Source organism: Nelumbo nucifera, chromosome 1 (assembly GCF_055504915.1).
Source record: "Nelumbo nucifera cultivar China Antique chromosome 1, China Antique-T2T, whole genome shotgun sequence".
NCBI classification, from domain to species: domain Eukaryota; kingdom Viridiplantae; phylum Streptophyta; class Magnoliopsida; order Proteales; family Nelumbonaceae; genus Nelumbo; species Nelumbo nucifera.
The window spans coordinates 128,971,846-129,032,793 of record NC_142649.1 but is presented as its reverse complement, the minus strand read 5'-3'; the positions used below and the strand labels follow the sequence as shown (position 1 = coordinate 129,032,793).

At 37.1% G+C, this 60,948-nt stretch overlaps 4 protein-coding genes across 11 annotated transcripts; all 4 read left to right on the top strand.

The window, feature by feature from the left end:
* Window positions 1–483: 483 nt before the first annotated feature.
* LOC104613168 (GDSL esterase/lipase At5g45950-like) lies at window positions 484–9,263 on the top strand. 2 transcript variants are annotated; one of them, XM_088894210.1, is made up of 6 exons: window positions 934–976; window positions 1,110–1,207; window positions 2,884–3,014; window positions 5,364–5,597; window positions 8,604–8,850; window positions 8,960–9,263. In XM_088894210.1, exons 2-6 carry the CDS (start codon window positions 1,204–1,206, stop codon window positions 9,148–9,150), a joined length of 807 nt encoding a protein of 268 aa, XP_088750336.1. In that variant the 5' UTR covers window positions 934–976; window positions 1,110–1,203; the 3' UTR covers window positions 9,151–9,263. The 2 variants fall into 2 exon arrangements, with proteins under 2 accessions (XP_010279185.1, XP_088750336.1); XM_010280883.3 differs by lacking the exon at window positions 1,110–1,207 and having other exon boundaries at window positions 484–976.
* A 4,811-nt stretch (window positions 9,264–14,074) lies between these two features.
* On the top strand, window positions 14,075–38,842 carry LOC104613210 (RNA-directed DNA polymerase (reverse transcriptase)). 7 transcript variants are annotated; one of them, XR_016080135.1, is made up of 4 exons: window positions 14,075–15,979; window positions 22,042–22,168; window positions 22,360–22,468; window positions 23,123–23,511. XR_016080135.1 is itself a non-coding variant. In XM_088894209.1 (3 exons), the coding sequence occupies exons 1-2, from the start codon at window positions 14,162–14,164 to the stop codon at window positions 22,447–22,449; spliced, it is 1,908 nt and encodes a 635-aa protein (XP_088750335.1). In that variant the 5' UTR covers window positions 14,075–14,161; the 3' UTR covers window positions 22,450–22,468; window positions 23,123–23,510. The 7 variants fall into 7 exon arrangements, 4 of the variants coding, with proteins under 4 accessions (XP_088750335.1, XP_019055990.1, XP_010279238.1 ...); XR_016080134.1 differs by lacking the exons at window positions 22,042–22,168; window positions 22,360–22,468 and adding an exon at window positions 38,225–38,842 and having other exon boundaries at window positions 14,075–16,399; window positions 23,123–23,253; XM_088894209.1 differs by lacking the exon at window positions 22,042–22,168 and having other exon boundaries at window positions 23,123–23,510.
* A 2,399-nt stretch (window positions 38,843–41,241) lies between these two features.
* Window positions 41,242–43,592, top strand: LOC148803820 (uncharacterized). The gene is made up of 4 exons (XM_088897942.1): window positions 41,242–41,529; window positions 42,141–42,530; window positions 42,712–42,804; window positions 43,014–43,592. The coding sequence occupies exons 1-4, from the start codon at window positions 41,242–41,244 to the stop codon at window positions 43,590–43,592; spliced, it is 1,350 nt and encodes a 449-aa protein (XP_088754068.1).
* A 1,066-nt stretch (window positions 43,593–44,658) lies between these two features.
* On the top strand, window positions 44,659–45,051 carry LOC104613209 (uncharacterized). The gene is made up of 2 exons (XM_088897938.1): window positions 44,659–44,854; window positions 44,918–45,051. The coding sequence occupies exons 1-2, from the start codon at window positions 44,659–44,661 to the stop codon at window positions 45,049–45,051; spliced, it is 330 nt and encodes a 109-aa protein (XP_088754064.1).
* Window positions 45,052–60,948: the final 15,897 nt, after the last annotated feature.

The following is a 60,948-nucleotide window of genomic DNA, read 5'->3' as shown; positions in this document are numbered from 1 at the left end:
CTTCCTTTGTATATATCCCATGCATGCCAATAGAATAGAATCGATCCAATGAGAAAAGTGTGGGCATTAATTGGGCAAAAGCTTTCAAGGGAGGTAGTTGGTGATGGTCAATCCCGCGGGTGACCCATTTAATACTATCGTTGCTACATATCAATCAATAACGACATCCACACTCACCACCTACCAATTGATTTGCCTGTCACAATGGCGTATATATACTTGCTTTGGCTTCTCTCTCTGCATTTATTTTCTCTCCTCTCCCTTCTACTCACTTATCACCTCTCTCCTTCCCTCAAACCCCGGTAAAGATAAAGATTATACTGGGGGTGTCAAATTGGAATGATTTCTCTTCTTGGTTGTCATGCACTTGTAGCCAACCTACTTTTTCTGTCATTAATTCATTATGCAACAGTAAACCTAATCAAATCAAAATGCCTTCAATATATAATACAAGGTAGACAAGCAGCTATCTTTATACGCCCCTACATAACTCCTAACTTCCCCACGATATTAAATCCTCTTGGTAGGATAACGACTGGCAAGCGCCGATCGACCTCCTTTTTCATTCAACAGAGCTGCAATCAGGTCTATATAAAGGAATGCATGTGCTCATACACCATTGTCACACCAGCTCAGTCCGAGAGGCCTTAGCTTTTTTAGGCAGTATTGGTGTGTGCTCAGAAGATTTAAAAAATGACAATGGTGAAGGTGATAGTGGTGGTGGTAATGATGATATCTATATTATTTTCGATGCCCAAATGTCTACAAGCTATCAATATTGGCCAATTGAGACATTTGATAAATCGAAAAAACATGACTTGTATCTTGGTTTTCGGTGATTCGAGCGTCGATCCTGGAAATAACAACTTTCTGGCCACCACCTTGAAGAGCAATTTCCCTCCCTATGGGAAGGATTTCTTTGATTCTCGGCCTACCGGAAGGTTTTGCAATGGAAGACTTGCCACAGATTTCATTGGTATGTATTGTGTATATCATATCCTTTTTTTTTCTTTTATTTTACTTTATTCTTGCATGTTTTGTCTTCAATGGGCATACTATGCAAACTGGCACTCAAGATTGATTCACCAATGTTGTGTTTGGCTTCACAGAATCATAATTCCAGAGAAACAAAACTCTTCAAGCTCATTGTTTGCGGTGGAAATTTCTTTTGCATCGGTTCCCGTGCATGAAAGTGCAAATAGGATGAGTATAAATTCTCGTTTATTATGATTTGTTTGTGAGAAGTACCTAAAGTGGAAGTAAAATGAAGTGCTCCCCATGCTGTCTCTCTATACCATATAAAGTGGATATTTGTTTTGGTTTAATGCATGCCATAAAAGTTAAGTTTCATTATATAATATTAATTATCTTCATATAACACATGCCCTTTTACTAGTGAAATTAAGAAAAGGGAAAATTCTTTATCAGTTTGCAATACCTTAAACTTTTAAATTGTGTCTAATAGGTCCCTGCCGTTAGTTGACTGTTAGTCAACATTGTCATGTGACATCAGGTGCACATTAAATAATTTCAAAATAATAAGATTGTCCTTTATGATATTTTTTTGATAATTTTACCCAATTTGTCCAAGTGTTAAAAGAAGGAAAGGGGAAGAAGGATTATGAAATTGGACACAGATCAATTGAAGCTCTTGCTCTCCGGACATGCAAAAGACGACTATAGGAACTCAACATTAATGAAGGCGACGATTCTCCACCACAATCACCACATATGAAGCGCTACCATTTCAAACTGCCTAGCTCTTGAATTGATTTATGTGGAAATGGCAAATAAAAAAAATTAGATGACATTTGAAGGGTATTTCTGTCATTTCACTTATCAATTAACGTCTATTAACAAATAGGGACTTATTAGACACAATTTGAAGGTTTAGGGTAATGTAAAGACACATTTTGAAGTTCAGGGACTGACTTGACACAACCCCTAAAGTACAAGATATTGATGAGGAATTTTACCTTAAGAAAATGAAGATATGCATAGAGTTATTTGGGATACAAAATAACTATATGCATATAATTCAGGTAAAGGTGATGCAAAAATTTTTCATCAATTTTTAGGATACAAAATTTGTATTTGGTTCAAATTCGTACTGCAATAAATAGAGCCACAAGAACTTCCTCTCAACTTTATGTTTCTCTCTTATTTTCTATAAAATCAAAAACATCCTAAGGATGATGGGGTGGTTTGTGCTGGAATATATAATTAATAATATAAAACATTTATAAAGTTCTTCCAATTGACCTATTTTCTCAACACCTACCAGCCAATTACAAAGATTCCCACATTCAAGATTTATAAACCTACTTTAATTTCTTGTAGCCAGTATTCTCGTGTCTTCCATCGTAAGAGTGGGAGAATTGTTTCCATTTAACAAAATAAGAACAATTTCCAATACTTCTTTAAGGTCTATTTGTTTGTAATGCAAATTTTACACCTGATTCAAATTTGCATCCATTTTTTACTATATTTGATACAAAATTTGCATCAACTTCCTACATTTTATCTCATATAAAGTGGGTATCACATTATTTTTCTTCCTATAGTATTTCTCTTAAATAAGTAGCATTACTCTTCCTTCATGTCAAAGGAATCACATCATTTTACTTTATATTTTATTTCTAAAAAACAAATAAGACACAACAAAAACCAAATAAGACAGTCAAATTAAATATGAAGCAAAAGTAAACTAGAATTTATACTCAAACCCATTTGCACTCTAGCTCATACATTTACACCAGTGCAAATGAAATTTACACGGTAAACAAACTAATTAAGGAAAATAATGGATGCCAATTGCCATGTTATGAATAAAGGGTATGAAAAAGTGATTGATGATCATCTTATGTAATTCCTCTTTTGCAGCTGAGGCATTAGGTCATACAAAGATAATTTCAGGCTTTCTGGACCGGCATTTGACTCAAGAAAACCTTTTACATGGAGTCAGTTTTGCATCGGCTGGTTCTGGTTACGATTATCTCACAGCCAACTTCTCGGTATGTAATCCCCCACTTTCTACCTCTCATGCAGAGCCATGGTGTGTCAATGACTCCTTGGCCCCAATTGGGTCAATGGGTGATGAATACATAGCACTGGGTCACGCCATCTACATAATGTCATCCTTTGACACTGAATCATCATCTAAAAAAGTGATGATTCATCAGCATATGCACTATTTAACACTTAGCTGCATTTGCCATTCTTTATTTTAAGGATTTATCTCTCTTTTGCTATTAAAATGTCCTATGAACATTGAGTTTTTAACTGTAAAAAAACGTCAAATACAGCCTTAGAGGTGCAACTCGAGTCCAAAAAAGTGTTTGTCTTTCATTAGCTCTAAACAGACAAAATTTTTGGCTATGTTTGATTTGAAGGAAAAGGTAGGGAAATGAAGGAAAGCATATGAGGGAAACCCACATTTGGCATTCCTTATTTCCCTCCCATGAAATGTTGAGGGCTATTTCTCTGTAACCAGATATAGCCCAAGTATAAGTTGTAACAATTAGGGGTGTCAATTGGATTGGATTTGGTCCAATCTGATCCAGTCCAATGTGAGTCCATTATAAATGGATCAGGTCCAATCCAATCTAATGAATGTTTTGGACTAATTTGGACCGATACAATTCAATGTCTGGACCATCCAATCTGTTCAACTTCATTTTAATTTAGTTTCAACCCACCCGGTCTATTGACGCATATATTCTTATCATATATCAATGGATCAGATATTGGCTTAATCCAACCCAATCCAATATAAATTTGTTACAAATGGACTAGGTTCAGTCTAATCTAATAAATATTTTGGACCGAATTAGTTCAATCCAATATGTCTTGTTGATCCATTCAATCTATCCAAATTGATTTTAAACTGGACGAGGTTCCATCCAAAACCGCTCCATTGACACCCTTAGTAACAATGCAACCTGCGTCCCTAAAATGTTGAGGGCTCCATAATGAATCGAACTTCTGTGCCTTTTAGTTGGGACTAAAGTAAATACCTCCTAAATTTACAACATGGTTATATGGGCCAATGGGCCAAGTCATGTCTCTTCTAATATCGTAATGTGTAAGGGACTAAGGGGCGTTTGAATACGACTGAACTTAAGAATTTATTGCTTTCCCTAAGTCAAGTCATTAAGGAGGTTGTATGGTCTTTAATTTTTATTTCTTTGAAGCCAACCGTGGTCTCCTTAATGGATGAAAATGAAATTAGATTTATTAATTTGACTTTGAGTATTTTATTATTTAATTATGTTATCCATTAAAAATAAAAGATAAGTCTGTAATTTCAGCCACTTCAGCTTTAAATGAATGCTCCCCCCCTTTCTCTCTCATTCCAAACCCCATTTAGGCCTTCAACCAGCAGGAAACTTCACTAGTCATATATAATTAGAACTAAGGCCATGTTTATTTGGGCAGGATCACACCATTAAGCACTTATTCGTATTTGGGAAATAAGTCCGAAATAAGTGTTTATTTTTTAAACCTAAATTTCCAGTTTTTTTAAGTGTTCATATAATAAGCACTTATTCATATTTGTTCTCCTAGAATTGTCCTCAGTAAATTTTTAGAATACCAATTATACCCTTCACTAGTCATAAAATTACTTTTACAAAAGCACTTTTATAAAAATACTTTTAGGAAATAACTTTTACGAAAGCACATTTATAAAAGTACTTTTATATGAAAACATTTTTACAAAAACACTTTTATGAAAGTACTTTTATATGAAAACACTTTTACAAAAGTACTTTTATATGAACACACTTTTATGAAAGTACTTTTACGAAAGCACTTTTATAAAAATACTTTTATGGAAATATTTTTATAAAAGTACTTTTATGGAAGTATTTCTATAAAAGCACTTTTGTAAAAATATTTTTATAAAAGCACTTCTATCAAAGTACTTTTATTCATTTGCTTTGGATTGAGTATTTTGAAAATTTGAAAGAAAATAAAGGACAAAAGAGTCACAATGCCTTGGAGAAAAATACCACCAAAATATGAAATAAGTGCTTATTTTTTAAAATAAGAACTTGAAAAAACTGGGTGCCAAATGCAAATAAATTTATTCAATAAGCACTTATTTTTAACATAAACATTCCCAAACATAGCCTAAGTCATATAGCTAGACATAATTGCCACTGAGTACCAAGGCATTGTGACTTAGAAACAATCCTCTCTCTCTCTATATATATAAAATAATTAATTAATTATATCGTTGGCTGATCTGGTTCGAACCTGAACCATGCAAATCGTGTACTCTTATAAACACAATTAATTGTTTCTTTGCAAACCACATGCTCAACAATTCATTATCTTTCATTTCATATTTGATGTGGCAGAATGTGTTGTCGTTCTCAAGGCAAATAAAATATTTTATGCATTACAAGCTACATCTTGGAAGGTTGGTTGGAGAGAAGAAAGCAGAAGAAATCATTCAACATGCAATCTATATATTGAGTATGGGCACGAATGACTTCGTTCAGAATTACTTCTTGGAACCAACTCGCCCAAAGCAATATAGTTTGGAAGGATACCTGAATTACCTTGCCACATGCATTACTAATGACATTAAGGTTGCTCTCATTCTTTGTTATCTCCTTTTTCTTTCTTTTCTTTCAAGGCTGATTTGAAGAAACAACCTAAGGCTATGTTTGGTTTGATAAAAAATAAGGGGGCATAAAAAGTTAATGGAGGTTCTCAGATTTTTTATCAAATTAAATATTGCATGATGGTATAACTGTATAAGAGGTATGTGAGATTGAGGCTCTATTTGAAAAGAATATAAATACAAATATGCATACTGCAAATACATATAAAATACAAGGTTTTACACTCTATATATTTATATTTATATTTTATTCTTCCCAAATTGAGCCTGAATAAAAAAAGGGACAAAAACAAAGGTTTCTTTCTTGTATAAAAAGCTTCAAATGAAAATTAAACAAGATAACTAGGCCTAAGCCACAAAAAAAGGCTTGAGATAAAAGCCAATCAAGTGACTTAATTGATGATACCCACCTTTGTCTCTATATATGTTATTCACCAAACATTACTTCTTTAGATTTTATCTTTGGCTCCTTATATTTAGGACGCAAGTGTTTTTAAAGTTTTACCAAAGGGCATGCAATCAGTTTGAGAAAAAAACTCAAACGTTTAATATAATGCTGGTTAAGTGTCCATCTATCTATAGCGTATTTTAAAGGACACTTGCAATAAAAAAAAAAAAAATTAAGGCTCAATTTGGAAGGGGTACAAATATAAATATGTATACAAGGTTTTTGCACTCTACATATTTGTATTTGTATTCTTTTCAAGGCTCAGTTTGGAAGGAGTACAAATAAAAATATGTATAACACAAATACATACAAAATAATACAAAATAGAAGTTTTTACACTACAAATTTGTATTTGTATTCCTTCCAAACTGAGCCTAAGGCTGTATTTGGTTATAATGCAAAATCATTTGCACTGATGCAGATCATGGTAGTGAAAATGATTTCAGTGCAAATTATGATTTGCTTTTAGTTCAAAATTTACCTTATTTTGTTTGATTACAATTAGACCTGTTCATGGGCTGGGCCGGGCCGGGCTCGGGCCGGGCTTTTACTGTGTATTAACAAATATTTTTAAGGCCCGAGCCCGAGCCCGGCCCGACCATCGGGCCTACAATTTGGGCCCAAGCCCAGCCCTCATAAAAAGCCCGAAGCCCGAGCCTGGGCCCGGGCCCGAAATTTAGCCTATATTATTATTATTATTATTAATGTTGAAGCAGCTGAATAAAGAGAGAGATAGATTGAAATTATAAAGAAAAGAATAATATATATATATATATATATTAAATTATAAATATATATTTTAATAAATATTATATTATTTATATATTTTATATAATATATAAAATACATATTATATATTTTATAAAATATATAATATTGAGTCGGGCCGGGCTGAGCTCGGGCCGGGCTTTTTTGACAAATCCCGAGCCCGGCCCGAAACACAGTCGGGCTTACTGTGTTAAGCCCGAGGTCAGGCCCGCGGGCCTAATTATATGACCAAGCCCGGCTGGGGTGCGGGCCGGGCCGGGCCGGGCCGTCGGGCTACCTGGCCCATGAACAGGTCTAATTACAATACAGGTGAAATAAATTAAGACCTGAAACAGAATAAAATAAAACTTAAAATAAAATTAAACCAGGATTTGCATTCTTTTCATTTGCACTCCCATGCATTTATACTAGTGCAAATAAAATTGCACTGCAACCAAAAACAGCCTTAATGAGCAAAACTTTTTCCTAGATATCTGTGATATCCAACAAGTAGCGATAAGATAGCTCCAAAATGACTATTTAGTAAAACCTTTACAAACCTTATATAAGCTTCCCTGACTTTCCCTTCCCTTCCCTACCTTTTCCTTCAAACCAAACATAGCATTAAGAGCCCATTACACCAATGGCTGAAACTTGAGCCGGATTAGCTCAAACCCAACCCAAAAGAAGTCTAGTTGAAGTTTGGGTTAGGTCAGGAATGAAAAGTATGAATCTAACTTAATATTTATATCTATAAATATTATTCAAACATGCATTAATGTGATTACTTATATAATTCATATGTAAGCAAGTGTTTATGTATGTTATGTATATTAAGGGTGCAATTTGGGCAAAGGTCGGGATTTTGTTAAAATATTAATAGACCCTACTGCCACTGTTCCCAAATATAAGGTGAAGTTAAAATTTGTTAGGTTGGGGTAAGTGAAGATTTCCCATCTTTAAATTGGGTAACTGACTTGCACCGGTAAGTATGTCAAGAATTTTAAATTTTTGTTTTTTTTTGGTAAAAGGAAAATCTTTTATTAAAGGAGATCAAGAATTTGAGGTTTAAATGCAATTTTTCCCTAAAGCATGATGATGACTATGTCCTTAAAACTGAATTGACCTAAACACTTCAACAAAACAGTAAAATTTGAAAAAAAAAGGATTAACCCAAACCCAACCCGAGCCCAGCCTAATAGCACTCAAGCCAAAAAAACGTCATGGTTCAAATTGGGTTTTAGCTGAGCGCAACCTGATCTAACCCGGTCCAATTTGCACCCCTAATTACACCTATAACTGCTTGTTTATATAATGACCGAGTGACGATAGAATGAGTGTGCTCAACTGAGCAAACCACAAACACTCTTATTACTCAGGCTTGAATATTGAGGCAACAAAAAATTGTCTAGCAGCCAAGGCTTGAAGGGATATATGCCCATTTGATGGTAACTCTTGATTGAAGCAGATTGGGACATTTTTGCATCATTTTGCTTCTCAATGCTTCTTACTATATAAAACGGATGCCCCACTTCTTCAATGCATGTAGAAAAAGCCATACAAATATAAAACAAACCCATGGTTTTTCTGGACTATGCCAGATAAGGCTTGGCTGTGATAATGTTTCAGTGGGCCTGGAAGATCAGCCCATTACAGCCCATAGAGCTTGCACTTGTGAATGATCTCTCCCTAGTCCCTATCTGCGATTCAAATTCAATCTAGCCCCCTCCTTTTCTCATCAACTTTCCATAATACTGACTCTTGTTTAAATGGCAGACATTGCACAGGCTAGGTGCCATGCAGTTTGTCCTTGTGGGGGTCCCTCCACTGGGATGTATGCCACTTGTCAAGACATTAACGGGTACAACAGGCTGTGCCGATAGTTACAACAAAGCATCCTTCTCATTCAATTCCAAGGTAAGAAACTTACTGACTGACATAGGGACGTCGCTTGGGGTGAAGACTGCATATGTAGATACCTATGCTATCTTTGAGCGCACCATGAGCAACCCAACAAGATATGGTGAGTATACATTCAATTTGGATTAGAAATCATCAGCTTGTAACATCTTGTGCATTTTAATTATATTCCTTGAAGAATGATGTTGGTTTATGTTCATGAATTGGAGTAGGCTTCACTGAGACTTCCAAAGGGTGCTGTGGGTCGGGGACGATTGAAGTTGGTGAGACATGTAGAGGAATGAGCACATGTAAGGATCCAAGCAAATATATCTTCTGGGATTCTGTTCATCCCACAGAGCACATGTATAGAATTATAGCCAACGAAGCTCTCAGAACCGTCAGCCAAAAGATCCTGGCCTAAGTGTGGTAGTAGAAAGACTCATATATTTATATTGTTTCTTCTCATTCCCTTTTATATATGTCTGTACTTGGCCATTGTGGCTATTCATCAAAAATAAAAGCAAGCCCATCTCCTGGAATTTAAGTATTCTACATGCTTCCATTCCCTCTTGTTTTACCCTTGAAAGCAATTTTTTAAGAGATTCAAAAGAAAGTTTTAATATATTCATGTCTTTTTTGGTAATTTTATTATTAATTAGTAAATATGTATGTGCATTTGCATGTGACAGTATCTCCAATACAAAACTACTTATAATTTATAATTTATGGACATTTTTTAAACATTTATAAGTGAGCAGTTTCTTAACTGTTATAAGTGTACATTTTTTGAATAGTTTAAGTGGGTAGTTTATTAATTATTATAAGTGGGCAGTTTTTGGAGTGAGAGTAAAAGATATATATATATATACCATTTTTTATGCCCGTTGTATGTTGCTTAGATAAAGAATAAAAATGTTTAATAAAAAGTCAAGAAAATGAGACAATTCACTCTTTTATTAGTAGTATAGATATATAACACCTCATTTGAGAAATGTTTAACTAAATATTTGAAAAAAAAAAAAACAATTTAGGCCGTTTTAAAACTTTGTATACACGATACATTACCATGAGTGTAGGGTAAAAGAATAATTGCAATGAATATTTTTTATTTAAAAAGACCAATGAAGAATTATGTGAAATAACATGTCATATATATATTAACTGTGACTTGAAATAATACAAGGCGAGTCCGGGTGTTAAGTCTCTGTAAGTAGAGAGCTCTTTAATGACAATCGGGATCTACCCACACCTAACCATAAGACATTACAGCTGTACAGTGGAACATCTCCTATCGATGATAACATACAGGGATATTCTCAATGTCTGGATAGAGTTTTTAATGGTGGTTGTAGTCCTAATTGTCTGTATTGCTATTTCTGCTTGAATGAATTTATATATCTATATTTATATAATCTATAAAGGGGATACTTGATTTAATTCCTGTGCACGTCATACAAGTTAAATCACATATTTACTATCTTCATAATTATATATTGGTTTCATTTTTACGTCCACACGTGCAATTAACACTAGTAACTCCTAAAGTTGTATGGGGCAAAGGGATAAATCAAGCCCGTGTGGTGTGTTTTTCCATGCAGTTTTTTCGCCTGTTTATAAGTTGGATAGACCCGTGCCGTGGTCTTTTTCTGTTTGGTTTGTAAGAAATCTAACCACCAGAAGTCGGTGAGTTGAAGAGACATAAGAAACCTATTTTATTGCGCGAAAAGACATAAAAAATATGCACGGAAAGACATCAGTAGTTAAACTAGTTTCAAACTGCTCAAATCTTCATATAAAAGCTTAATGCATCTTTTGACTGTCAGATCTTCTCAAAAAGACTTGTCAAACGACCCCCAGTATTGTAATATGTAAACAATTACCCACATAGTAGCTGAGAAAGGTATCTATGAATCTAGTGAGGCTCTTGGATGGCCTCCGTTTTGGTTGGCTCATGCATTAGGTCATGGATAAGTGTACTCCTGCATTTGGTGGTATTAAATTTGGATTGGTTGATCTCTTTTCTTTGTTTTAGTGTTGGTCTAGTCCAGGTCGAGTTCAAATCTCCACCCTATAAGGGAGCCACCCCACAATGTCCCATAGTACTATCCCCGCCGTGTATTGGGAACTATCATAGTACTATCATCGTATATGATACTATCATCAGGAGATATTCCCAATATATGGCAGAGATGTGCTGTGGGACATTGTGGGGCGGAGATGTGAACTCGTCTGGATTGTGTCATAATTATTGTGATGGATGTTTTTGTTTGAATATATTTTTTTAAATAAAAAATGTATAATGTATAATGTATAAGATATGATATGTCAAAAACTTGTGATGAATCAGCCAATATCATAAATGTGTTAATCAATATGTGGTATTAATCAAAATTCATGTGAATTTTTTATCATGTCTTCCCAACATCATAGTTTTTCCAAATTGTTTAAATTACATAAATAGACGTCATATGTATATAACATTAGCGTGGTTCATTTGTAATTGGTTATGGAACTCAGTTCATACACGTGTGCTCTCATTATATCCTTGTTAATTTTGCACTTGCATGTAACTATATATTTTGGGTTGGATTATGATGCTAGGGAAATGTTGTTAGGGTATTTAAAAAGAGATATAGTATTAGTTTGAATAATAAATCTATCTATATCTACATATTAAAACGGAATGTGTCAAGCTGGCACTTTCCTATTTTATGGTTTTTTCTCAAAGTCATTTATTTTTTTTTGAATTTCTTAATTTAAAAATTGAACAAAATAACTCAAGTAGTGCCCAATCACCAATGTTTTAAAACTAACCGGGAAACTGGAACCGCTTTAGCCACAGGTTTTTGGGTTAGTGGTTCAACTGCTCAGTTCAAACAAACAATCCATTCTAATTAAAAAATAAAAATAATAAAAATAAAAAATGATCAAAAACCGTTGTTTGGGTTGACAGTTCGACCACCCAAGTCAATGGGTTGTTCGCTAAGTCTACAGTTTTTAGCCAAGATACAGGTTAAGGGCCAAGATATAAGTCAGTGGGTCGTTGACTAAGTCAATAGTTTTTGGCCAAGATACAGGTTAAGGGTCAATTATGGGCTAAACGGTCCAACCATCCGAGTCAATGACGGTTTGAAAACCAAACCAATCACCTTTAAGGCTTTTACCACTCCTCATTATCTCTCTCTCTCTCTCTCTCTCTCTCTTTCTCTCTCTCTCTCTCTTTCTCTCCCCACTATTTCCCATTAACTCTTTTAATAATATCTCCTCATTAATTATGCCATTAACTATCTTCTTTAATAACTAATGCCACTAATTCTCTCTCATCTCCATTACTCCATTAAATTTCACAAAATTCATTAATTTTATCCATATTTATATCCATTTCAATTTAATTATAGTTTTATATATATATTAGATATATTTACATTAAATTGTAATTATTAGTAAATATTAATTATATTGAAATTGAGATATTTAATGATATATTGTTGTGCTAAATAACCTACTTCCATTTAAAATTATAAATCCATTTATGTTCCAATTTAAAAATAATAAAAATTAATTAGCCATAATAAAAATAATTTAGTAAGTTACTTAAATAAAATAAAAAATAAATATTAATTATTGTTATTGATAAAAATATTTTTATTAATATAAAAAGAATTTAATTAATAAAATAAATATGATAAATTAAAAAAAATATCAATTAAAATTACTATAAAACTAATACAAAATTATCTAATAATTATTAGTTTTATAATTAGTTTTTACTAATTTAAAACCATCTTAAGTTCTACTAAAAAATAAAAACGTAATATAGTTAATTAAATTTCATACGGAATTTAGTTTTAATAAAAAAATAATATACTTAAATTAAATTAAATTTTTATTAATTTCAAAAATAAATGTAAAAATATCAATTTTAAATATAGTTTGACTATTTTAAAATCAATTTAAAAATAAAAGAATTAGAAAAACATTATTGGGTGTTTCAAAAATCCTATTAAACTCCTAGTGTTTTGACCTTAACAAATACTTCCCCTATTGTTTTGAAAAAAAAGTGCAAATACATTCCTTTAGTCATCATTCCAAAAAAATGTTGATTTAATGCATTAGTTTTACTTCACTTCACCCCCTTTGCCCTACTTTGTCCAAGAAGAGTAAAGAGAATTATTTTTTGAATGTTGTGTGGCAAAATGAATTAGTTGAGGGTAAAGGTGAAATTTTAAATTATGTATGATAATGCATTAACAATGATAAGGGTATTTTGGTAGCTTCAATGTCTTTATTATTGACAAGCCAAGGGAAAGGAAGTATTTGCACTTTTTTTTTCAAAATTATTGGGGAGGCCATTGTTAGGGTAAAAACACAAAGGTGGTTTATAGAATTACTATTTAGATGTTTTTTTATAATTTTATCTTAAAATAATACAAAAATAATAATAAACCAATAAAAATTAATAAAAAAATGTTAAAGGTACAAACAAATACAAATTTATCTAGAGAATAGACAATTGGCCACTATGACTAAAGAGTGACTTATATTATGATTGGATAAACTAGACATAACCCAAAAAATAATACTTGAATTAGACTTAGATGAACACAACTTAATTGGAAATGTCATTGAGCTTCATCCTTAATTTTGCTTAAAGCCCATACATTGCATGGGTCCTGACTAGTTACCAAGTATATAAGGGACAAGGCATGGGTGTCTTGAGTTTTCGACAGTGTGTGGGAAAGTCAAAAGTATTGGTTAGCTAAGAGGGAAAATTGTTTTCCGCAGGCCCTATTATAATGGCGGCTGAATACAGTTTTATTTCAATTCTACGAGATCCACCAACTTACTCCCTCTTTGCACTAAAATGAGTAAGGCCTGAATTTGGATCTGCCACACACGGGATATAACAACTGTGCATTAGGAATATTTCCCTTTTCATTCATAGGGAATATTCTTAATACATGACTTGGTGTTGTGGGTAGCAGATGCAAAGGGGAGCTTTTGCTACAAGTGCTAAATCCAGATCTCTTGCCCACCTACCCATATATCATTGCAACCACACATATGAGGGAATTTAGCTACCCACAGATTATTCCCACATTCATACCCACATAGCACCACCACCATGTATTGGGAACATCTCCCAAGGGAGATATTTCCAATCCGTAGTTGTCAGATCTGGTGGGCAGAGTTGTTGTGGGCATGCACAGGATACAGGTACATTGTTTTGTGAGCAGCGTTCTGACTTCTGAGGTCAGCAGGTTGCACGTGACGTGCACTGAGCTTCTGCTTCCCATAAAAATCCGCAGATACGCAGGTTCGATTCCGCGCCTCCATGCTATGGACGGCAGTGGTTAGTGATCGTTGCCCGTCGCATCGACTAACAAGGTTTTTATGGGTGAACATTGAGCTTACAATTTCAGTTCTTCGTCATGAGAGTTTTTCTCCTATATTTTGACGCTGTTGAAGCTCGGATAAATCATCTCATCCACCATAGATTTCATTCACTCACCGGTTGCTCTAATTCGCCTGCGTTATTATCAGAACATTGGAAACCCATTAACAGAACCCAACTTGAAACCCTGATTCTCCAGCAGTATAGTCATGGAAAATTCTATAACCTCGTAAAAAACGTTATATCCACTCCCAGTGTACTTCTCACTGCTTGCGAAAACCTTAGGGCGAAGAATCATGGTGGAACTTCTTCCTCCGATTCGTCTTCTCTTATTGACTCGGTCTCAAAGAGGTTCTCGGTCAAAGAAATGGCTCGTGAACTTAGAGAAGAACGATTTGATGTCGAATCTTGTTGCATTACGGTGTTGCCATCAAGAAAGAAAGGTGAGTCCTTGGTTCTTCCAAACCTGAATCTGAAAGTGGTTGTTGAAGCAGTTCGGATGGTTTTGGAGGTTGTTTATGACAAGCGTTTCGCAACCTTTGCTTATGGAGGGCGTGTGGGTATGGGGAGGCACACTGCAATTAGGTATCTTAAGAGTTCTGTAGAAAACCCCAGTTGGTGGTTTAGGATTAGGTTTAGTCCGCACATGTTTTGTGATCACCATTTTCGAAAACTGAGTTTGATTATGGAAGAAAAAATAGAAGATAAACTATTGACTAATCTTATTAAGAGGTTGCTTGAGTCTGAAGTTTTACGAATTGAATTTGGTGGTTGTTCTATGGGAAGAGGTTTTCCTCAAGAAAGTGCCTTAAGTGCCATTCTCATTAATGTTTTCTTCAATGGTCTTGATAAAGAAATCCAAGATATCCGTCTCAGGATGGATGAGGAAAATCCAAAACTTGATTCTAATGAACTTTTATCTTCATCTAATGTTTTCCGTAAACATATAAGGGTTTATGCAATTAGGTATTTGGATGAAATACTGGTTATAACGTCTGGCTCAAAAATGCTGACTATGGATTTGAAGAATCAGATTGTGAAGTTTTTGGAAGGGAAATTGGAGCTAAAGGTTGATAAATTAAATACTGTAATCCACAGTGCTGTCTCAGAGAAGATTGATTTTCTAGGGGTGGAGCTTCAGGCAGTTCTTCCTTCGGTTTTGCATCCCCCCATGTCAGAAAAAGCAATTAGAGCTCGGAAGAAGTACCTTAAACAGAAAGAGGCAAAAGCCTTGGAATTGAGAAATGCTAGAGAGACCAATAGGAAGAAACTTGGGTTGAAAATTTTAAATCATGTCTTCAAGAAGTTGAAGCAGTCTAATGGTTTCAAGTTTGATTTTCATATTGAGACAGAGGTCAGAGATATCTTCAGAGCTTGGGGAGAGGAAGTGGTACAAGAGTTCCTTGGGTCTTTGGAGGAGCGTCAGAATTGGCACCGACTACTTTCTGCAGGTGATTTTTTCTATTTAAAATCCATTAGGGATCAATTGCCCCATGACCTTGTGGATGCTTATGACCAATTCCAAATGCAAGTTGACAAGTACTTGAGTCCAGTCAAAATCAGAAAAGCTTTAGAGGAAGAAAAACAACATGTAGAAGAAAAAGAGATGAAAAAGTACTCAGAGAGTACGGTGGAAGATTTGACAAAATTGTGTATGAAAGTTGCTGCACCCATGCACCTAGTTAGAAAAGCTGTTAAAATGGCTGGATTTACAAATTCTATGGGGCGTCCAAGACCAATCAAGTTGCTTATCCCTTTGGATGATACTGATATTATCAAGTGGTATGCTGGCATAGGACAGAGGTGGCTTGATTTCTTTTGCTGTTGCCGTAATTTCAAAATGGTGAAAACAGTTGTAAGTTATCACTTAAGGTTTTCTTGTTTATTAACACTAGCAGAAAAGCATGAATCCACCAAACGAGAGGCCATTAAGCATTATAGTAAAGATTTGAAAATATCTGATGCAAATGGCATGGAAGAAATCTACTTTCCCACAGAAAGGGAGATTAAAATGATGGGTGATAAAAATCTTTCAGATCCAAAACCTGTAGATGGTGTTCTATCCATGGCCTTGATCAGATTGGTTTCTGATGAGCAGTTTGCATGTTCTTGTATAGCTCATTTTTGTGATAGAATGGATGTTGTTATTTATCGTATTCGGTTACTACAAAACCGCTTGAATGTGAATCCATTAAATGAAGAAAAATGGGTTCCAAGAATGGGAGCTATTCATGAAAGCTTGAACAAGAAGTGTCTCCCACTTTGTTCTGACCATGTAAGTGATTTATTCTTGGGTAGAATCACTCTCCAGGACATTGATTGTACTTCATTTATTGATGTGCGCTAAACAAGACTGTTAAGTTTGGCCCCATTATTTTCAAGAGACATGAAGAGCACATCCTTGGCAGTTTTTTGGGTAATGTGAGAAATTGAATGTTATTAATGGCTGAATTGATGGCTTTATACCAACACTTAAAATTTGCAAATGACTTTATTGTGGCATGAGGCTAACAATTTGCCACCTGTTCTGTATTCAACAGATCAACAATTTACCATGGCTAAACTTTTTTCTTTTGGTATTGAAGCAAACATCTTTGTTTGTCTGTGAAATGAATGTATAATTTTTCTGACTGAAATATTTCAATTATTATTTCTGCCCCTTTACATAAAATTTCCACATGCTTTACATTGAAGCAAATGGAGCCTTGATATGTATGGTTTATAGTGCAACGAACATGGAGCAAGATGTTTCTCTCTTATTCCTTTCATCTATGTTGTGTTTGGGAGGATGCAAAAGCTGCTGTAATGTTGGTACCAAATTTCAATATCAATTCTTGGACACCCAAAGGCATCTCAAAAAGAAGATAGCATGAATGAAATTTGATAGTTAGGAAATGGTCGAAAGCTCTGAAAACCGTTTTTTATTTATTTTTCTATAAAACAACATCTTTTTCTTGTATCTAATTAAAGAGGGTAAATGTATTTAACTCCATTATTAAGTGGAGATTATGTATTCATCTATGAGGAAATTAATTAATGAAATTTGAATCCATATCAACTTGAATATATCTTTCTATTTTTGCAGTGCTTATTTTTTTTAGGTTTTTCATTACATTAGGTTGATCAGCTAGTTGATATTTGGGTGTCTATATTTACCAGGTTCATCCAGTTTCTTAAACAAGTTCATCTCCCAGTCTAAATCAACCTCATGGAACTTAATTATTTTAGGTATATTGCACCTATGGTACTGCTACTGCCTTAATGTGGTTATATGAAAGCTAACCCTTAATAACAAAATAAATTGATATTCCAATTGGATTGCTACCTTTAGAAATAAAGAAGACATTCTATCTAGTTCTTCTAGACTTGCATAGACACCAATTATATATGCTTTGCTCTACTACAATGAACAGGAGAAAAAAAAGAACAAAAATGTTCAAAGACCTAACCATAATACAAAGAAAGAAGGGGGAAGAGGTAACCTCCGTGTTATTCAGGGTAAAATTTCCCTAGCTTCAGGTTTTGTTATTCTTCTCCATAAAATAGAAAGCCATTTTATTTAATTATTTTTTCTAGTTTTCAACAAGTCATCATGAATTTTGTTTAGGGGAAACTTTAGTATCAATTCAGTGATTATTATTAAAGATTTCCTGTTTGTGTATGTTGCCCACATTTCATTGCAAAGGAACTGAATGAAGGAAAAAAAAAAGAAAAGAAAAGAACAAAGAACTAAATTGGGCATTATTCTTCCCTGTGTTTGGCAGTTGAGGATCATGTGGATAAGGAGAATTTTATCCCTGTAGATTTGCTTGGGAGTGGTGATAAATGTCCATGTCACAGGAGTGAGATTAGACTGCTCCATACTATTTTGTTAAGGTTGCTGTTACTAACTGTAGTTGAACAATGTCTCAAGAAAGTGGAACCTTTATTGCAAGGGGAGAAGAAAAAAAGTGAAAAGTCTTCAACTCTTGTGGTCTCATTATATTGCTATTCTGAAGGGGTTGAAAGGCATATATCTAAATGTTATGAAGGGGCTGTTACTAGGTCAATGAACTTTTCATTGAATGCTCTGTTAGGCATGGATAGCCAGGTGATAGTTATTATTGGCTTCTTGAGATTAGCAAGCAGATTTTTGGAAGTAGTGTTTTATATATTAGAGTAGGTGGCAGGGCAATTTTCTCCTAGTCTATAATTCCAAAAAGAGGACAGTATAGTCATTTTAATGTTTTTTCTTGAAAAAAAAGTATATTGTATTAATATCAAACAATAAGTGGTCCTTTACATGTATATTCTATTTCGGAAGCCCCAAAAAAGTCCACCCTAAAAAAAGAAGCAGAAAATTCATCAAATACATTGTGTATATACAACCAATTCCAGAGTTGCTCTACCACCAAATTAATCACCCCTGTTTCAGAGATTAATTTCTGTTAAAAAATTCTGTTGTTTTTTTCATACCGGATGGCCCACATTACTGCAGTTGGAATGGTTGACCAGCAAACCTTTCTTTATTGGACATACCTGGGACCTGCATTCTTCTAAAAGTGCTTTGAGTGACTTCGGGAATCACCACTGTAAGTTAATTGGCTTGATAAAGTGCTGCCCAAAAGAACTGCTAAACTTGTAATGTAAAAACAGATGGCTTGATGTCTCTTCCTTACTATTGCATAGCAAACACATCAGATCTGGTGCATTCAAGCCCCTCTTCAATTTTTAATAGAGCAGTAGCTCCCCATATAGCTTTGCTTGGAAAGTGCTCCCTTGGTTCAAGTGGCTCACCAACTAGACCTTTATAAAAAGACTTAATTGAAAAATCCCCTGAATGTGAAATAAGAAGGTTCAAGTGGCTCACTAGGGACATTCAAGTAAAAATTCAATTGGTGCAAAGGTTGGAAAATGGCATGGCTGATGTACTAGCAAAACAAGGGGTTAATAGGGAAAACTATATTGGATTGAATTGTAATAGGATTTTATCCATTTTCAATTAATTGTAAAGTGGAGACTAGTTCGTGAGAGTGGTGGATCTCCTATGCTGGAATGTGTCCATTTCCAGCATCTTAGATCCTGAGATTGCAGATTTAGGTGCTGATTCTGGAATAATGCAAGGAAGTACAGCAGAAGGTGATAAGACATCACCAAAAGCAAGAAAGCCAGTCCCAAAAAGCCCAATACAACCACAACTTACAACCATGATCATTGCCCAATCGTCCAAAAGAAAACAAAAACATAGACCCATAACAAACCCAAAAAAATAAGGGCCACTAGCCCGACCCTGACCAGAGACAAATGACCCTATCCTAAAGCCTGCATCAGACTTCATCTGTGAATTCATCTTCTTGGTCTGAGAACTCCTCGTTCCATTCCCCTCTCCGTTGTAACTGAGCTTTGTTTTTCTCTTTCTCTTCCTTTTTTTTTTAATCATTTACCACATGTGATTCAGCATCCCAAGTCGATTTGTTTTCATCCATATTGAACAGGACTGGAAACATTTCTTTTAATGGCATTTTTACCAGACCGTGGGTCCATCCAGAATCTCAACTTCCTTCCATGATTCCATCTTCACCCTGAACTTTATTTTTTTACTGAAATGAGAGAAAACCGTCGATGTACCTTTCCACATGCCACAACTGTAGGATTGTTGAGGGATCTCTGGATCCCAACCATTGCTCCTTAAACCATACTTCTTAGCTATAATCTTCTTCCACAAGTTATTGTGCTCTGTAGAAAAGCTCCAGAACTACCTGCCCAGCGGGTAGTTTGGCTCTTATTGTAAATAGATTCCAAGTGTAGGTAGAGTGTATGTTTTTCCTCTCTATACCAATTTCTCTCTCTTCTTTCTCTTCTCTTTCTCTTTTTTTTTTCTCTTCTCTTTTCATTTCATTTCTTTTATACTAGAGGTTGCAGGTTTCTATGGTATCAGAGCAGGTAAATCTAGTTAAGACCTGCAATCTGTTCTATGACTTCTATCTCCTTTCCCTAAGATTGTGGTTACAGATTTATGGCCTTCTCTCATATGATCTCAGGTCTATGAGCAGGGTGAGTGCAAATCGTTTACGGCCTCCTTGGTGACTGGGTTTTTAAAGTTCCTCTATTTGGAAATTAATAGAAGAATATCATATGTGGTGCTTGTGAAATTGATGGATTGAAGGGTTTAAGAAGCTATTGTAGAAGTCAGTACAAGAGATGACAGCAGTATAATATCAGAATTGAAAATTAGTACTTTTTGGTATATGAAAGTTAGTGTGCAAATGCTTCCTTTTAGTGGTATTCCTGTGTTAACTGTGTATGAAAGATATTAGAGGATGCACTTAATCCTGATTTCAGATTGATGCAGTACTTAAAGTGGTTAATTGAATCTATGTTCGAAAGAGGCTGTACAAAAGTTTGTTCTAGCAAGCTTGTGAAGGTACAACATGTTCTGGGTGCTTACCAGTAAGGGGATCAGGTAAGTAACAATATCCTAGTGGATATTCAAAATCTGGATTGATTCAATTCAGTTTACTTTACAGTTAAGATGACCTCCATTAAACTAAACGAAGTCTATCTCAAAGCCAAAGGGAATATATTTTTTACAATATGACAATAGCTGGTTCTCTGGGAACAGTGAATAGGTTCAAGAGAATGCGCACATAATGGTGTGGCTTTGGAATAGTATGAACTATGAAGACAAAATTCAGTACAAACGTCACGTTTTTGGATACAACAAAGAATATGTGGGAAAAAGTATGTTAGTTGTATTCGGGTCAGAACAATGTAACCCAAATATAACCACTAGATCAAGACTACTTTCTGCAGGGTGACAAGAGTATAAAAGGGCAGCCTAGTGCACGAGGCTCCCACAAATGTGGGGTCTGGGGAGGGACAGATGTAAGCAGCCTTACCCCTGCACATACAGAGAGGTCGTTTCCAAGATTTGAACCCTGGTCACCAAGTCACAAGGGAGCAACACAACCATTGCACCAAGGCCCACCCTTAGGGCGACAAGAGTATAGAGGAGTATTATTTTTCTGTTCAAATTCTTAGGAATAATCTGAATGTTTGTCAGCCTCTTTCTGTAGATTTCAAAACATTGATTGTTGATTTAGCTCTTTACAAGGTTCAAAGTATCGATGCACCCAATATGCATGAACATGTGTATCAGGTGTTTTGAAGTTACATAACTTTTTTTTTTCAAAATTGGTCAGGAGGTCAGTCTTAGGCCTGCTTACCCCTTGAAAATGTTCAAAATTTCAAACCTTTGGCTCTGAAGATAATGAACTTATCTGAAGACCACTAGCAGGAAGCCCTGAATATATTGATTTAGTTGGCAAGTTCAGAAGGGATCTTGGAATTCTTATAGTGATAGATTTGGTCTTCATAGCTGCTGTATGGATGGTCTTTCTTTTCTCCACGATTTCAACCATTTATACTTCAGACACAACGAACTCCAGAAAGTACATGACATGGAAATGTAGCTGGCCAGGAATGAAAAGAGGATGCCCAGATCAATAGGGAGCACAAAGGAGATCCAAACAACTTAAAAAAAATGCCACCAGATGCTGTAAGAATTAAGGGCAGTGGACCAGCACATGCAGGACGGGTTCCTCTCTTGACAACAGAGACTGCAAAAATTAACCAGCACCTTTTACAGAGGTCAGCCTTATTAATAAACAATCAGCTTTATTAATAAACTGTAAATATATACAAAGATTACATACACCTTTTAGAGAGAATGACCTTTACTCCTCCCCATTTCAATAAAAAAACTGATTTCTGCCCATCCCCTGTTTTGCTAGGGAGGGCATCAGCCATATAGTTATTAATAAACTGTAAATATATACGAAGATTACATACCATATTTTAGAGAGGATGGTCTTTACTCCCTCTCCCCATTTCAATAAGAAAAAATAACTGATCTCTACCCATGCCCTGTTTTGCTAGGGCATCAGCCATGCTTTTTTTTGGCATGACCCTCTGCATGCTGCAATTTGGATGGTGAGCCTCGTGGTCTCAGTTTTTGAAGGAGGCAATTGGGAAATCTGTACAGCTTATCAAGAAGGTTTCAAGGGTACCTTCTCGTTGTTCTTTATGTTCTTGTTCTCGTCCCCATCTCAGCACTTCTTAGTTTTGAAACATGCAACATTAATTTAACAGAGACTACTTAGTTGAGCATAGCAATCTTGTTGGCTGGTATAACCAGCCTGGTGAACATCTATCTTTAGTTCATATGTGTTTACTATGTTCTATTACCAATGAAAGGTGAACCATGCTGGTGAAGTGGAAGTGACGCAAGGAATTGGCTACAATATGATTCCAACAATTATAAAGGGCAGTGAAGTCTGCCTTTGACATGGTTTTATAATCAAAAGTGAGGGCTCATGTCCTTTTGTCCTATTCTGGTTGTATTATTTATATAGACATAATTGATTGGGCTTTTTGTATAAATTTTCTTATTTTCTTATAATTTAGAGCTTGTTTACTTATGAAATCCAAATACTATAGGATTTTTACTTCCAGGTTGTTATGCTTACTTCTGAGGTGTTGTCCATTATGAATGTTTCCTGTTTTTTCCCTTGTTACTAAGAGCTGCCACAGTAGAATAAAATCCAAAATTCATTATGGGATGTACTTTTTTTCTAAAACAAAGCAAAAATCCTTTTAATTTGATTCAGAAATTAGAGATGCTTTCTAGGGTGGTGTTCGCCAATATGCATGGTTTTGCTGATAGGGCGGTAGTTTTTTGGTTTCAAAAACAAAATCATACAAACAAAGTCATATACAATGGGCTATGGGAGATTCTTGTACAAATTTGTTTGGAGATTTCACTACATGAAGCTTCAATTCTACTAATAGTGAATACTTGGCCTGTTTCTCCTTGTATTGTCTGTGGTGTCATTCCTGGTATTGTTTTAAAAGTTTTGACAACTTCAAGTTTGACTTACTTATCTGTAAATGAACCAACTATAAATTCTAGTTTACTTTTGCTTCAGGCTTCCTGATCTTTATCAGGTTTTCTTTTCAGGAAGAAATCAAATTCGTTTTTCTTTCTTGATGCAAGGGATCATTGAAACTGCAAGGCTAGCTACCTTTCCTGTGAAAACTCTGCTCTTCAACAAGTTGCAGGCTTCATCCATTTCTTCATACTGTCATAATGTGAGACTCAAGACTTTCCCGTCAAAACTCTGCTCTTTTTCATTTTTGGTGGACAGTAGTTCCTTAGTTTTGCCAATGACTTGTGCAAGTAAAAAAGCATATACAATTGAGTTGACTACTGAATGCAGGGATTTGTCATTTTGTCTTATATAAAATTTAAATTGTCAAAGACAAGTTTACATAAGTTTCTCTATGAATTAATATGGTCTAATACTGGATAAAAGACTTGTCCAACAAGAAATTTGAATTGCTGAAGTTTGGTTTACAAAGTTCTGTTGAATCAATGCATTATTTCAATATGACTGATAGAAGGACATCAGTACAGATGCAAATATGAATTTCCACTAGCATTACAAGATCCCAACCAAATGGGACTCCAGCATCAATGCTGCAGGTTCTAACAGCATTGGCATCATAAAGTTTATTAGTTAAAATGGTCTTACTATGAAGTTGTATGATCATAAAGTTTAGGGATTAGTTATATGTAAGCAGAACCTGCTTTTTTTAAATGGTTTCTTATTGGTGATTGGTGAAAACAAATAAATATATCTCCAGTAGTCACAGCAGCAGAACCTGCAGTAGAAAAATATATCCCCTACAGAACCTTTCCATGTTTGGGAGAGAGGAGGGGGGGGGGGCAACATCTATCTGAAGGGATGAGAGATTCATCGTATAGACGCCTGAATCTTGTGGAATAGAATGGGCAAATTTCAAAAATTTCTCTCCTTCCTACTGGGAATCACATTCCCTCTTTTAGAAAAATCATATTTTTAGGATCAATCTTGAACCAAGAACCGAATAAGATCTGAACAAAAACAGTAGGAGAGGGATATACCTGATATGGAGAAACAATATCTCCCAATGGAGGTGTTCACGCTTAAGGAAGGAACCAAAAACTGTTCCCACTGAAGATGGCGCAGTGCAGGATGGAGCAGAATCAGCAGCGTTCTTCAAAAGAACCAGATCCTTTGCAAGTATTAGCTAGACGACATGTGAGCACTTCTTCCAATCAGTTCTTTCACAAAGGACTGATATCAAGATCCAATCTTGATCACTCCCACTGACAATAGGAGATCAAACTGGCAGATATGGCGGCGACAGGAAGGAGGCGGCAAGAGAGATTTATCGCAGTGATGCTGAATTCTCTCTTCTGTGATTTCAGCTCTGAAGACAGAATGTGAAGTGTGTCAAAAGGCTGCCCCCCCCTCCTCCTTTTATAACCTTAAAGGGATCAACTCCTAATCCCATTAGGAGTTGCTGATCCAAATCATATTTGGATCATAATTCCCTTTAAGTGATAAGGGTAAACCCTTATCTTATCTGCAGATTAGATCAACCTTCTCCTAATCTCATTAGGAGATTTCCAGATCTGAATCACATTTAGATTTGGACTCTCTAAGTGGATAGGGTTAAGACCCAATCCTATATGCTAATCTAATTTCATAATTCGCCCCTTATTTAACTGATCAAATCAGCCCAATTCGAAATGGGCTTTAGGCCCATTAAGGTTATGTGCTCGCTTAGCCTTCCAAACTGTTGCCCAGTTGGGCTTCATTGTATGGCATGGGACCCAAACATTGATCTACACATCAGCCACATGGGTTCAGCCCAGCCTTTGTTACAAGGCCTGGTCGAATACACTATTATGGACAGTGCACCCCCTGAAACCCATCACATGGGCTCTATGGGCCCAACACTTACCGTAAGTGGTCTCTGGGCCAAGCCACCTTGTAACACCTAGGGACTGTGGGCAGATGCAAGATTAGCCCATCAGATATTACCCTCAATGGTCTTACACTTAACCTCTCAGCCCATAATGATTAAACACTGCCCGACAAGAGATGACCTCTCCCTCGGCTACAAGGAACAGTGTTGCACTTTCTACTTACATGGATCCCGGGAATTAAAACCTTTTGCAAAGGTTTGAAAATCATAATATATATACTTTTATATCTCATATAAAATATATTTTGCAAAACAAATCTCAACGATTGAAATCGGCTACCGGTAGTCTTGGTTTCCATCAGAGAAAGTGCATCCCCGATCATTACCTTTGTCCGACAAAGAGGCTGATCCTGTCACTATGATCACCCACTCAGATGAATTCTCAGACAGTCCCAACATACCCAGGTTTTGACCCCCGCTAAGGATCTCACTGATTGGCATATCAAAGACAGCCCAATCCGACACCTAGTGTAGTATCATAATCGAGTCTAGGGGTCAGGTGTAACTTTCCAGTTTTGCCCATCAATCTCCAAGGTCCAGGGCAATACTGGAAATCTGGTCCGGTTCAAAGATTCAATTAATCCTACACTGCATGTGCCTTGGGTCTCACCCTGGCGACTGAGACAAGCCACCCCAACATTTGGTAGCACACCAGTGTCAGCCTTGGCAGGATAAATCTCCCCAGACTTATCCAACGGCTGTGAACATTCTAAACTAACACGAGTCTCATAAGTGTCCAGTTTAAGGGTATTACACAGAAACACACCACAAGAACATGAATCAAATATGTACTTTATTCATTTACAATAAATTCATAATGTACATCATTCTGATTGGAGCTAAGGGCATACAACTGTCTAACACTATCACCATTACCACTAGGAAGGCTTCTCACATTTTCCATGATAGTAACTAAGGGAAGGAATTGTGTATGGACTACTGTTAAACTTGAGAAAAGGCCAAATATGTAGGAAGAGAAGAATATTATGAATTGACAATGGCAGGTAAACCCCCTGTTCCTTTCATTGTATTTTCTTGGTTAGAACTTAGCAGACGTCAAGGAACAAAAGCTCCAGAGTCAGTCCTGTTCTTCTAATTATGCAAAGAAGTAAGGGTGTTAAGGAGGTAAACTGAAACCATAAGAGATCTCTTCTTTATCACTTTAAAATTTTCTTTTTACTTGGTAACTTCCAATTAAAGGGACAAGTTCAGCTTTGATTCTTATCATTGATCATCGATGCAAAGATAGATTCATATGTTTACGAATAAATTGGTTATAACCATTAACAAGCTCTAACAACCAGCCTCTATTCGTATTATTCGACAACCAAAACAAGCTCTTTGATTGCTTATCTTATTAATAGACAATCCTAAACAAACTCTTAGGATTTAATCTAATAATAGCATTAAGAGGGGAGAGACCCAATTCTGGTCAGCGATCTTACAAGCTTGGACCGTTTAAACCAGATCATACATTTTCCTAACATAGATCGAAAACTTTTTTGCAATCAATTTCTGTTAGTTGCCACCATGATTGAACCTACCAATCATATACGAAACTGGAGGTTCAATCGGCCATAGATTATTTGCATTGAATGAGCAAGGGGCCCTTCTTGCTTAATCAATAAAAATAATCATCACAGTTAATCGCAGAAAATATATGAATACCCATAAACAATGAACTGACATAAGAATCAATTTGATCTCACAATGTTTAAAGAATCAAAGCTTCCCTAACCCTTCAATCAGAAATAAAAACTTACAGACACTCCATGATAAAATTGCAGTATCCAGATGAGAGGGGGGCGAACTCTGCTTTTTCCTCATTGGTTGTTGATGTCTCTCTCTGAAGGCTGAAGCTCTTTTGGAGGATTTGATGGCCTAGGTGCTAGTCCGCCCCCCTTTTTATAGCTTTAGGAGGGAGCTGTCTCCTGCTCCTTTAAGGAGTTCTTTCTCCTTTGGGAGATCAGTTATCTAATAGATAATGCTTAGATTAGATCTAGTCTATCCTTATCTCTTATCTGGTAATCCTAATCTTCTTTTATCTTTCTAGAAATACAATAGGAAATTGGATCTGATAGGATTCTTTGATGTTTTTTATTCTTGCATTCGTATTGGGCTTCTTTAGCGAATTGGGCCACCACAAGGATTCTCTGCGAACTGGGCTTCAGCTGCGAAATGGGCTTCAGTTGCGAAATGGACTTCAGTTGTGAAATGGGCTTCTTTGGGAATTTGCTTAGAATTCGGGCCCAATTTTGACCTCAATGCAGTTCGAATATATCAAAACTCAAAACATGAAAGTTATAGAGTTTTTCCTTATCTTTCCAATTCATCTTGAATCATCTCAATCGGAGTCCGGATGGGAGAGTTATGCCCAAATTATCTCGCGGTGCCGAAACTATGTAAAATTACCCGATTAACCTTGTTTTTCCCCTGACACCTTTTTTCATGCCCTAAATCGAAATACAAGAATAGTGAGTCCAATTAGGTACTAATTAAGTATAAAAGACTGAATATTGATGGATAAAAATATGATAATTTTTATTCTCATCAAATCCCCCCACACTTAAACCTTGTCCGTCCTCGGGCAAGACAAAATTCAAGCAAAAATAAAACAAGAACAGACTAAATATCCTACCAATCTTTAAACTCAACTCTACTTCATCTTTTTCCACAAATATTCTAGGTTAAATATTGTGAACCGTTAAATCAACACAACCAAGTCATACACGACTCATTCATCAGTCAATCCAATTTTTGTTACTGCAAACCAGGTAGTAAATCAGGGAAAACCTTTTTATCTTATCTCTTTTTATTTTCTTTTTCTCTCATCTGAAGAAGTGAGTGCATTTTATGCTCCATCTCACTTTTGGGTTATTCGGCCAGTAGGTGCATTTTATGCTCCGTCTTACTATCAGATGACTTGGCTGGTAGGTGCATTTTATGCTCCATCCTACCATCGGATGACTTGGCTGGTAGGTGCATTTTATGCTCTATCCTACCATTGGATTACTTGACCGGTAGGTGCATTTTATGCTTCATCCTACCAATTGTGGCAATGGTTAAGTAATTACCCTATTTACTTAAACCTGAGTTTAGGACTAGCTTAACTGGAAATGGCTTTAGATAAGTCGTGTATTTTTTAATTGTACCTCATTACTAGGTCCACAAGAATTTTTCCAAAATATTATTTCAATTGATTTTAAAAGAGTTGAGGATTTGATATATATATATATATATATATATATATCTATTGAACTGAAATAAAATCCTATACTCTCCCCCCCACACTTAGTCTACGTATTGTCTTCAATGTAAGGTAAAACGAAAAGGTGGAAATAACTTAACTATAAATGCAAAAAACAAGAAAAAGAAGAAAAAAAAAGGAAAAAGAAACTTCCCTGTTTTTAATCATAAACTGGATCCTCCAGGTCTTGTAGTTGCAACTTCCGATGCCTTCCCCTTTCATCTATCATGGGTGGGTTCAAATCTGGAATAGGGACCTGCAAAATAGAGGGTACAGGTTTCTTGTTAGGAATTGGCCACATAATATAAGGAGCATTATCTGACTGTTGTAACTCTGGAGAACCATTCAATGCTGCAACAGTTTCTTGCAATTTAGAACTCCAAGTTAACTTCTCTTTCTCAGGATGCTTACTAATGGTGATTTCGAATACATCATTCCCATCAAGATCAAAAGCTTCTTGTGCTAGATCCTTGCATTTAGGAGGTAATTCCTTTTGGAGGATTGCTGAAACATTTTCCCCTATGTGGACTTTTTCATCACCTTTCAACTTCTTTTTAGTGGTGCACAACTCCTTGAGGATTTTAGCATAGCGGGGTACTTGCTTCATTGCATCAAGGAGGGGATTATTTACCTCAACCTTGCAGAATGTCTCAAGAATATCATTGTCTTGCTCATCCTTCTTGGATTTTGCAAATCAACTAGGAAAAGGTGGAGGGATCACTATGGCTTGGGGCTTTTTACCGCTTGGATCTTGAGTTTGGGGTGACAGTGCTTCCTTTTCTATTTCGTCTTCAGTTGTATTATTAGGCACTTCCTTGCTAGGTCTATTCAGCTCCTTTCCGCTTCTCAAGGTGATCGCACTAACATTCTGCTTCGGGTTGACCATGGTCTGGGAAGGTAGCCTTCCTGATACTTGAGATTCCATTCGATTCATAGTAGTTGCCAATTGGCTAACCTGATTCTCCAAGTTTCGGATGCTTGTCCTTATCTCCTGTTGAAATTGTTGAGTGTTAGTTGCAAGTGCTTTAACAATTTTATCTAGAGACATGGGTTAGACGATGAATATTGTGGAGCCTGTGGTCTAGACTGATATTGTTGTTGGAAGCCAAAGGGCTTGACTCCATAGCTAAGGTTAGGATGATCCCTCCATCCTGCATTGTAGGTATTTGAGTAGGGATCATATCTCTTTTGTGGGAAGCCTCCAACAGCATTGGCTTGTTCATAGGGTTCATCTTAAAGTGTAGGGCACATGTTGGTTGGATGTCCCGTAGTTGTACAAATCCCACAAGCCTTCACCGTTTGCATATTACCTATAGTCATTTGACGAACAAGAGAGGTCAAACTTGCAATTTGTTGTTCTAGGGAAGAGATGTTTACCTTATTAGCATGGTTTGCTGGAGGGTTGAGCCTATAGCCAAACTGTTGAGAGTTGGCCGCCATGTTCGAGATCAATTCTCTTGCTTGGGTAGGAGTTTTGTTCACCAACACACCTCCGCTTGCTGCATCAATCATACTTCTATCCATCGGCAATAACCCTTCGTAGAAATATTGGATAAGGAGCTGGTCTGGAATCTGATGTTGTGGATAGCTGGCACAGAGTTGTTTAAATCTCTCACAGTATTTGTAGAGAGTTTCCTCACTGAATTTTCTTATACCACAAATCTCCTTTCTGATGTTAGCAGCTCGGGAGGTAGGGAAGAACTTTTCAAGAAATTGCCAATCCTTAGCTTTATCAGCTAATGAGAAAGGAAAGACACAGTTTGATCTGTTCCTCGGTAACACCTTGAAGTTTCATGCTTAAGCATACTACATGGAATTCTTTTAAGTGTTTGTGGGGATCTTTACCTGAAAGTCCTCGAAAAGTAGGAAGTGTATAAGACCAGATTTGAGTTCGAACGGTACCGCTAGATCTGCATATTCGATGTAGAGAGGTTGTTGGTGCAGGTCCGGTGCGGCTAGTTCTCTAAGAGTTCTCTCTTCGTTGTTGGCCATGACTTCTTCTTCAGGATGGTTAGATGGCTCAACGATCTTTGCAGCCAACTTCACTCCGGGAGTTGGGAGTGATACTGATTGGTTGCGACATTGCTTGGCTTCTTTCCTCAAGCGGCAAACTGTGTTTTCGATTTCGGGATCGTAGTGGAGTTCACCTACATGAGAAGAAAAAGGCATAAACCAAGCAAAAGGAAATAAATCTAGTTAGGACGCCAATCCCCGGCAACAACGCCAAAATTTGGTGGGTGTTGAATCAAACCAAAGATAAATAGTCTTGCTCCAATTAAATAATTTGTAGATAGTGATGCGCAATGTCGTATCCATAGGGATTGGGTGGATTTATTTTCAAGTAATCGAAGTAGGGGGGTTGTGCAGATAAGGAAAATAAGATGAAATAAGGAAAATAACAGGAAATAACAGAAAGTAAGATCAAATTGATGGGAGGTAGCTTCCAATTGAAGGGACAAGTTCAGCTTTGATTCTTATCATTGATCATCGATGCAAAGATAGATTCATATGTTTATGAATAAATTGGTTATAGCCATTAACAAGCTCTAACAACCAGCCTCTATTCGTATTATTCGACAACCAAAACAAGCTCTTTGATTGCTTATCTTATTAATAGACAATCCTAAACAAACTCTTAGGATTTAATCTAATAATAGCATTAAGAGGGGAGAGACCCAATTCTGGTCAGCGATCTTACAAGCTTGGACCGTTTAAACCAGATCATACATTTTCCTAACATAGATCGAAAACTTTTTTGCAATCAATTTCTGTTAGTTGCCACCATGATTGAACCTACCAATCATATACGAAACTGGAGGTTCAATCAGCCATAGATTTTTTGCATTGAATGAACAAGGGGCCCTTCTTGCTTAATCAATAAAAATAATCTTCATAGTTAATCGCAGAAAACATATGAATACCCATAAACAATGAACTGACATAAGAATCAATTAGATCTCACAATGTTTAAAGAATCAAAGCTTCCTTAACCCTTCAACCAGAAATAAAAACTTACAAACACTCCATGATGAAATTGTAGCTTCTAGATGAGAGGGGGGCGAACTATGCTTTTTCCTCATTGGTTGCTGATGTCTCTCTCTGAAGGCTGAAGCTCTCTTGGAGGATTTGATGGCCTAGGTGCTAGTCCGCCCCCCTTTTTATAGCTTTAGGAGGGAGCTGTCTCCTGCTCCTCTAAGGAGTTCTTTCTCCTTTGGGAGATCAGTTCTCTAATAGATAATGCTTAGATTAGATCTAGTCTATCCTTATCTCTTATCTGGTAATCGTAATCTTCTTTTATCTTTCTAGAAATACAACAGGAAATTGAATCTGATAGGATTCTTTGATGTTTCTTATTCTTGCATTCGTATTGGGCTTCTTTAGCGAATTGGGCCGCCACAAGGCTTCTCTGTAAACTGGGCTTCAGTTGCAAAATGGGCTTCAGCTGCGAAATGGGCTTCAGCTGCGAACTGGGCTTCTCTACGAATTTGCTTAGACTTTGGGCCCAATTTTGACCTCGGTGCAGTCCGAATCTATCAAAACTCAAAACATGAAAGTTGTAGAGTTTTTCCTTATCTTTCCAATTCATCTTGAATCATCTCAATCGGAGTCCGGATGGGAGAGTTATTCCCAAATTATCTTGCGGTGCTGAAGCTGTGTAAAATTACCTGATTAGCCTTGTTTTTCCCATGACGCCTTATTTTGTGCAAAAAATCAAAATACAGGAATAGTGAGTTCAATTAGGTACTTATTAAGTATAAATGACTGAATGTTGAGGGATAAAAGTATGATAATTTTTATTCTCATCAGTAGCATCCATCTTTTTAGCTATGTTATGCTTTCTCTCATTTTCAGCAACAGACCAAGCTACCTACCAAAAATAGCTTTTACTTTTTAGGTCACAAAATGTAATCATGTTTCTTTATGCATTCTAGTTTATGTTCTGTATTAGGATAGAGATCTATTTGAAATACATTTCCTTGTTGTAGGAAGGATTCCTAATTTGCAATATTTGCAAGCGAGAATCATTTCATCTTGTAGAGTTAAGAAATATTTTCTCTATTCTCTCTATTCTGGTTTTTCTTTATATGTTCTAAGGAGCGACTTGTCAATGCTCTTGAGTCTTGACATCATTGTAGTCTTGCAAATTAAATGAAGCCGACATTGAACTAACATATAACTTAGCTAACAAGAACTCAATGGTAATAAAGAATTTCTGTAGTTTCTGTTATTTTTCTGCATATTTTGTGTTTTCTGTAATTTCTGTTTTTTTGCAAATTCTAATATTTTTCTGCAATTTCTATGTTTTTCTCAGTTATATTAAATTTTAGAATGGAATGTTTTTGAATATTTCAGCCAGTTACGATCAAATCGGGTCCAATATGATCCATTTACATTAAAACAAATTGGATTGGGTCCTCTTTCTAGTGGACTTGGATCAAATTGGATCCAAGTTGTTTGTAAAAGATTTGTAGAAAGATGGGCCAAATGGCTCATAGGCTGTTTATCCTTTTTATCTTTTATGATCTTTGCTGTAATGGGCCTTAATCTGGGCCTATTCTAGGCCTATTTTTTCTTATGTTTTTTTTAATTTTTTGCCCAACTAAGGGCTTCTTTGTAAATTACCAAAGTTTAACTTAATAAAATAGAATCAAGGGTGTAAGAGAAGAGATTATGCTTGAAAATCTCTCTCTCTGAATCCAAGTTGCCGCCACCTTCTTCATCTTCTCCCCTTTTGAACTCTGATTTCTGCTACTTTCTTTTGATTCTTTGCATCTTTGTAAATAATCATTTCTTCTCAAAAAGCTGTTTTTCTTCTTGGTATCAGAGCAAACTCATTTTTCCCCTTTTTTTCACCTTTTTTTTCATACACAGTGTGTATGGAGAACTGAATCGTATGAATAGTTAGACACCTTTTTCAGCCCAGTTGTTAGTGGTTTCTGGAGAGAAGAGGACTGACTTTGTCACCCCCTTGACAGATTCAAGTGTGTTGCCCGAAACCCTAATTTTCTGGAGAAATTTGATTGTGGGCCCCACAGGGAGTTTGACCTGGGCGCTCAGTGACTGAAGGCTTTCTCATTCTCCTTCTTGAAGATCGAATCAAGTGGATTGGTGTTCTGTGAAGTCTACAAGGAGCGGCTGAATTTTCTCCGTTTCTCCCAGCTTCCGGGTGTGACGCAGATTATTGGTACGACTGTATAGAGGTTGGCTCACAACACAATTTTGTTCTGTCTTCATTTGGTGTTTTTCGAAGTTGTTTAAAATCATTTTTGAGGTGTTTAAGAAGATGAACTCCTCAGACATTGAAAACAAGCATGTTGCTGAATCCGGACAGGTTCCGGGAGCCTCTGTAGACTCTCTACTGGCTGTGACCACAATCAAACTGGATGGAACTAATTATTTGGCTTGGTCACAATCACTAAAGATTCATATTTGTAGTAGAGGCAAGTGAGGTTTTATCTCTGGGAGCAAAAAGGCTCATTCGGAAGATGACCCATCATATGAAAAGTGGATGCAAGAAAATTATACTGTTATTGGGTGGCTTGTGAATTCAATGCAACTATAGGTTAGTCAATACTATTTGTGGATGAATTCAGCAAAGGAAATTTGGGATAGTGTTGCTGAAACCTATTCCCAAAAATTAAATATGGCCAGAGCTTACAAGTTGAGAAATGATGTGAAGAATTTAAGATGGGGAGAAACCATTAGCTGTATACTTCTCAACACTGAAGTCTTTATGGCAAGAAATAGATTTGATAGAAATTGTAACCTGGGACACCACTAATGATGCTGAGACTTATATAAAACTGGTTGAGAGAAACATGGTGTTTGAGTTCTTGATAGGACTAAATCCAGAGTATGATATTACAAAACAAAATATTTTATCAAAGGATAGTGTCTCACTGTCTCAATCATATGCCTTGGTAAGTAGTGAAGAAAGCAGGAGACTTGTCCAAGTTCAAGGGGCTGGTCTAAATGATCACTTTGCTAATATGGGAGTGAAACCCAAGGGGGTTGCAGGGATTCTAAGTAGCTTAGGGAAGAAAGAGATTGTTTGTAAGTATTGTAAAAAGCCAAAATACACTAAAGACAAGTGATGAAAATTGCATCCTGAGCTCCTACCACTTCAGTTTCAGAAGAAGCCTGATAATAAAAGGGCAGGGAGTGCTAATGTTGCTGCTGGTCTAGATAGTGAGATACCAAACTGAAGAGATGACGGCTAGTGTGCAGTTAGTAGCTATGAAGGCAGAATATGAGAAGTTTGGGAGGATAATCAGTCACCTAGAGGGTGTGACCTCTTCTTCCAACCCTTCAGAAAATTTAACCTCTTCTGCATTTGCTCATTCAGGTATACGGGCTTCTGCCAATCGTGCAACCATTTCAGGTAATTGTAGGATCCCTTGAATTATTGATTTTGGTGCTTCTGATCATATGACTAGCCTTTCTATTTTGTTTGTTTCATATGATTTACTTCATGGACGTGACAAAATCACCCTAGCCGATGGCTCTCTTGCCCCTATCTCCGGCAATGGAACCATCAAGGCTACAGACTCCTTGGTTATTTCTTCTGCTCTTCATGTACCTAGACTAAATACAAACTTGTTATCTGTAAGTAGCCTAACTAAGTCATTAAACTGTTGTGTAACCTTCTTCCCTTCCTACTATGTTTTTCAGGATCTGGAGTCTCAGAAGGTCATTGGGAGTGACCGTGAGGTGAATGAAATATACCTGCTAGATACTCCTGGACAGTGCCATGAACAACCTAGAAAAGCTGCTTTTTGGTCTACATCTACAGAGTCCATCAATCGAGTCATGTTATGTCATTTTCGTTTGGGTCATCTTTCTTTTTCAACATTAAGTCATTTATTCTCAGAACTGTTTAAGGGAATTAGTTTGTCCAGTCTTCATTGCGAGTCTTGTGAATTGTCAAAACATTGTAGAAACAGTTATCCTTTGAGTAATAAAATATATTCTTCTCCTTTTAATATTGTGCACTCTGATGTGTGGGGGCCTTACCACTTACCCTCTATGGGTGGCTACAAATATTTTATCTTGTTCATTGATGACTTTTCTTGGTTCACTTGGATATTTTTGATAAAGTCCCGTGATGAAGTTCCCAGACTTGTGAGGCAATTCCATGAATTTGTTGTAACCCAGTTTGATACCAGGATTAAAATTTTCAGATTCGACAATGCAAAAAAATATTTTGAGAAATATTTGACCTGCTATCTCACTGATTTAGGGGTTATTCATCAAAGCTCCTGTGTTAGGACCCAATAACAGAATGGAGTTGCTGAAAGAAAAAATAGGCATACTATTGAAGTTGCAAGAAGTATTTTATTTGCCTCACATGTCCTTACAAAGTTTTGGGGTGATGCTGTTCTCACTGCTACCTACCTTGTGAACCGTATGCCATTCAGGGTTTTAGGGTTTAACTCTCCCTTCAGTCTCCATCCGGACAATGATCTTTTTTCTATTCCTCTTCGTGTCTTTGGTTGCACCTGTTATGTATATATCCCAAGTGTCCAAAGACATAAATTTGGACCAAAAGCCCACAAGTGTATCTTACTTGGTTATTCCCCCACACAGAAGGGTTATTATTGTTTTGATTTGAAGACTGACACTCGATATGTTTCAATGAATGTCACTTTTGGTGAGATTTCTTCCTTTTATGGTTCCTCCCTGGAGAAACATTGTCCAAAGGGGGAGGATTTGTCACATGTGTTTGCTCTTCATCTTCCTGTCCTAGTTGAGTCTCTTCCTCCTCCCCCTTTACCTCCTCTCCCTCTTTTTAATCCCAGGATGTATCAAAGGCAAAGAACCAGAAATGAGTAGGTTATTTCCCTTACAACACATGAGCCTCATGCACTTCCAGTTACAAATGAGACAACAGGTACTGTTACAGCCCCTTTGGAGCCATCCTTCCCAGACCTTGATATCCCCATTGCTATTAGGAAAGGAAAAAGGAAATGTATTGCACATTGCATTTCTAAACACCTTTCTTATAGTTTGCTCTCTCTTTCATATTTTGCCTACATTTTTTCTGTTGCCTCTAATCCAATTCCCAGGTCTGTGTCAGAAGCTCTTAATATTACAAAATGGAGGGATGCTATGAGAACAGATATTGATGCCCTGCACAAGAATGACACTTGGGAAGTGGTTGATTTGCTTGAAGGGAAGGACCCAGTAGGCTGTAAGTGGGTCTTTACTATCAAATATCATGCTGATGACACCATTGAAAGGTACAAGGCTAGGTTGGTTGCAAAAGGCTATACATAGACATATGGGATTGATTATCTGGAGATTTTTGCCCCTGTTGCCAAGATGACTTCTGTGAGAGTTTTTCTATATTTGGATGTGCATTCAAATTAGCCACTTTATCAACTGGATGTAAAGAATGCATTTCTGAATGGAGAATTACATGAGGAGGTTTATATGTCTCTTCCTCTAGGGATGTATGAAACAGATATGAAAGGAAAGGTCTGTAGGCTAAAGAGATCTCTTTATGGACTCAAATAGTCCCCTAGAGCATGGTTTGAAAGGTTTAGGGCTGCCCTTGTTAGTTTTGGCTATGTACAGACACAGTCTGATCATACACTCTTTGTGAAGAGGAGAGGATTCTTGGTTGTTTACCTGATTGTGTATGTTGATGATATTGTTGTGACTGATAATGATGTCTCGAGAATTAATGATCTCAAATCTTTCCTTCATACAGAGTTCGAGATCAAAGATCTAGGGGAATTGAGATGCTTTCTTGGCATAGAAGTTGTTAGATCCAAGGATGTGATTCTTATCTCTCAGAGGAAGTATGTTTTTGATTTGCTCTCTGAAACAGGGAAGATGGGTGCTAGACCAGTTGCTATTTCTATTGATATGAGCCACAAACTCTCTGCTTCAGATGAAATATTGTTAGAAGACAAGGGAGTCTTCTAGAGGCTACTTGGGAAACTTCTTTATCTATGCATGACTTGGCCAGACATTGCATACGCTGTCAGTTGCATCAGTCAGTTCATGCATGTTCCCAGGGATACTCATATGGCAACAGTAGAGCGGATTCTGTATTATTGGAAGGGCTCCCCTAAAAAGGGAATTCTATTTGCCAAGCATGGCCATATGAAACTTGAAGCCTACATAGATGCTGACTGGGTTGGAAACATTGATGACAGAAGATCTACCTCTGGGTACTGTAGCTTGGTGGCAGGTAACATTATCTCTTGGAGAAGCAAGAAACAATCAGTTGTTGCTCGATTTTCAGCCGAAGCAGAATAAAGAGCCATGGCACATGGAGTTTCTGAACTATTGTGGCTTAAATCATTGATGGAGGAATTGGGTATTGAGCACGATAAGCCAATGATGTTATACTGTGATAATCAGGCCGCCATCAACATTGCTCACATCCATGTGCAACATGACAGAACTAAGCATATTGAAGTTGACAAACACTTCATTCGAGAAAGAGTGGCTTCTGGTGAAGTGTGTCTACCTTTCATCACCTCTGAAGGACAGTTAGCAGATTTCCCCACCAAGGGCATTTCCAAGACTAAAATTCAGCATGATATTGGCAAGCTTGGCATGGTTGACATCTATGCTCAGCTTGAGGGGGACTGTAGAGAAGATGGGCCGAATGGCCCATAGGTTGTTTATCCTTCTTATCTTTTATGATATTTGCTGTAATGGGCCTTAATCTAGGCCTATTTTGGGCCTATTCTTTCTTATGTTAAGTTTTTTTTTTTTTTTAATTTTCTGCCCAACTAAGGGCTTCTCTGTAAATTACCAAAGTTTAACTTAATAAAATAGAATTAAGGGTGTAAGAGAAGAGATTATGTTTGAAAATCTCTCTCTGAACCCAAGTTGCTACCACCTTCTTCTTCATCTTCTCCCCTCTTGAATTCTGATTTTTGTGACGTGAATAAAAATTATCATATTTTTATCCCCAATTACTCATTCTTTTACAGTAAATTAACACTTAATTGGACTCATTACTCTTGTATTTCGATTCAGGGCAAGCAAGAAGGCAACTGGAGGAAAACAAGGCTAATCGGATGATTTTGCACAGTTTCGGCACCATTCAGTAATCGGGGCATAACTCTCAACTCCGGACTCTGATTGGGATGATTCAAGATGCAATGGAAAGATAAGGGAGAACTCTACAACTCTCATGTTTTGGGTTTTGATAGATTCGATCTACATTGAGGTCAAAATCGGGCCCGAAGTCGGAGCAAATTCGTAGTAAAGCCCAGTTCATAGCTGAAGCCCAATTCGCAGGAAAGCCTTGTAGCGGCCCAAGTTATTAAAGAGCCCAACTCGAATTCAAGAATGAAGAGCCCCATCAGATTTAAATTTTAAATGTAATTCTAGAAGGATAAGAAGATTGAGATTAGATCACTAGATAAGAGATATGATAGGATTAGTTCAGAACCAATTAGGACTTTCTAATTTTGAGGATAATCTCCTAAAGGGAGTTGGAAAACAGCCCTTCCCCTAAAGCTATATAAGGGGGGGGGGGGTGGACTAGTTTCAACACTCAATCAATTCAGAAGATTAGTCCATCCATCTGGGAAGCAGAGCAAGAAGGAGTCGATAATCATGAGTGACTAAGCTTTTCTTTTCTGATTCAAGGGGGATTTTCGATTCAATTGTGTCGTCGCGAGGTTCTGTGTATAATTTAAATTCTTGCTTTTAATTCAAGTATTCGTTGATTCTTGTGCATGTTCTTATGGATGTTAATGTTAATTAGTCTAACAAATTAATTAATGTTGATCTTCCTAGTGCTATCCATGGTTCGATGATCCGTAATTGTCACAAATAGTGGTTCAAGTAGCAATTAGGTTATTATCTTTTTGGGTTAATTGTTCGTGACAGCCTTTGACCAATGTATTGGCATGTTTTAACCTAAGGGGAATCAACGGAACAAGATTCGATAATTGCAGTTATCTCAATTATTGTTATTTTGGTTTAATTGTTTTCACAAAGGTTATTGCTATCATTAATTGCTATGGAACGCTATCGTACCCAGCCGGTTAATGATAAGTGTTGATCGAATGTTGGGTTTTGGTAAACTAATTCAGGAAAACACGAGGTTTATTATGGCTATCCTAATAAATCCTAAGGTTAAATACTTGAATTGCAAGACTGCTGAAGTTTACCTATGATCGATGACCAATTGACTCAATCCGAACCCTTGGATCAGAATTTGGTAAGACTGAATTTTTCTTGTTAATTGTTATTTGCTATTTTGCGTTAATTGTTATTTTAGAAATTTAATTATTCGAATTTCCCACTCTTTAGATTGCACATTCGACTGAGAAATTACTAGCTCCCTGTGGGATTCGACTTGGTACCACTATTACTATAAATTTATTGTAGGGTGGGACTAGCATTAATTTTGAGGGCTTCGACAACCCATCAAAATTTTGGCACTGTTGCCAAGGAGCTACTTTAATTTCTTAGCTTTGTACATTCTATTTGTGTTAACCTCATTTGTTTTATGACTCGTGCTTCTCACCAAGGTGAACTAGAATATAACCCTGAAATTGAGAAGACCACCCATCGGTTGAGAAAGGAGGCGAAACAAAGGAAGGGCCATTCACCTCAAAGGGTGAATTCTGATATTGATTTGACAACTTGTGATCGACCCATTTTCGAAGAGGAAGAAAGGATGGCTGATAGAGAAAGAACGCTAAGAGAGTTAGCTGCGCCAATCATGAATTAGCAGCCTTTATGCATAATCTATCCCACTCTCGAAGTAGCTTTTGAACTTAAATCGGGTTTGATTCAATTACTTCTCGTTTTTCATGGCTTTACAGGTGAGGACCCTCATAAGCATCTTAAAGAGTTCCATGTCGTCTGTTCGAGCATGAAACCACAGGGTATAACTGAGGATCAGGTAAAACTTATAGCTTTTCCTTTTACTTTACGAGATAAAGCAAATGACTGGTTATATATTCTTCCTTCTGGTTCAATACGTACATGGGTTGAGATGAATATGATGTTTTTAGATAAATATTTCCCTGCATCACGAGCTGCAAATGTTAGAAAGGAGATTTGTGGGGTTCAGCAGTTTAGTGGTGAGACACTATATGAGTATTGGGAAAGGTTTAAACAACTCTGTGCTAGTTGCCCACACCACCAAATACCTGAACAACTATTAATCCAATACTTCTATGAAGGACTCCAACCTATGGATAGAAGTATGGTAGATGCAGCTAGTAGAGGAGCCTTGGTCAATAAAACACACGAAACGGCTAGGGAATTGATTTCCAATATGGCCAAAAATTCCCAACAATTTGGGGCAAGAACAGATGGTGCTATCAGACATGTTAATGAGGTAAGCCATTCTAATTTGGAAAGTCAAATATCTGATCTAACTGCTTTGGTTCGTCAATTGGCTGTAGGGAAATTACAAACGGCAAGGGTTTGTGGCATATGCTCGATTCCTGGGCATCCTACGGATATGTGCCCATCATTACAGGATGGTTCAACATAGCAAGTCAGTGCCGTATGAGGATTTCCGGGCCAACCTCAACGCAAGTATGACCCCTATTCTAACTATTACAATCCTGGGTGGAGGGATCATCCCAATCTGAGCTACGGAAATCAATGAGGACCACAGAGATTCTAGCCCCAAGCTTTCAACAGACAACCTCTAGTTCCGGCACCTACCCAAGTTCAAAATCAACCCTCAAGTTTAGGTATGTCTTTAGATGAGATAGTTAAAGCTCTAGTGACTAACACTCAACAATTCCAACATGAAACAATGGCTAACATCTAGAACTTAAGGAACCAAATCAGTCAACTTGCTACTTCTATTAGCAAGTTGGAGGCGCAGAACTCTGGAAAGCTACCATCACAGACGGTAGTCAATCCCAAGGAGAATGCAAGTGCAGTGGTGCTGAGAAGTGGGAAGGAATTACAGTTACAGCCTACTTCCCCAAGGAAGGAGGATAAATAGCAGAAAGGAGGAACAAGTATTGCATGAGAACTCCCATAAGGTAAAACCCAGTCCCCCTCTACCTAAGATGTCTAATGCCATTGTGCCACCATTTCCTAGTAGGTTGGAAAAATCTAAGAAAGAAGAGTACGAGCAAGAAATCTTGGAGACCTTTAGGAAGGTGGAAATAAATATTCCCTTGTTAGATGCCATCAAGCAAATCCCCAAATACGCACAATTTCTGAAGGAGTTGTGCACTAACAAAAGGAAGCTGAGAGGAGATGAGAAGGTAAAGGTTGGGGAGAACGTGTCAGCTGTCATCAAGAGGACCTTGCCGGAAAAAGGTGCTGATCCATGTATGTTTACTTTACCTTGCGTAATTGGCAACAAAAGAATTGAGCGTGCCATGCTAGATTTAGGTGCATCCATTAATGTCATGCCATACTCAATTTATTGTGCTTTGAATTTAGGTCCATTGAAAGAAACTAGGGTTGTCATTTAGTTAGTTGACCATTCTAACGTTTACCCTAAAGGGATTGTTGAAGATGTTTTGGTGCAGGTTAATGACCTTATATTTCCAGCCGACTTTTACATCTTGAAGATTGAGGAAGATACTATCACAAGTTCAACCCCACTTCTATTAGGCAGGCCATTTATGAAAACGGCCAAAACCAAAATAGATGTGGATGAGGGTACTCTCTCCGTCGAGTTTGATGGCGAGATTGTTAAATTTAATATATTCGAAGCAATGAAGTACCCTAATGAATGTTATTCGATTTGTTCAATTGACATTATTGACTCAATTGTGCAGGAATTTTTTGGGGAAGAGGATATAAATGAGGAACTCGAATTGAGTACACAATTGGATATGAAGGAAGAGCTAGATTCATCCTATGAAGCTTCGGAACCGATATTGGAACAAGGGTAACAAATTCTGATATTCCATCATCGTCTTCTCATAAGAAATTGTTGCCTTCTATTTTGCAGGCTCCGAAGTTAGAGCTGAAGACCTTGCCAAATCACCTTAAGTTTGCTTACTTGGGTGACAAAGAAACATTGCCAGTAATCATTGCAAAAGGGTTGACTGATGATCAAGAGGCACGGCTCATCAAGGTTCTAAAAGAGCACAAGGCGACGATTGGTTGGACCTTAGCCGATATAAAAGGGGTCAGCCTCTCAATCTGCATGCACAAAATTCTTTTGGAAGATGGTGCCAAGCTAGTTAGAGAATCGCAAAGGAAGCTCAACCCGGCAATGAAAGAAGTGGTAAAGAAAGAAGTGTGTAAGTTACTAGATGAAGAGATAATCTATCCGATTTCGGATAATAAGTGGGTGAGTCCAATACATGTTGTACCCAAGAAAACTGGGATCATTGTGGTAAGAAATCAAAGTAATGAACTGGTCCCAATGGGGGTACAAAATGGTTGGCGTATGGTAATTGACTTTCGGAAACTTAATTTAGCCACTAGAAAAGACCATTTCCCCTTGCCCTTCATAGATCAAATGTTAGAAAGGTTAGTTGGCAAGGCATTCTTTTGTTTTCTCAATGGATTTTCAGGTTATTATCAAATCGTTATTGCTCAAGAGGACCAAGAGAAAACGACTTTTACTTGCCCATTCGACACTTTCGCCTATAGACATATGCCTTTTGGTCTGTGCAACGCTCCGAGTACTTTTCAAAGGTGCGTGATTAGTATATTTTCTGACTTTATTGAGAAGTGCATTGAAGTGTTCATGGATGATTTTAGTGTCTATGGTGATTCATTTGATGATTGTTTAGATAATTTAAGTAAAATTCTGGATAGATGTGTTGAAAATAATTTGGTTTTGAATTATGAAAAATGCCACTTTATGGTAAAGGAAGGCATTGTGTTGGGACATGTTATCTCTGCAAGAGGCATAGAAGTCGATAAGGCAAAGGTTGATTTAATTGTAAACTTACCTTACCCTACAAATGTTAGGGAAGTGCGTGCTTTTCTTGGACATGCAGATTTTTATCGTAGGTTTGTCAATGACTTTTCAAAAATTGCCTTGCCATTGTCCAAATTGCTTCAAAAAGATGTGCCTTTCGACTTTGGGGATGAATGCAAGGAAGCATTTGATAAGCTCAAGAATTTGCTGACGATTGCACCTGTTATTCAACCACCGGACTGGAATTTGCCCTTTGAAATCATGAGTGATGCAAGCAACTATGCGGTAGGAGATGTTCTAGGTCAACGGATTGATGGGAAGAGTCATGTCATTTACTATGCTTCGAGGACACTGAATGCTGCACAATGCAACTACACAACCACCGAAAAGGAGCTATTAGCAATTGTTTTTGCTTTAGATAAATTTCGATCATATTTGCTTGGCTCTAAAGTGATTATGTTTTCTAATCATGCAGCTTTGAAATACTTATTGGCGAAAAAGGAGTCAAAGCTGAGACTGATACGGTAGATACTTTTGCTCCAAGAGTTCAATTTAGAAATCAAGGATCGAAGGGGAGCTGAAAATTCAGTGGCGGACCATCTAAGCAGGTTGGTAAAAGATGAAGACTCCTCACCCATCTCTGAGCTTTTTCCTGATGAGCAACCGTTCCAAATAAAAGGTATGATCCCTTGGTATGTGGATATCGTGAATTACTTAGTTATTAGAATTTCGCCTAGTTATCTTAGCAAGTCGATGAAGGATATAATTATGTATGAGGCAAAATATTATGTTTGGGACGAACCTTATTTGTGGAAATTTTTCTCTGATCAAGTGATTAGAAGATGTGTTCTTGAAAGCGAACATATGTCGATTTTGAATTTTTGTCATAATTATGCTTGTGGTGGTTATTTTGGGCAAAAAAGAACTCTAGGAAGGTCTTAGATAGTGGGTTGTATTGGGCAACTTTATTTAAAGATGCATACCTGTTCTGTAAAAATTGTGAAAGATGCCAACGAACAGGTGCATTGTCTCGCAGAAATGAGATGCTTCAAACCCTCATTCTTATTTGCGAAATTTTTGATGTTTGGAGTATTGATTTTATGAAACCATTTCCTTCCTCTTGTGGTTTTGTTTACATACTTCTGGCGGTTGATTATGTCTCAAAATAGGTGGAAGCAAAAGCCACCAAAACTGATGATTCTAAGTGTTTTGTAGGTTTTATCAAATCTAACATTTTTAGTAGGTTTGGTATTCCTCAAGTCATCATATGTGATCAAGGGACCCACTTCTGCAATAAAGCCGTTGAAGCCTTGCTGAAAAAGTTTGGGGTGCATCACCGAGTCGCCACTGCCTATCACCCCAGACAAATGGACAATCAGAGGTTTCCAATCGAAAAGTCAAGTCCATTTTAGAAAAGACGGTGAGACCGGGCAGAAAGGATTGGAGTCTACGTCTAGATGACGCACTTTGGGCATACCGAACCACATAAAAAACACCAATAGGCATGTCTCCCTATAGGTTAGTTTTTGGCAAATCTTGTCATTTACCATTTGAAATCGAGTATAAGGCATATTGGACGATCAAACGTTGCAATATGGACATAGAAAAAGCTGGCAAGGCAAGAAAGCTCCAATTACAAGAATTGGAGGAGTTGCAGTTAGAAGCATATGAGAATTCGAGATTCTACAAAGAGAAGACCAAGTTGTTCCATGATAATTTGTTTTTAAGGAAACAATTTATGGTTGATCAAAAGGTGTTATTATATAATTCTCGACTCCAACTCATGCCAGGTAAGTTGCGTTCTAGGTGGATGGATCCATTTGTTGTTACTAATGTGTTTCCTTATGGTGCAGTGGAGATCAAAAGTCTTGATACAAAAAAGGTTTTCAGAGTGAATGGGCATAGATTAAAGTTGTTCCATGAGGATGCAAATGTCTCTTCCTTGGTAGACATCTCATTGGATCTCCCTCATTATTCATCGAATTAAGAAAGCAAGAAGGACGTCGAGCATAACGACGTTAAACAATTGTGCTTGTGGGAGGCAACCCATTGTGTTTAATTATTTTTGTCTAGTTATTTTTATTGTTTTCAATTTTAGGAACATGGTCGTGTTTAGTAGCTGATTTCACATCGGAAGGATCTCAACAAGGCATTCAGGGAAGTTCCCTTAAATCCTTCTATCGTACGCACAGTCATATACATTGGGGACAATGTATACCTTAAGTGTGGGGGGATTAGGGGAATTTGACAGTTTCTGGGGTAACCTTAGCATGCTTCGATTGTCACTTTTTAACCTTGCTTTTTGAAGTTTCTGCTCCCTAGAAACTTATCTTTGAATAATTTCAAACTATTATGAATTACGTGCTTAGGTTGAATAGACAAGATAGGATGCAAGCATGACTAACTAAAATTTTTGGGTGCATAAGGTACCTCATTATTTTAAATGATCAATAGGCAAGATTCAATACAAATTTAACCCTTATAAGTGTTTGATTAATTTTTGCCTAAAAATCTGTCAAACACGGTTTGATTATTCTAGAACTTGCTGTGTTAGACATGTTGAAACCATGTTAATGAGTTCATGGATTGGAATGGTGATGCCCTTGTGAGATGGAGCATAAAATGCACTCACATCTAGAAGCGAAAGAAAAGGGTGAGATGGAGCATAAAATGCACTCACCCCTAGAACCCTAAGCCTCATTTCACCTTTTGATGCATTGAACTCATGCTTAGTGGTGGAGATGTGATACATAAACAAGCTTATGGTAATATCATACCTTGTCTGACACGAGAGACTAAGGACACCTCAAAAACAGAGAGAGGATGTTTGAATCTGGCTATATTTGATTGTAAAAACAATGAGTGCTTATTTTAGTTCAAGAATGTTCAGACGATGGAATGCTTGTTTCCTTGACTGTTGATTTAACTTGGAATCATGAGGAATGGTGATTTGAGGTTAATCCTTGACAAGTTCAAGGGGATAAGGAAGTGAAAAATGGGAAAATTATTAAGTCTGGATTGAAACATGCGAAATGACAACATCATGATGAGAGAGAATTTAAAAATCAGTCGGTTTGTTTTGTTTTTGCTTGAGTTTTGTCTTGCCCGAGGACGGGCAAGGTTTAAGTGTGGGGGGATTTGATGTGAATAAAAATTATCATATTTTTATCCCCAATTACTCATTCTTTTACAGTAAATTAGCACTTAATTGGACTTATTACTCTTGTATTTCAATTTAGGGCAAGCAAGAAGGCAACTGGAGGAAAACAAGGCTAATCGGATGATTTTGCACAGTTTTGGCACCGTTTAGTAATTGGGGCATAATTCTCAACTCCGGACTTCGATTGGGATGATTCACAATGCACTGGAAAGATAAGGGAGAACTCCACAACTCATGTTTTGGGTTTTGACAGATTCGGTCTGCATCGAGGTTAAAATCAGGCTCGAATTCAGAGCAAATTCATAGTAAAGCCCAGTTCACAACTGAAGCCCAATTCGCAGGAAAGCCTTGTAGCGGCCCAAGTTATTAAAGAGCCCAACTCGAATTCAAGAATAAAAAGCCCCATCAGATTTAAATTTCAAATGTAATTCTAGAAGGATAAGAAAATTGAGATTAGATCACTAGATAAGAGATATGATAGGATTTGTTCAGAACCAATTAGGACTTTCTAATTTTGAGGATAATCTCCTAAAGGGAGTTGGAAAACAGCCATTCCTCTAAAGATATATAAAGGTGGGGGGGGACTAGCTTCAACTCTCAATCAATTCAGAATTACACTACTGCTCATCGATGCAAAGATAAATCAATTCAAACTTTGAATATTCATCATAGGAATTAATTTCCTGCATCTTCCTACTATCAGTTAATCTAAAAACAAGCGATCATCTTAACCCTTACTACTAAACAACCCCTAAACAAGCGTTAAAGATTTAATCCAGCAATTGCATTAAGCATTAGAGATCGATGGAGCTAAACAACACAAGCACAAGTGGTTGCATTTAATTTAGTCGACTGTTATTCCTAGGATCTCACAATTTTTTATGCAACAAATCATTAACCCTAGTTGCTTCGCAGATTAGAGGGATCAAACAATTACGGATTTGATATCTAATCTAGCAATAGATTGTAATGAACAATAAACTAGTAGGCCTTCATAGCAATCAAACGAAACAATCATAGATATAAACATAGAAGAACATTCGATATCCAAAGCTTGAATTAAACAATAAAAACTGAATTAGATCTCACAGTTTGGTGGATTCTGAGGGTTATGCTTCTTTCGACCAAGTACAAGAGTTTTAGCCATGCATGGTCATGGTGTAAACTCCAAGAAAATCAGAGAGAAAAGAAGAGAGGGCGGAGAGAAGAGAAGTTCGACTGCTCCCAATATGCTTACCTTCCCTCTGGGGTTTTCTCTTCTTATCTACTTTACCCAAGAGAAGCCTTCAAAATCTCCTAAAATTCCTCTAAGTCAATCTACAAGTCTCCCTTATCCAGGAAAGACTCAAAAATAAGATAAAACAATGTTCTTGTGTGAGTGGGAGAGTGATGAAATCGTGGATGAAAGCTTCAAGGCTAAGGAATGTCTTCAATACGTCACTAGTGCAGTTGCGGAGAATTCGGGCTCGATTTTGATCTCGATGCATTCCGAATCTATCAAACTTCAAAACAGGAAAGTTGTAAAACTTTTCCTGGTCTTTCCAACGCATCTTGAATCATCTCAATCAGAGTCCGGATGAGAGAGTTATGCTTCATCTACCACACGGCGCCGAAACTGTATAAAATGACCCGAGTAGTCTTGTTTCTCTCCTAACGCCTCATTTCGTGCCTTAAACCAAAATATAAGAATTATGAGTGCATTTGGGCATAAAATAAACATAAAAGGCTAATTATTAAGGGAGAAAAATATGATATTTTTCGTTCTCATCAGTACCCAGTCGGTTAATGATAAGTGTTTATCGAATGCTGGATTTGGTCAACTAATTCAGGAAAACGCGAGGTTTATTATGGCTATCCTAATAAATCCTAAGGTTAAATACTTGAATTGCAAGACTGCTGAAGTTTACCTATGATCGATGACCAATTGAATCAATTCGAACCCTTGGATCAGAATTCGGTAAGACTGAATTTTCCTTGTTAATTGTTATTTGCTATTTTGCGTTAATTGTTATTTTAGAAATTTAATAATTCGAATTTCCCTCTCTTTAAATTGCGCATTCGGCTGAGAAATTACTAGCTCCCTGTGGGATTCGACCTGGTACCACTGTTACTACAAATTTATTGTAGGGTGGGACTAGCATTAATTTTGAGGGTTTCGACAACCCATCATTCTGCTACTTTCTTTTGATTCTTTGCATCTTTCTAAACAGTCATTTTTCTCAAAAGACTATTTTTCTTCTAGATTCATATTGGATCGGGTCAAACCTGACAAAAAATCTGGTCCATTGACATCCCTAGGGTAGGGCAAGGGAGATCTTAATTTCCATCTAAAGCCATATCCACTTAGATGACAGTTAAAAATTGTGATCCAGTCATTGCCATATAAGGCAAGTGAAGGAAGCATCTACTCTATTATATGGAGTTCCAGAAAAACTTGGTTTTCACAGGTGAGTTACAATGGAGATCCAGCTGCCCATCTTGTGGAAACCCTTTTCTCTCCCTTGGGCACACAAATACCTCTTGGGTTTTCCAGGTCTAAAATGATAGATTCAATGAAGCAGAAGTTCTTAATTCTGATAAGGTATTGCTGAATTGATGAGCACTTCTTTAATATCCATGAAAGTTTCCATAGTTTCAGGTGTTCTAGGAATGATAAGAGAAGCCCTCAAAATCTTATCTAAAAATGGAAAGCTCCTTCTCTCCATCATCCTCACCAATCTCTTTATGTACTTCTACTCGCTTTGGTATACCAATAGACCAATTATCTTAGATTTCTCCAACAAATCCTACACCTTACAGGGTAAGGATGCCAAAATCCCAGAGTACCTTCAGATACTTGTCGGAATCAAGAAAGAGCATGTGCTTCTTACTTAAATGAAAGTAATACTCTTCCTCCCAAACTCTGTTGTTTTTCTGTTTTCCATGGTTATTTAGTTTATGTACCTGCTGTTATGCTCAAAGTGAAAGAATGGTAAGATCCATCGTATGGATGCTAAAAAGGTTGCGGAATGGGTGGGCGAATTTCAAAAATTTTCCTACCTTCTTCCAACTGAGAATCATATTCCCTAAATTTAGAATACAATATTCAAGGATCATACTTGAACCATAATCGAACCAGATCTGAACCAAAAGACAAGGGAGGAATTATACCTGATCCAGAGAAGCAGTATCTCCCAAAGTTGGTGTTCATGCCCAAAGAGGACACCCAGATCCGCTCCTGCTGAAGATGACACAACAATATGTGGAACGGAACCAGCAGAGTGCGTCCTTCACACTGAATCCTTCGCAAGAATCCTCTAAAAACTCTGAGCACAAAATCTTTTCAGTTCTTTCTGCAAAACTGATATCAAGAACTGATTTCTTGATTTCTTTCCTTCAAAGATCCAATCTTTTCAGAGAATGGCGGTGGCTGGAGGAGAATTTCTAAGATGAAGATGGCGAATATTGCTTCTCTTCTCTCTTGAGAGTTATGAGATCCTATCTCAATTCGTTGCAAGTTTTCTTGCACCAAAAACCCTAGGTTTGAATTCTATTCATGTTCTCTCTTAGGGTTTCTCCTCTTTTCTTCTTGATTAAGAAATCTCCTAATTATGAGTTATCCCAATCCAAATCAACATTTGGATAGGGGATGATCTTAATCCTATCTGCAGATTAGGTTAGCTAACTCCTGATCTTATCAGGAGGTTACCAGATTCAAATCTGATTTGAAGTTGGTCTCCCAGAGTGGATTAGGTTAAAGGCCCAATCCTTTTGCTAACTTTAATCCTAGATCCGCCCCATAAGTGGGTGATCATATCAGCCCAGTTCGAAATGGGCTTTTGGCCCATTAAATAATCAGTGCTCAATTAGTTTCCAATCTGCTGCCCAGTTGGGCTTCTTTGTATGGCATGGGACCCAAGCATTGATCTATACACCAGCCACATGGGTTCGGCCCGGCCTTCATCACAAGGCCTAGCCGAATTCCCTGAGAAGCCCAGTGAACCCCTGAGCCCATCACATGGACCCTATGGGCCTAACACTTACATTAAGTGGTCCCTGGGCCAAGCCATCTTATAAAAACCCAGGGACTGTGGGCAAGTGCAAGATTAACCCATCAGGTATTATCCTAAATGGCCTGACACTTAACCTCTCGGCCCATAATGATCAAGCACTGCTTGACAAGGGAGGACCTCTCCCTCAGCTGCAAGGAATAGGGTTGCACTCTTCACTCACATGGATCCCGAGAATTAAAACCATTTGCAAACGTTTTGAAACCGTACAAAAAAAAATATATATATATATAAATTTTGCAAAACAAAATTTCAATAATTGAAATCAACTGCTGGCAGTTTGGTTTTCATAAGAGAGAGTGCATTCCCGATCATTACCTTTGTCCAACAAAGGGGTTGATCCTGTCACTATAATCACCCACTCAGATGAATTCTCAGACTGCCCCAACATGCCCAGGTTTTGACCCCCGCTAAGGATCTCACTGATTGGCATATCAAAGACAGCCCGATCCGACACATAGTGAAGTATCATAATCGAGTCTAGGGGTCAGGTGTAACTTTCCAGTTTTGCCCATTTGTCTCCAAGGGGGCAATACTGGAAATCTGTTCGGTTCAAGGACTCGAGTAATCCCATACTGCATGTTCCTTGAGTCTTACCCTGGTGGCCGAGACAAGCCATCCCAACACTTGGCGGCACACTAGTATCAGCCTTGGTAGGATAAATCTCCCCATTTGTCCAGTTTTAGGGTCTTACACAAAATTATACCAAACAACATGAATCAAACATGCACTTTATTTATTTACACTAAATATCAAAAGTACATCAAATTAGATTGAAGTTAAGGGCATACAAAACTGTCCAACACAGAGAAGGAATTTATTCTCAAAGAATTTATTTTGAGAATTTGAAGAATGTGTGTGTGTGGGGGGGGGATCACTTGGTTCTTTGTTGGCAATTCTGGGCATTCTACTGGTTCTCTTAGCATTGCCTTTAGTGCCTATGTTGAGCCTTTTGAATTCAGTATTAGAACCCATGGAGTTCATGCACTTGGAAAAGCTACAAGGTTAATGGTTCAAACAATATTGCTAGGTTTCAATGAACATGGAGGAATTTGAACACTTAAAACATTTCAATTCAGATTAGTCGTGTGGACAAAGTTACGACATGGGGGCAGTTGCTTGGACCTTTTACGAGCAAATTAAAATGGGGTTGGGGAAAATTTAGCCATCCAAACTCAACAGTCAGGGCTGTCAACAGGGCTCTCCTTGCATGACACCTTAATTCACACGGACTCCTTGTAACTATATCCATGCTGGATGCATTCATGCATTATAGGGTGGACTGACATGTCATGCAGGGAGAGCCCTGTTGACAGCCTAGGCTGTCGAATGGGGGCATGTTTTTGGGCATTTGCTTTACTGCACATATATACTTCAATTCTGATTCTACTGTCAAGATTATTTTGAAATCCATGATGCCTCTATTTCATTCAACTAATGAGAGTGTATATTTTAACAACATTCCTGCTACCTTGATAGTCTGTATTTTTTGCTTTAACAATATTCTATGTATGTGCTTTGTATTTTTTTGTATACTCTGGCTGCCTTGATACATTTTAATTTTTGTATATCTATTAACAAATTTATCTTCTAGTGAAAATAAAACAGATAATTGTAGAAAATAAAAGGATAGATATATATAGTTCATTGAAATTGAAAAAAGAAATACTCACTACTTTTTGTATTCCTTCTCAGTTTTTTTCTTTTCTTATTTTCTATTTTCATTTTTTCTCATTATTATTTGTTGATTGTTATTAGTATAACTTCTTGACATTTTTTTCTTATTATTATTTTCCTTTTGTCTTTACAATTAAGCACATGCATTGCTCATGAGAAATTCTTGGATTTTAGATATATCATAGTTAACATGAAAAATGAAAATTAACAAAAGTAACAATATGACTAAGTTAATCTCAGCCAATTCATATATGAAAAACATGAAAAAAATGAATTAATTCAACTTTAAAAAAATCAATTAGTGGTGTCTTTCGTTCTTAGGAAGATAACTATTTTCTATAGTTCTTAGGAGCTCTAATTCTAATATTTCTTTCATTGCTCCACCCTGTTTACTTTTCAGCTTGTGCTCCCTTATTTTGCAGCTTTATTAAATAGGAATGTAATAAGTTCTCAAGTTTTTCTTTTTTTTCTTTCTTGGTTATCATCATCCAATATCTTTTACCTTTTCTTCCTTAGGAGAGGGAGTAGGGAGGAGGGGAAGGGGGGAGAGAGAGTGAAAGGAAATTTGATATATGTATTCATTTACCAAAATTATTCACCAAACTTGCCAAAATTACCAAAAATAAAAATTAGTAAAGTAACAATTTTCAAAAATTACCTAAATTATTTTTTCTTAAATTGATAAAATTAATAGTTTTTGATAAATTATTAATTTTCCATGATTAACCAATATTAATTTAATGAAATTAATTTTTTGGTAAATTACCAAATTTTTATTAATTAAACTAATATAAATTAGAAAATAATTAGACGCCTATTTATAATTATTTTGTGTGTTTCATTGGGATGCTATTTAGATACTTAGACTATGGATGACCATTGGATTAGGGCCGAACCTAAGGGTGCAACTTGGTTGGTCGCTACTTGGTCCAACCCGAGATTTTGGATGGATTGGACCTGGGCTAGGAAACTTGGGCCTGACCTTAAACTCAAAATTGAGATTGGGTTGAGGCCTCAGGTAGCCTAAGCGCACTCCAACCAACTCATACATACATACATATGAAGGGATGAGAGATCCATCGTATGGACGCTCAAATCTTGTAGAATGAAGGGGACGAATTTCAAAAATTTTTCTCTCCCTTCAACTGGGAATCGCATTCCCTATTTAGAAAATCATATTTTCAAGGATCAATCTTGAACCATAAACTGAACCATATCTGAACAAAAGTAGTAGGAGAAAATTATACCTGATACGGAGAAGTAATATCTCCCAATGGAGGTATTCACGCCCAAGGAAGGATCCAAAGACTGCTCCCACTGAAGATGGCGCAGTGCAGGATGGAGCAGAATCAGCAGTGTTCTTCTCTAAGAACCTTGTCCTTCGCAAGAAACAGCAGGATGGCACGTGAGCACAACTTCCTATCAGTCCTTTCACAAAGAACTGATATCAAGATCAAATTTTGACTTCTCCCACAACTGAAGATCGAACTGGCAAGGTAGGCGGCAAGAAAGAGTTCTGCAGGGTTGCTTAATTCTTTCTTCTGTGTTTCAACTCTAAAGAAGATGTGATAATAATATGTCTAAAGGCTGTCGCCCCTTCCTTCTTTTTAACCCTAAAGGATCAACTCCTAATCCAATTAGGAGTTGCTGATCCAAATTTGATTTTGACCAGACATCCCTTTAGGTGATAAGGATAAACCCTTATCTTATCTGCAGATTAGATTAGCATTCTCCTAATCTCATTAGGAGGTTTCTAGATTCGAATCACATTCAGATCTGGACTCTCTGAGTGGATAGGGTTTAAACCCTATCCTATCTGCTAATCCATCTCAGAATTCGCCCCATATTTAACTAATTAAACAGCCCAGTTCGAAATGGGCTTCAGGCCCATTAAGGTCATATGCTCACTTATCCTTCCTAACTGCTGCCCAGTTGGGCTTCCTTGTATGGCGTGGGACCCAAGCATTGATCTACACATCAGCCACATGTGTTCGGCCCAGCATTTGTTACAAGGCCTGGCCGAATACACTGTTATGGACAGTGCACCCCCTGAAACCCATCAAATGGGCTCTATGGGCCCAACACTTACCCTAAGTGGTCCCTGGGCCAAACCACCTTGTAACACCTAGGGACTGTGGGCAGATGCAAGATTAGCCCATCAGGAATTATCCTCAATGGTCTTACACTCAACCTCTCAGCCCATAATGATCAAATACTGCCTAATAAGAGATGACCTCTCCCTCGGCCGCAAGGAACAGTGTTGCACTCTCTGCTTATATGGATCCCGGGAATTAAAACCTTTGCAAACATTTTAGAAACCATAATATGTATACATTTATATCTCATATAAAATATATTTTGCAAAACAAATCTCAACGATTGAAATCGGCTGCCGATAGTCTTGGTTTCCATCAGAGAGAGTGCATCCCCGATCATTACCTTTGTCCGACAAAGGGGCTGATCCTGTCACTATGATCACCCACTCAGATGAGTTCTCAGACTGTCCCAACATACCCAGGTTTTGACCCCCGCTAAGGATCTCACTGATTGGTACATCAAAGACAGTCCAATCCGACACCTAGTGCAGTATCATAATTGAGTCTAAGGATCGGGTGTAACTTTCCAGTTTTGTCCATCAATCTCCAAGGTCCAGGGCAATACTGGAAATCTGGTCCGGTTCAAAGATTTAATTAATCCTACACTGCATGTGCCTAGGGTCTCACCCTGCTACTGAGACAGGCCGCCCCAACCGACTTGGTGGCACATCAGTGTCACCCTTATCAAGATAGGTCTCCCCAGACCGACCCACTGGCTGTGAACATTCTAAACTAACACGAGTCTCGTTAAGTGTCCAATTAAGGGTATTACACAGAAACATACCAAGGGAACATGAATCAAATATGTACTATTATTCACTTACAATAAACTCATAAAGTATATCATTCTGATTGAAGCTAAGGACATACAAAACTGTCTAACAACATATATGCATTTTGTTTGTAAAATTTATTGATATTTTCAATCCATTCTACTTCTAAGTTGGGCTCTAAAGTCTAATAAAAGATGGATATACAAAAAAAATATGATCATAAATTCTTTGAAATGTAATCATCCCACCCAGCCGAATCCGACACAACCCAAGACCCGAACCTAGCCTTTGTTGTGTTGGGCCTTCATTGGTAAAGTTGGGTCTCAAATTTACAATAGGTCAGTGCATGGCAGACCCCGTGCATTGTACAGGCTCAAACTTAGTCCACGTGTCATCTTGCATTCCTTCAAAACTTCCTCTGAAATTCCTGTTTCAATTTTACCAGTTTTTTGAATTTTTTTATTCTATATAATTAAGCACATAATCATTCACGTTTTGGTATTGCAACAAATAACCTCAACTTAGCTTAAAATCAAACACAAGTCTAAGTTGTGATTTACTCAAGCTACTTCCCTCTATTATTTCTCTTTGTAGGATCGAACACCAACCTTTAGAGCTTGAAGGCTGACTTTTTCACATTGCAAAATCCCAAATATGTTTCCGGATCACCGACATTTGGACCTGTTCAAAGAACACCATTACTTCATTACTTCTAACCTGTTCAAAGAACACCATCTATTGAGGACCAAAAATTTGAACCTTTATTCAGTTCAAGTCTGTTTGGTTTGTTATTTAGTTCTGTTTTCTTAGCAGACAATAAATCTTATATATCAAATAAATAAACAGACCTCACCTTTTAAATCTCTCTCTCTCAAGTCTCAATTGAGGTTTCGAGCCTTAAAACCAGATGTAGCGAGCCCATGAAATTTCTTAACACGATTCTACTCTCTTCTCTCATGTTCATTCATCGTAGCTAAGGTCAAAGACTCTAGGTCCATCCCATCAGTGGGTCATGGTCTGTAAGGGTTTGGAGCATGACGTGGATCATCAGAAAATACACATCCAATTTCTTAAATTTGGGTGTTTTTCTTTAAAAATTTGATAAAATATAGTAGATTCACATTTGCTCTCTTCCTCTTAATTGAGATAAATTTACCCTCACAGATGTGGTTTTTAGAGAGTCCAATATGTGATGTCTTAAAATAGAAAATTTTAGGAGAAATTATTATTATTTCTCATTTTTTTTCAAAATTTTTGAGGGTCAACCTAGGCCCGATCCTAGTTGTGTGAATTTCGGCCTTGGGCATAGTCCAACCTGAAGGTCAATCCTAAATTTATCAGCCTAGCCCAATGCAAGGTTACCCCTACACAACTTGGATTGGGTGAGATATGGTTAGGTTGGACTTTCATTTTGGCCGGAATGAAAAGAATTTATGAATGTATTCTTATTTAGGTGGTGTTCGGCATTGTGGAATGACCACGAGATATTGCGTTTGGGAACATGCAACAGGTGTTTAGGATGGTCGGTTGGCCCGTGGTGTGGACCGATCCACAAAGATAGCGTGGATCGGTCCACACCACGGGCCAAACTCTCATGCTCGGGTTTTTCTCGTATATTAAACCACGCAACCCCATTTTATGTTATGAATATTAATCCTGTGCTTTGCATCTGATATTTACCCTAAACTAACCCCATTTACTTTTTACCGTTGCAGTATCTCACAGAGCACCGCTGCACTGCTTCTCCAGTCACCACTGCTTGCTTCTATGCTTGCCTCTGCAACTCCGACAACTTAGTGCTTGCTTCATCACTTGCTTCTGCAACTTAACCACTGCTGCACCGAACCGCCGGTGGTAAGTGCTCCTAATTCTCAGGCTACCCCTTGGCTTCTTTTTTTCTTTCCTTGGTGCTTCTTTCTGGTTGATGAGCTTAAAGTGGATGAGTAGTGTGTGCACACTTTGATGTCTGTGAATAACAAAATACAGAAATATTTGTTTATTGTGGCATGTTCTGTGAATATTTTCTTGGTTCTTTTCCTGCCTTTTGTTTTCAACTTTTCTTGATGTGATTTGGAAGCCAATACCTCTTGTCATTTGTTGGTCCCTTTGGAAAGAACACAATGAGAGCATTTTGAATCCAGACTCCATTTTGAATTCAGCCTCATTCCAATTTGAATCCATTTTGTCTAAGTTGAACTCTGATATTTGTTTATTGGATTGAACTTGAAATTAGTCAGATTAGATATGGATACTAATTGATTTTATTCAAATAAATTGTTATAATTTAGAGTTCTCTAGGATTATGTGGGAGTTGGGATTTAAATAAACTTATTCTTCTTTGAATTTGGAACCAAATCATATTTGGATCTCCAATAATCTAACTGTCACTGGCATTCTTTTTTTTTTTTTTTTTTCCGATTCAGCTACTTCAGCTGTTATCAAACGGCAATATTTAAAGTATATCTGTGAATTATTACAACTAATTTCTATTTGATAGCTTCATCTAATAAGTTTTATAATTGTTTATATGAAAATTGTCATATCAGAGACTATAGACTACTTCCATCTAACGAAAAAAAGGAAAAAAAAACATCAATATATTTTGGTTAAGGGGCCTCTTGTATTCTGTAATCAGGCTCTATTCTCATAAAATTTACTTTACTTTCTTCAAAAAAAAAAAATCAGAGTAAGATGTGCATACCTGTGTTGTATCATTACAGAGTAACTGTAATTTTATTTATGACAAGCTAAAATCTGCAATACAAGCAGCCATGTCGTTACCAAAGCAACCTATGAGTAGATATTACTACTAATTAACAAACAACTGGGTAGAATTATTTTCAGTCCTCAATGAACTTCTTGTATTCTGTATGTATGTTTTTTTTTCTCATTTGTTCTCAGAACTTAAAATCACTTGGGACAGTAAAGCAATCTGCACCTTTACTGCTTGGAGGCATATTCATCCGTGTTTCCATGACCTCATGAAAGCAGAAAAAGAGCTTCGTCCTTCCATTCATTTGCCAAATGACACAACAGCTTTTGTCTCTAACTCTCCCACATGACATGGTTTGAGAATCTTCATCAGCCTCTTGTCTCATACAGGAAATACCTTTTGTTGTGACCATGCCCCCATTTGGTTCCTCTAACAGACATTCTAGAGGCTAGCTTTTTGAAAGGATTAGGATCTACAACCATAACCATCGTGTCAATCCTACTTAAGTTTGGTCACAGACCAATATCAACTTACAAAAAATTGGTCCTCCAACCCATAACAATTAGTGCTAAAATTTATTGTCTATACATGGATATGCCTGTGTGGGAGGATCAGTTTTAGTTTCCAAGAACCATTTGGGAAAGGTCCTTTAAACTCTAGCTGTTGTTTTTTCTTGAAATGCAAAGGTATGGCAGGAAACTAATGTTGATTGAGTTCTAGGAAGACATTTCTGTTTTTCCATACATAATATGTAATTTGAATTGTTGAGATGAGCTACCAATTTATCTTGTAAATTGCTCATGGAAAAGGAACAGAACTGAATTTGTATGCAGCTGAAAATGGTGTTTAATATTTTAATCAGCATAATTGTCAAGATAGCAGTGGGGTGACATGGCAGCAAGTTTAATCCGAGCTTTGCTTCACTGCCTTGACAATCATGTTTAGGAGTTGCGTAGAACTAGCTGTACAGGGAGACTAGGAATTTGTTTTCATTTGTGTTATTATTATAGTGAAGCAATGACCAGTTGCCTTGAGCTCCCTAGTCAGTGTGGAAACTAGTTGGTGCTTAGGTGTTAGGTATTTCAGGAATTTCATTGGTATATATGATAAAATGTTTAGGTTAAAATTATCAAATTTAAGAATCGGCTTAAATCCTACTAATAAAAACAGAAACTCCATAGAGCATAGGCTTGAAGCTCAAAGCCCTGTTAACTCCTTGCAGATTTGTAATTCCTATTTAGCTTGCTTGGAACTCAACCATTTTCAGCAGTTCATCATGTTAAAAAGTATGCCCGGTAAAGTGGGACTTGGAACTGCAAAAAATTCATTGCAGATTTGCAAAGCTCTAATTCCTGGTTGCCCTGCCTTGTTCTGAATTAAGAAAGTTGCCTTTTTCTTGGGGTCCAGTCAATGCTCAGCATTCTTCTTACATGAAACCTCTTTCTAGCAGTTGGATGTGAACCAGCTCTTGATTGGTTTCATATCTATAAACAGTACTTGAGTAAAACCTCTAGAAGATTATCCTGTCAGAACCTGCTCCTTCCTATGAAAACGTAGCTTATCTGGAGTTGTGGGCTCATGTATTACATTATTAACTTCAATGGAGCTACGTCCAGTGGTTTCTGCACATGACACTCTTTCATCAATTCTCTCACATTCATTGCCTCACCCCATTTATCTGCCCCTGCATAGGTGTTGGACAATAACACATAGTTTCCACTATTGCTTTTGCACATGAACAAGCAATAGTTTCCACTATTGCTTGAAAGGTTGAACAAGTAAAAAGCACACAATAGGCCAACATCAACTTTTAATATGGAAGGTTGGAAAAATATTGTGGAGAAATTCAACCAAAGGCACCACAAGTCATATAGTCGAGATCAATTCAAGAATAAATTTCACCATTTGAAGAAAAAGTTCAATTATTATCAAAAGATTTGCAACCATACAGGGGTCACCATAGATCCAATCACAAAGAAACCAAGCATTAGTGATAGTGTATGGGACTACCTTATTTTAGTAAGAATATTATGAACATATATATAGATTATTTTTTTATAGATTTCAAATTATTAGGATGCTAACACCAAATATACTTCATGTAGAAATATAAGTGTGTTAAACATATTAGGAAAAAGGGTTGCCTATACTAAGGGTGGAAATTTTTCACCCAACCCGCTGAACCCACCTAGTATCTAACCCGCCCAACCCACCCATTTACTTGGTGGGTTGGAAATGGGTTGATCACCCCATTGGGTTGGGTTCTGGATAACCATTGGGTTAATCACTACAAATATAAGTATTAATTCCTTAGCTTTTTTTTTTTAATTTTCTTCATCTGAATGAAATAATTTATAATTAATGCATTAATTTTATATTAATTATTGATTAAATTTAATTGTCTCGAATCAACACACTTCACCCAATTCGACATAAATCCAAATCAACTTGACCTGAGTCTGGAGACCAGCTCAACTTGGTCTAAATATGAACATACCCAATCACATCGGTTTGGTTCGTTTGGGTTGGCCTGCCCGGTCCGACCCGACCCGTGTCAGGCTGATCTGGCTTGACCTGGATCTGAAATGGGCCCGATGTGATGAGTCGCTAGACACTTTCTTTGCATGGTTTGGATCGTCCGAAATGACCAGCATTCGCACAAACCGACCTGAATCTGGAAAGGGTCTGATTCACTTCTATTGACCCGTTTCGGGCCCAAACTTGTCAATCCACCATTAATTGAATCAGTCCGGTCTGGTCTGGCCAGATTGATTCAGATCTAAACGGTTCAATCCATAGTTCAAGTTGGTTTGACTGGTTTGAACATAAGTGGTTCAGTCAAACCCGAAATCAAACATAGTTAAATGGTTTCGCTGCTTGTGTAAAAATAACATGCATGTAATGTGATTTGAATCTTCACCATTTGTGTAAATAGCAATTACTATTATCACCAAGCTATGATCAACTTATTTGTCAGGAGTTAGTTTGTTTTTTAAGTACATAAATATAAGATTAATGGGTTTGGGCAGGTTGGATTGGGTTAAAGTGGGTTTGGGTTGAACCCAACCCATTTAATTTTATATAACTGGGTCATTAATGGGTTGGTGGGTTAGATGGTTGTGTTGAAGCTCAACCCAAACCAAACCCAACCCAACCCGCCCAATTGCCACCACTAGCTTGTACCATGAGGAGTTGGAGATCATTTATTATGGGACTAGTGCAATTGGTTTCACCTTCATCGGCAATGTGGAAACTCCTTCAAATGAAGAAAATGATCAAATCCCACTAACATAGGTGTTGATTGGTAACAACTCCCGCAATGACATATAGACACTGTTTGCCGAATTGAACCTGTTGAGAGAGCTGAGAAGAAGAAGAAGAGGAAGAAGAAGAGAGGAGAGTCTGATGTGTTCGAA

Bases quoted from the DNA above. Each gene is read 5' to 3' on its own strand.
- LOC104613168 (XM_010280883.3), top strand. From the start codon at position 694: ATGACAATGGTGAAGGTGATAGTGGTGGTGGTAATGATGATATCTATA. The intron at 977-2,883 runs GTATGTATTGTG...CCTCTTTTGCAG, and splicing joins ACTTGCCACAGATTTCATTG to CTGAGGCATTAGGTCATACA. The intron at 8,851-8,959 runs GTGAGTATACAT...GAATTGGAGTAG, and splicing joins GAGCAACCCAACAAGATATG to GCTTCACTGAGACTTCCAAA.
- LOC104613210 (XM_010280936.3), top strand. From the start codon at position 14,162: ATGAGAGTTTTTCTCCTATATTTTGACGCTGTTGAAGCTCGGATAAAT. The intron at 16,400-23,122 runs GTAAGTGATTTA...TTTTCTTTTCAG, and splicing joins TCCCACTTTGTTCTGACCAT to GAAGAAATCAAATTCGTTTT.
- LOC148803820 (XM_088897942.1), top strand. From the start codon at position 41,242: ATGTCTAATGCCATTGTGCCACCATTTCCTAGTAGGTTGGAAAAATCT. The intron at 42,531-42,711 runs GTAAGAAATCAA...ATGGATTTTCAG, and splicing joins AGAAAACTGGGATCATTGTG to GTTATTATCAAATCGTTATT. The intron at 42,805-43,013 runs GTCTGTGCAACG...TTTATGGTAAAG, and splicing joins CTATAGACATATGCCTTTTG to GAAGGCATTGTGTTGGGACA.
- LOC104613209 (XM_088897938.1), top strand. From the start codon at position 44,659: ATGGACATAGAAAAAGCTGGCAAGGCAAGAAAGCTCCAATTACAAGAA. The intron at 44,855-44,917 runs GTAAGTTGCGTT...CTTATGGTGCAG, and splicing joins TCGACTCCAACTCATGCCAG to TGGAGATCAAAAGTCTTGAT.